Source organism: Thamnophis elegans, chromosome 6 (assembly GCF_009769535.1).
Source record: "Thamnophis elegans isolate rThaEle1 chromosome 6, rThaEle1.pri, whole genome shotgun sequence".
NCBI classification, from domain to species: Eukaryota; Metazoa; Chordata; class Lepidosauria; order Squamata; family Colubridae; genus Thamnophis; species Thamnophis elegans.
Window position 1 is genome coordinate 36,291,146 of NC_045546.1, and position 72,089 is coordinate 36,363,234.

Consider the following 72,089-nt stretch of genomic DNA (forward strand, 5'->3'; position numbering starts at 1 on the left):
CCAAAACTTTGAATGTATTCTATGACCTCTCAAGAACTAACAGAAATGAGGGCATACATAGAAAAGAACTTGAAAAGGGGCTTTATCCAGCTAGATCAAGGGTAGCCGCACCCGTTCTTTTCCAGAGGAAAAGGATGATGGCTTATGCCTCTGTGTTGTCTTCTGGGGGATTATTCCATCTGTGTGGAACCCGCTCCCTTTAATGAAAGACATGCTGGCCAGGTTAGCAGAGGGATGCATATTCATGAAATTAGATCTCAGGGAGGTGTTACTATAGGATACACATTCAGACTGGTGATGAATGGAAGACAGCCTTCAATTGTCCTCTAGGCAGTTACTAGTTCCAGGTTAGGCCCTTCGGACTGCAAGGAGCCCCAGTGGTGTTTATGCAGCTAATTAACAAGGTGCTGCATGAGCATCTGTATCAAGGGGTACTTGTTTATTTAAGATAATATCTTTATATATACCAAGACTAAGGAGGAACATGTAACCTTTGTATGTCAAGTTCTTAAAAAGCTGCTGGAAGCGCATTTATACATCAAATTGTCGAAATGTGAGCTCCACAGGATGCAACTGGATTACTTTGGGTTCCATATTTCATCTAATCGGGTGGAAATGGACCCCACGAACGTAAAGGCAGTTTTGGACTGGCAGGTTCCTAAAACCCACAAGCAGTTGCAGAGTTTTTTAGGGTTTGCCAATTTCTATCAACAGTTCATCCCGTCCTTTGCCCAAGTGGCCCTTCCACTAACCAATTATTTTTTATACTTATTTAATTCAGTTATTGTTAAGAATCTTGGCCTCATATTGTCCGTGAATATGAATTGTGAAATACAGAAATAACTGATAAATTTAAGGTGTTCCACCTGTGAGTTCTTTAATAAAATCTCTAAAGTACACAAAGTTTTTAGACACAGAATAAGTGAAGGAAAGAATCATAGAAAGGTCTTATTGTCATCCTTTATTGCAGATGAGATTACAAATATTTTAAGGGCTTTACACAAAGGAATACTTTAACATTGAGAAGTGGAAGGGAATACAGAGGCAGATAAACTTGAAGTTCTCCTTAATAAATCAGTTATGAAATCACTTGAATTATTTAGCCTCAAATAGATATATCTTCCTCATACTTTTTTTTACTGAAGAAGGAGAGCATCAGTGCTGCTTCTTACTGTGGTGTATTTCATGTGCTGTGCCTGCTTTCACTGAAAAACCTTTAAAAATAAGAATAGAATAAAATGTGCAGTGAAAGTGTAGGATATCTATTGCTCAAAGACAAGAAAGCAATTGCTACAATCAAATCACTTTGAATTTAATTTCTACAGCCCAAGGACAGAAAACTGAGACAAATGTTTGAAAACAATTTAATTTGCAACAATAGAATGTAAAGAAATTGCGTTCCTCAGAACAAAGTGCTGCAGAAAAAGATCCAGGACAGATTCCCTTCATTCACATTTAGTGGAAATATCCTCTCCACCTCCACATTTAACTCCGTTATTGGGAATTTATATATTTAACTTCTAAGATGTAATGCTTTGTTTCATACTACTTGGGGGACTCACCTGTATTAGCAGAAGGTTAAAAACAAGACAAAAGTTTGCTTCTTGAGGACACTATCAGGACTGAAGGTTAAGTATGTGCTTTAGTAAACTTTTTATTATCTTTCAGTTTACATCTAGAAACATGGTTAGTTGCTAGGAACACTTTCTGTAAGATACTGTGGTAACATAATAGTAGTTACTACAGTAGTCTCCAACCTTGGTAACTTTAAGTCTGGCGGACTTCAACTCCCAGAATCAGCAAAGCTGGCTGGGGATTTCTGGGAGTTGAAGTCTTCCAGGCTTAGAGTTGCCAAAGTTGGAGACCCCTGAGCTATTATATACAGTATAATAAGAAAATCAATACAATTATTAAAAACAATATTTTTCACCAGTATAATACATTCTACGTTCTGGAGCTCTGAATTCCACAATTCTCTGTTTTACTGAAACTCATGTCATCATTTTGTAAAACAGTACATTACAATAATTATGTATAATTCTGAAAATGGATTAAATCCAGTTGTATTTAAAGGGTAGGCACACTGAAATGAGTTGAATGTGAGTCATAACATAATTCTACAATAATATCTAATAATAGTGATTTTAAAAAAAACCCAATTTAACATACAACCACTTCAAAGATAATTAAAACTCCAAAATGTCATGGACATCCAGCAAATACAAGTCTTTTAAAAATAAAGGAATAAAAATCATCTAATATACTACAATTACTTAAACCCAAAACCAATTAAATACACTAGTATATACCCTACTAATATTACTAATAAAATAATTGAATGAAATAGTCTGCAAACAGTTATATATCCACGTCACTATATTACCAACAAGCTAAAGAAAATACTTTACATTATTTTAATTACCTAATACAGTATGTCCAATGCAAATGTGCTTTTAAATGCTTGATAAATATGCTAAAATTGGACTTAATCCAAAGAGTACTAGGAGTCTGATTTCACAGCTTAGGGATCAGATGTTAAAAACTTCTCATAAGAAGTCTGAGGAAAGCTCAATCAAAAATGTTTGTGAAGCTGAAGGAAACAGCCAAAGAAAAATTTATCAAGAAATTAGAGAAGGAAACTGAAATGGAGAGCTGTATATAAGGCTGTGAAGTCCAAAGCTAAAATTTTATATTGGACCATGGTTCTTACATAGAACCAGTGGGAAGTTCTATAGTATATGAAAGTATTTTTTAAAAAAAACTGGGAAAGAATCCAGGATAGTGCAAACACCAGTATTCTAGACATGGACTAAGAGAGAAAGTTAAAAAAGGAATGACCTACCAAAAGACTGTTATGATAGTCCAGATATAAAACAAGTTAAGTTCTATGTATTTCACAGATTTATTCTAATTTTAAGTTTTGTCCAGCATTAAGTACAAGACAGCACTCAGAAACTTTTCAGCATTGAGTGACATCACACCATTTCATAGCAGCCAAAACAATAAACATATGAATGAATGAATGAATGAATGAATGAATGAATGGATGGATGGATGGATGGATGGATGAATGAATGAATGAATGAATGAATGAATGAATGAATAAATAAATAAATAGACATTCAACCCAAACTATGTAATCATATCTGAAAAATCTCATCAAATCCTATTCAAGAATAAAGAACTTGAATGACTTGGAAATCTGAGATTCCGGTCACTTTTAATTTTTAAAGAAATCAATTTTAAGCACTCAATGTTTGCTGTTTACTACTGTGGCAATATCCTGTATATTGATATTGAGAGAAGCAGAATATAAATTATTAAATCTATAAAATTAGATAATCTATATTTTATTAATTTATTAAATTAAAACTGCTTAGAGAGGGCTATAAAAGCACTATGAAGTGATATAGGTCCATTACTATTGCTAAAATAAAATATAGATTATCTAATTATATAGATCTAATATCTAATATATAGAACATATCATGTTACAATATAAACATACTAATTATTTTAATTTCAAGAAATCCACAAGATGTTAAACAAAAATGCTATTTGTTCTAGATAGTCAGCTCAGATATCAAATTGTTTCCTGTCAAAAAATGAAATGAAAGTTGTCTTTCGGGCCATTTTTAAGCTTACTGAAATTTGACTAAGATGTTTTAAACAGTTGCAAAATACTACAAGGTACATCTGAGGAAAAGTCTGCCAGAAGACTAGGTAATATTTTGAATCACATGGAAGGGAGATAAACTGTTATTTTTTTTAAGTTGTTTCATTTTAACTGTTACCATGGCATTGTACTCTGAGGGAAAGGTGTGTGTGGAAATCTCTTCAGGTGCTGTGAATTTGGTGGGAACTGTCAGACTGAAAAAAACATCTTGAGCCAACTGTCAAAAGGCAAAGGAAAACTGACACAACAGCACCTTAGGCTAAGAAATCCTTCAAAGGTTTTAAAAAGAGTGTTAGAGATTTGAATTCGGCATGACCCTTATAAAAGAATATGCTCTTGAACAGAAGCAAAGTTCTGAAAGAATCTCAAGTAATTAAGAATATTAACAATCACTGTACTTGAAAAACTATGCTTATTATTAAGAAATTTATGAGAAAAGCCTCACTTCCTTCTATGCTGTATCTTGAAGAAACTCATCGATCTCAAGTCACTTTCTTCTTTCCAAGCACACATGGAGAGCACATGGTTTGCATCATTTAAATATGCTACATTTTGTTTGTCCCCCAAGATCTGCTCAGTAAAAAGGGGAATGAATTACTAATGAATGCAATCCTACATAAATGGGTCAAGGAAAAAATCAAGGGATTATTTCTAAGTAGGATTGCATAAAATGTACTATAAAGTTTACTGGAGAAGAAAACTATGTATAAATAGAAGAATGGTGAGATGATGTCACATGCTGATTCTAAGTATGCTTTTTTCAAAATTGAAAATTACTATTTAGAGACTGTTCTGTTGAAATTGACATTTTCTGCAACTGCTAGTTCATTTATTTCAAGACATAACACTTCATTACAATTTAGCATATCAGAAATGTGTTACTTTGTCTGAATTGAAATAAACATGATTCCTTATTATATTTTTCCCAGATACACTATAATTAAACCAACCACTGCTTGTGGTTATGTCTGAAGAAAATATGAAAAGTGGAGTTAATTGAAAAATAAACTAGGCATAATAAACTAGAAGAGAAAACATATCATGCACATAATCATACCAAATTACATCAGTTTATGTGTGCATTATTTTTTAATGTAAAGGGAAAAAAAAGCAGCCATGATGTTACAATATTGTTTTTTCCACTGTTTCAGGTCCTTCATTTCTTGAGATGGGGGATAGGTCTTGGCAATATCAGTGATCCAGGTGCTATGAATCTAGGAAAAACTTGTACCAGGAGTTATCACAAACTGCGAATTGTGATGAACAACAAAAATTCAGACAGCAAATTTCTCAGTGAAGAATTTTATGCTTTCTGTATAAAAGATTTTCTGTTAAAGGCAGATCTTTTTCAGCAATGAGAGCTTCTCAAGCTCTGATGTGGCTCTTGTTATTTTTTTCCTTTTGTATTAATATCAGAGAATTGTTAGTAGCAGTTTTTAGGTATCAGTGGATCTGCAGGTAGCAGAAATGCATTGCAATTCTGAAAAGGCCCTTTTGCTTTCCAGTATTTTAGAGGATTGTATCCAGAGATGGTATTCAGCAGGTTCTGACCAGTTCTGGAGAACCGGTAGTAGAAATTTTAAGTAGTTTGGAAAACTGATAAATACCACCTCGTAATGGCCCTGCCCCCATCTATTTTCTGCCTTCTGAGTCCCAGCTGGTCGGGAGGGAATGGGGATTTTGCAGTATCCTTCCACCAAACCATACCACGCCCACCAAGCCACACCACAGAACTGGTAGTTAAAAAAAATTGAATCTCACCACTGATTGTATTCCATTCCATAAGTTAAAGAAAGATTCAGAATGAGTGACTTCTGCAGCTGGAATGCAGAGAATCCACCTTTGAAATTGAATCTCCTATTTTGCCATCAGATTTTAAGTTCTTGTTTAGCCCTGATTTCTGTCTTATTCTTTCACATTGTCTCCTACTTCAGCCTTTGACTTATTCAGAGGTCCTGATTATAGGCTTTGTCATAAGCTTTTTATCAGTAATTGTAGCTTACATGTCACCCTCAGCTGTCTCATTTAATTGATGAAGGTCTGTCTTTTTCTTTTTTTTCTGTTTGCCTGCTATTTTTATTTTGCTCACTGTATATTTCTTACATTCAGGAGAATTTGTTCATTTATTTTCTAATGACACCAGACAGGTTAACTTATATCAAGAAGCCAACTTAGAATAGCTTCTTCCAAGAAATCTAGTGTCAGCATACAGTATTATATGTGTAAAATGATGAATTATTTATTCATGTGTGACCCTTACAAATATTGTCATTGTTTTTCATTGGAATCTAGGCAGAGACTTTATTTGACAGGATATCAGTTTTAATGCCAGTTTTTCTTACTCCTTTGACAAAGCTTTCCTTACCTTCATTTACCAAAAGTGAAGTTTCTCCATAAATCACTGGGAAATGCAAAGAGGAAGATATAAAGCATTCTGCTTATAAAATTGACCTGTTTTAGGTCTGCAGTGAAAACATGTACTTTTCCAATAGGGATTAACACAGAATTGATCCTCTGTTGGATAAACCGCATGTGTAAAAGATTCCCACAATCCAAGATTTCTAAGTTGAAGTGAGACATCTATTTTGTTAAACATTATTTTTAATTTGAGAATTTGCAAATTACATATTCAAAGAAAATGATAAATATGGACATACTGCCTCTTCATTAAGTATCTTTAAAGCATAGGTTTTAAATAATAAATGCTATCAAAGGAACATAGCCTACAATAGACTTTTGAAATAGATGTATTTTTTCAATATATCTTTCGCAATATTTATGTCTGTATGTAGATGTTTTCATCAGGCAATGGATACTAACAAATTGTTCAATGTTGTTATCCATGCCATCTTTGGCTGATCTTTCAACTCCAAATTTCAAATCCAGATCTTTTATTTCCTCACAATTAATTTTCAGGATACTGCATAAATGCCAGAGCATTTTGTAAGATTTTCATTGTACAGATTACTGTAGTTGTTGAAAGATATGGTTTAAGCTTTCCACATTTTCAGATGGTCATAGGCATTTGTCCTATCTTAGATTACTCACTATAATACTGAGCTTCAGATTTCATCCCCTCTTAAAGGATTATTATTGAATACCATTAAAATCCTGGCAAGTATTGGGAATATACCAAGTATTAGGAATTACAAATTCTTAAAATAGAGTTGATTAAAAGCTTGATCATATAATGCATGCTTACAGCAATTTTGATCAATGTGAAAATAGGACAACTACCTTGGTAACAGTAGTAAAGATCATTCACATTGTAGACAGTCATACATATTGTATACATATTGACCATCTGTGTTAATAATGGACTTAATAAGAATCTTGCAAGCACTAGCTAATTCTGAATATGTTATTTGAGAAGTATTTATTTATATGTTGCCTTGACTGTGCTAATCTTCAATACCATCCCTATCAAGGAAGAAGTGACTGATTTTAGTTTCTGGAAATGAAACATTAATCCCTGAAGCAGTCTTGGCTGCTTCTCAAGGGACATCACACTCAGGGCATTGACTGTGCTAAAGATGCAATGCCTGCTTAAGCTTCCTAGCAAAAGTCATTTTTAAATTATTTTTAATTCTAGCTCAAATGGTTTTGTAGGTGTTCTAAACATTTGGACTTAAAGTAGTTTGTAGCATTCTTAAATGTTTTCTGAAGTCTGTTTTTTAAAGACCCAGCATGTTTATATCATATAAGATATGATATATAAAATATTATGAAAGTATGTTTAGATTACAAATATAATTTTTGCTTCATTTGTCACAGCTAGGAAATCAGCAAAGTACACATTTTAGGTTCTATTTTGACACTTTATCACTATATTTTGGATAGTTTGTTTTTTGGCCCAACAATCACAATTTTGCCCCACTTATAGAGGGCGTCAACACATCACCACTACAAACTTGGTTCAGTGTTGTCCATATCGCACTAGGTTGTTCAAATCCAGGTGGTTTTTTTCAGGTTGCAAGGCAAACTTCAATATTAGGGTGGGAGGAGTAATTTTCTATCTACATATTATGTATGTCAAAATCATCTTCTATAAGTAGTTTAGCAACATAAATAGCTGGATGTCTGGATTTCAATCTGTTTCACTCCAGGCAGGCAATATCGCTCAATATTGGCAGCTGGAAATTATCAATATTCTTCAGGTATTCTTGGACAAGGGCAGCTTTAGTCTTACTTCTGGGGATGGTATATAGCTCAAAACAGACAGCCAATATGTGAGAATAGATCAGATCATCCCAACTAACAATGTACATTGACTCATGCAATTGTGCATCAATCCTATTTGTGTACAGGCTATTAAGCCATACTGGAGGACAAAACTCTGCTGCTGAATAAGCCAATCTGAGTACAGATATCCATAGTGTGTCCATTGCCAAACCCCAATTAGTACCACATAATTTGTAGAACATGAAGCAAAGCTATGTTTAGAGGAATTTTTTGAATGAAACAGCCTATTGATCTATTTCATGCGAGCAAGTTTGGTGGTTCTGTGCTGGGTCCCTTGCAGGAAAAAAGAAGACAAAGGTGTAATAAGATATAGAAATCATGGAGATGGGCCAGAATAAATGGGAAACAATCTTAACAATTAACTTATGATTTAACTATGATCTTCGTGGCAGCCAAATGACATATTAAAAATTGCAGCAAGCCTTGCAGGCTAAGAGATTGTATATTCCTTCTCTACTATTCTAATCTGCGGCTTTAAATGCCAACTATAACTTTGGCTTCTCTTTTTGGCTACAAAAAAAATCCAGTATCTGTAAAAATAAGAATTGCTTTTAAAAAAAACTGAATTCTTGGAAATTTAATGCTGAAGGGAGACAATAAATACCATGAATAGAATCTGATTTACACTATGAAAACAGGCAGCATGGCAGCCCTACTCAGGAATGAAATACCATTCAAGTGCCATTTCCTTTTAAATAGTTTCATTTGAAACCTTAAAAAGCTCATTGTTGCTAAATAACTATATAGCAGAAACAGCAGTATACAAGTTAATTGTTTTCATTTGTTTGCATCCCAATTGAATCCATTCTTTCTTAAGATAGAAAGAAATAAAGAATGTGCTATTTTTATACAATTCCAATCTATTATTCATGAGTTATGTATCCAATGTTCTCACAAAATCATTTATGTATGTCAGGGACCAAAGAAGCATAGTATTGCTAATCACTCACCCCACAGGAAGTAATATATGAAAGCAGAACAGAAACAGACCAAGATATTCAAATATTAGAACAGGATATATTTTACTCAGACTGAATAATAACCCATTTAAAAATAATTTCTAGTCTTGTCATAAGCCAAAGTAGGAGAGAAAAACATTAAACTTATAATTCTACTATTTGTGCACTGACTGACTGTTGAACTAAATGGGTTTTTCCATCACCTTTAAAAAAATGTTGGCCTGAGGACCCAGATCAGTTTGTGTTCTGATACCAGTAAATTTGGAATTGAATCTGATTAGGTAATCTTTTTATAAAATCTATTGATATTACTGTCCATATAAAAAAGCTCCTTGTAATGGGTTTTATTCATTATAAAAACTACAAGTATACCTTGATCTGAAGTTTCATGAAATAGTAACTGTTTTCGGTGAATGCTGTTTCCTTTTTAAAAAGATATGCATTCAAAGTGGTCAGTCATAGAGGAGATCAACCCTGACTGGTCTTTAGAAGGCCAGATCCTGAAGATGAAACTCAAATACTTTGGCCACCTAATGAGAAGGAAGGACTCACTGGAGAAGAGTCTAATGCTGGGAAAGATTATGGGCAGAAGAAGAATGGGACAACAGAGAACGAGGTGGCTGCATATAGTCACTGAAGCAGGAGGCATGAGCTTAAATGGATTCCAGAGGATGGTAGAGGACAGGAAGGCCTGGAGGAACATTGTCCATGGGGTCGCGATGGGTCAGGCATGACTTTGCAACTAACAACAACAACAACAACAACATGCATTTCCTCCTTTAAATGCATTATATTGTAAAGGAATTCTAAATTCTCAACAATCTTGAATTAGACCAAGTAACAATAGGTATCTAAAGATCTACCTGCTACTACTTTGTTTCCTATAATTCTTAATGGGAAGCTATGCTCGAGTAATATCTGGAACACATTATGTCACTTATGTGTAGCTGATTATACAAAGGTCACAATACTTCTAGGTAGTTAGGTAGATAGTGAAAAAAAATGCCAGGTTTACATATTATTTAAACCAAAATTCATTATATCAGCCATAAATAATTAGCTAATCCCAGTCCCAAACCAAACAATCTATGGTACTTTATGAAAAAAACACACACATACCACCCTCTCTCTTTTTGATATTACAGTACAATCTGAACTCAAACTCTTCAGTCCAAATGAGAAAATATTAAAAGTGTATTTTAGAAATCAGGTAAGGGACAGCAGCAGAGGTGGGTCCTACCAGTTCGGACTGATTTGGCCAAACTGGTAGTAACTTGGCAGTCTGAGTCTCTGAAACCAGCAGTGACCCAGTCCTGCCACTCCCCAAACTGGTTCTCCTATGCCAGTGCCATCTTGTTTTTTGGTTCTGTGCATGCTCAGAACAATTTTAATTGCACAAATTAAAGTGAGTGCACGCGGGCAAAAAATTTGCGCACACCGAACGGGCAGTAATGCCAGCAGCAACTCACCCGGGACAGCAGAATATTTTTTAAAAAATAATCAACATATAACTGAACCCAGCACTTGGTAATAATGTATTTAATACTAGGGTTCACCTGTAAGTGAAACCAGTCAAGGCCAAGAGAGATGGGAAGGGATTCTGAACCACTCGGACCTGCAGGAAGCAACATTTTCCCCCGTACTGCACCCGCACCCCATAGCAGCCCAGGGTTGGAATATTAGTCCCCTGGTAGTCCCTGAGCAACGTGTCCGTGGGAGAAAGCTGCGACTTAGGGACTCGTGGGCACAGACGGGAGAAAGTCGCCCAGGATAGGAGAGACTGGGAGGAGCCCGAGTCAACTTCCATAAGGCAGGGAGAGCCTCAATGGAAACGGTGATGGTGATTTTCCGCGTACCAGCCGAGGCCTGGCTGACCGACACTGCAGGAGTGGCAGGGATGTCTTCAGCCAGGGTGTAGCAGTCATCGCGGCAGGCTTGCTGGCGGTGGGGCAGCTGGTTTCTGGGCGGTGCAGGAGGACCGTAGACAGGGAGAGGCTGGTTGGCTTGCGCTGGAGGTGGCAGGGTGGCCCGGCAGACCTGTGCCAGGTGGCCTTTCTTGCCGCAGTGGCGGCACACAAAGGTATTGAAAGGGCAGGATGCCTGGGCGTGGTTGCCTCTGCAACCGAGCCAGGCGGCGGCCGCCACCACAGTACGGGCTGGAGAAGGCTGAGGACGCTGGGGAATGGCCCTCAGGCGATCGATCTGGTCGTCACAGAATGGGTCAGGCAAGGGAACCAGTTCGTCAATGAGGCAGGTCGAAGGTGAAGGAGGTGGCGGAGGCGGAGGGGTTGGTGCAGGCAGAGCAGGCACTGGCGGCAAGGCAGGCGTGGGAGGCAGGTAGCAGGCCATCTCCATGGTTGACAGCTCCGTGAGCTCTGCAGTCCACGCCTCTTCGACGGCTATCGTCAGCGTGATGTCTATTTTTGCGAGGAGGCGCTGCCTGAGGAAGATGTCCTTCAGGCCGCAGATGAACTGCTTGGTTAGATTGTCTTCCAGGTCGGGAAAGTCGCATTGTAAAGCAGCGACCCGTAGCACCTCGAGGAACTGGTTGATCGAGTCAGCTGTCTTCTGGACACACCGGCGGAAGGTGAACCGGCGCATAATTTTGGAAGGCGTTGGGGCGTAATGAGCCTTGAGCCCCGCCATCAGCTCGTTCCAAGTCAAATTGTAGATGGGCCGCGGGGCCGCAAAGGAGTGAGCCGTCGCAAATATTTCGGGCCCACAGGCGCAGGAAGAACCTGCACTTTCTGGCCTGTGAATACCCCTGCCGCTCCAAGAAAGCGGGCCAGGATTCGCCGGCCGTCCCGAAGGGAGCGAAAGCGGGCATCCCAGCCATGGCGATATGCCGTTGAGGCATAGCGAGGCGCGAAGAAGATTTCCCGGCAAGGCGGGGCGCCTAATAGTTGTTTGCTTGCCCCATAGGTTGAACTCAGAGCCCGTGATCCCAACGGCTCGTCGCCAGCATTAAGTTCTCTGAAAGAACCAGGTGGGAGGCGTCTGAGGTAAATGGTAAGTCAACCAACATTTATTAACAGGCAATGTGAAACAACAGAAGTAGACCGGCACCCCCTCCCTGTCTGACAGCTATTTATACAGAGCTGTCAGACAGGGAGCCAATAGCCGCGCGTTTGACAGCCCGGCAACCGCAGGTCACGCCTGATTGGCTCCGGCGCGCTTGCCTGTTGCCGAGCTGTCAGTTGTAAGTCCGAGGACTTTACAGAACACATTTTATGTTTATTAGTATCACAAAATAAGATGCCAAGTAAAAAATAAATAGCTCAGATCTTTTTCTTTTGCTTCTCATCATTCTGACAAAAGGCTATTTACTTTGAAGAACTCTGTCAATGAAGAAGCAAATTTTGTGATAATCTCCTGAATAGAATGTAATAATCTTTATTTAGAGATACAAGATGAATGGAGTGTGGGTAAATGTTTTGGTTTTCTTTGTACAATTATCTTTCCAGGAATCAGCTGCTCTTTTGGCCTCCTTTTCTTTAATTAATACTCTAGGGAAGAAATCATGGGGGAATAACTCCTGTTGAGCTTTGTTCAGATTAGAAGTATAAGCATCCAGGGAAGTGTCAGAGTGATGGAAAAACTAAATAGTGATTCCAATGATATTGTCTTCCAGCACTTCCGTCAGTAAAGTTAAAAACATCAACAAGAACTTTTCAAGAAAAATTCTCAAGCATCTTGTGAGTAAAATCAACAAGCTGAAAATGGCTGGAGAACTACTCATACTGCATTTTTGAAGAAAGAACCTGATTCTTATTTTTTATTTTAGTTTATTTAGTTTGTCAAAACATGTACAAGATAACAGGTATAAGTATAAACATGGACATGAACAAAGGAAATGAGTACAAATAATAATACAAATGGGGCAGTAGGACAGGGATGGAAGGCACGCTGTTCCGCTTATGCATGCCCCTTTGACAGACCTCTTAAGAATCGGGTCAGGTCCACGGTAGACAGTTTAAGATTGAAGCAGTGGTGGTTTGAGGATGTAATAACAGAGTCAGGTAGAGTATTCTAGGCATTGACAACTCTGTTGCTGAAGTCGTATTTTCTGCAATCGAGTTTGGAATGGTTTACTTTGAGTTTATATCAATTGTTTGCTCTTGTATTATTAAAGTTAAAGCTAAAGTGGTCATTGACAGGTAATGTTGTAACAGACAATTTTGTGTACTGTGCTGAGATCATAGCACAGGCGGTGCAGTTCCAGATTGTCCAAGACCAAAACTTTGAGCCTAGTGGCATAGGATATTCTATTGTGAGTAGAGGACTGGAATATTCTTCCTGTAAAGTATCTCTGGACCCGCTCAATCATATTAATGTCCGATATATAGTGTGGATTCCAGGCAGACCAGCTGTTTTCGAGAATTGGTCTGGCAAAGATTTTGTATGCCCTAGTTAACAGTACTGTGTTACCAGAGAAGAAGCTTCGCAAAATTAGGTTAACAACTCTTAATGCCTTTTTGGCAATGCTGTTACAATGAGCTCTGGGGCTTAGATCATTTGAGATGATCCTAGGTCCTTGACAGAATGAGGGTTGTCTATGAGGTCATATCTGCCCAGCTTGTGTTTGGTGTTTTGATTTTTGTTGCCATTGTGTAGGACAGAGCATTTGTTAGATGAGATTTGGAGTTACCAATTGTTCAACTATTCTGACACATAGTCAAGATCACTTTGTAAGGTAGCAGCATTATCAGTTGTGTTAAACAGTTTTGCCTCATAGAACAATAGTACAGGACAATAGTAGCTACTATTAATTTGCCTTCTTCCTTATGCTTAGAATCAAGAAATATGATCAATAAAATGGTTAATTTCATATTTAAAAATAGAAACGTTTCATGGGAAATCATAGTATGCACTAGGACTGAAATTACAATTTGGGCATAACATCTATGTAAAGTTGGTTTGAAAATCTAATAAAATCAGTCAATGCCAATATGGTGTTCTGGATTAGTTTTGCTACCATCTTTATTTATTTATTCAAATATCTGAGTGAATACTAACTATTGTTTCCTGTGTCACCAATCCAGTAAATTTTCTTTTGTTCTGAGTTAGACTCTCTTGTCTATTTCAGTGTTTCTGCATTTGCAATTAAAGTGAAAATATGTAAAATATTCTTAATATAGTTTTACAAATTTAATATTGCATTTCTCTGGTCCTACAACTGTTTGAAAAGAAAGATCCTGCATGTTTCTCTGCTCAAAATCCAATTTTAAGATTACAATACAGAAGCATATTAAGATTAATTTACCATATCATTGATTTTTCAAGGGTCCGGCACTAGCTTCCACAATTCCTGACAATCAAATAATTATACATTTCTGTTCTGAACCCCCCACCCCCAGCCTGTGAATAAACCAGACACAGGGTTGGCTGTTTGCCACTGTTCAATTACTGAGATAACGAATCCTTTGGCTGAGGGCCCAGGTAACTCACATTCAATAGAGTAGCTCTGCAGCAACCCAGATAGTTCAAACGAAGCAACACAGATAGTCCAAACGAACAGACACTACTAGAATACACAGATAGATTTTCTTAACTACTAATTCGAACGGTTGTTTCCTGCAAATGTCCCCTCCCAACGCTTCACCTATAATCTTGGGAGGGGCTAATCAACAACCACTTGTGCAACCACTCATCTTCTGTGAGTCTGCGTACGGAGTTGCTGCTTCTGTTTCTCAGCCCTTTTCAATCTAGCATAAGGGACAAACTGCCTTTGATCCTCCCCACTGCTCCATGCCTCAGGCGCCTCCTGGTAGCCAACCAGTCTCTCTGGTCCCTGCTCTGAGTCTGAACCCTGCCCAGGTCCTCCACATCATCCAGGGCAGACTCATAAGGTTCCAAGTTATCCGAGTCCATCAGCAGCTCAACCGGATCCTGCTGGGCCACAACACACTTTCATGTTATCTAAACAATATATTAAATGAAGAGCAAATTAAAATCTCAAAATCAATTACTAATCTCTTAGCTGACATTGAACAAGGCTTTACTGCAATGGGAAATAGCAAATATTGATATGAATTCTAAATTGCTGCCATTGGGTCTGAAAATCAGTACAATAGAAATATAACTAATGTTTTCCTTCATAGGAAGAATGTGCATTCTCACAGTCTCCCTGATTTGGCCGATTCAGAAATATTATAATAAATGTTTAAAAGTTTATTGGAAAACATCTTGTGCAACATTAGAGACTGATCAGTGATGATTAACCTTTTCGTCACTGAGTGCCGAAACAGGAACACATTTACATGCCAGAGCACCGGAACCCAGTAGAGAGCAGCTGGCCAGTGCACATGCATATGGTGGCCAGCTGCTCTTCCAGGTTCCAGCGCGCGCATGCCCACAGAGACATAGAACCCGGAATGGCAGCTGGCGATGGCCCACATGCCATGTGTGCCTTAGGTTTGCCATCACATATTTATATCATTGCCCTGTGTGAATTACTCTTCAAATTCCAGAAAATATGTATAAAATTGTGGCTTTAGAAAATTAGCACTAATGAAGGGATCAGGCACCAAGCTTTAGTTTTAGTCACAGGAATGAGAGGGCATCAGAATTTACTCTGATCAGGCTTCAGTGTCTAAGGTTCATAATAAATCTTAGCCCACCTACTTCACATGATTACATTTAGTCCCTAGACCAGTTTCCATCAGAAGTGTCACAGTTTTGCAATATAAAGATCTACATTGTAATGAGAAAAAAGCCAAACAAAATTGTTTATTGTCAACAATACCATCTGTATGAGAATGCAAATGCCTCTTATTATGAGAGTTGGAGTTGACAAAGCAGGAAATAACCCTGGAATCAAACAGGATTATTCTTTAAACACAAACCATAGGTCAAATTTGAGCAGTGTGGAAAAAACAACAACCCAAAGTTGTAATTAATTAATTATAAAGCTTGGGAGAACATGGCAGAAAGAATTTTAGAATTTAAATCTTGGAATAAAACATGTAATGTATAGAACAGACTTGCTGTTTTGTTGAGATGGTTGCTCATCTTTTTTAAGGTTGATATTATTTCCAGTAAAGAAAGAGGACAGTGTCTTGACACTTATACATACAAGGATTTTTTCCATGTCTTTTCTTCCAATCATTTCCAAAAATTAATTAATTCTTTACCCAGACATTGAACTGACTGAATGTTTACATCACTATCAAGTCCAGTTTAACAACTATTGACTTTTGGCTTAATTCTCACAGCTCCTTCTCCTGACCCTTGTGAATCAGACTTTCAAGTCAGTGAAAGTAGATATATTTGTGATTATGAAAACATGTTTAGGGTTCTAAGAAATGGTGCCATAGGAATTGGCTTATTGACAATGTATTGAATTACAATTCACTTGTATTAACTTAAACATTATTTGAAAGGCTTAAAATCTGTTTCTTACTGCTGAAGAAGCCACCCAGTGGTGCAGTGGCTTAATGGTGCTAGAACTGGTGGCCAGAAATGGTCTGTAACTCTGGCAATTCAAGCCTGGCTCTGCAAGATGGAATGAGCTGCTGTTGCTCGCTCCCTGGCTTCTGCCCACCCAGCAGTTTGAAAGCCTGCAATATGATAAGTAGATAAATGGGTATCACTTTGGTGATGAAAACCTAAGTGCACTTGTGTATGCAAGAGAGAGGAAACCAACACTGGATCTGGCTGGACACAAGGCAACATGAGGCGAGGCTAGGCAAGACCAGTGATGAACCCTGGAAGAGCCAGCATTTGAGTGCCACTAATTAGTTGATGTAAACTAGTTCACTCCCTGCAGGGCACCAAGGATAGGTGCACAAGTGCCTATCAGAATGAATAGTAATCTAGGCTGTCAGGACTGCATTGTGTAGATTTCCCTGGTACTGTATGACATACGCTAAATAAATAACTGCTGAATACAACATCTTCAATGACCACAATATTCTTTCCAGATAATAGAGTAGCTTTTTCCATACAGGTTGGACATCAGTTTCAAAATATCCCAGTCATGGAAATTAGGCATGTTTGAATTAAATAATAGGTTGGAGAGAGATCTGGATGTACTCTATATTTAGGGCACCGAAAAGAATAGATTTCCCCCCTACTAAATAGTGAGAAAAAATGTATAGAAATAAACTGATAAAAAAAAACAGAAAATAGATATTATTCCCTGCTTTCTACTGAATCAAGATGTCAATAGAGAAGCAGAATTAACTTGCTTTTAGTCCAAGGAAGAGAAGGCTGACAACTTGTTGTCAATTTGTTCAAAGCTGACTTAAAAGGACAATGGCAATCAGTGAATTAACCTGATCACATAGAGATCAAATAAAGGATTAATTTAAGAAATAAAATGCAGAGTTCAGGTGTAGAAGGAAACTGCATTGACAATTTGGGCAGAAAATCTTTTTTCCCTATCTAATCAACTATCATTACCATTCAGAATCTTATAGCCTTTTCTTTCACAGAGATTGTTAAACCACCATTCTAATCAGCACTACCAGGATTGTCTGAGAAATAGAGTTAAGACACAATTTCACAAACTTTATCAGTTCATGGTACCTTTAGTGTCTTTGTTATTTTTTTCAGGGCACCCCACACTTCCTAAACTGCACTATAGTGCCAGGGACCTGCAAGCAAACTCACAGGATATTTTACTTTTAAAGGGAAACACATTGACCCTTGATATCTGTCAGAAATTTTGGTGATCCTTTAATGCTGTTTTTTATCATTGGTTTGTCTAGCACTATAAAATAAAAATAAGACAGGTTAAGGGTCTGTGTTAAGACTCATAGTTATAGTCGAGGTGACTGACTTCCAAATAGATTGTGTTATTTTATAAATGTGATTTATATATGTTCCTTTTTATCATTAGTTGTAGATTAAAATTAGATGACTGTACGTATAAATTATACTAGGCCTGAACATATCATAATATATAGAGATTAGAATCTAAAGATGAATGTTAAACGAAATTAACTCAGTCATAATTTGCTTTCCAAAGGGTAGAGAAAATTATCAAATGTGCAGGAAATCCTCCAAAGTATCATATACTCTTATAAAGTGGACTACGCGACCCTTCCAGCTGGGATACCTGTAAAGTCAGCTACAATCCAGGGTATTTTTGAGAATCTTTTAGCTGACCGAATTAGTGGTGGGATTAAAAAAAAATCACTACTGGTTCTGTGGGCGTGGCTTGGTGGGTGTGGCTTGGTGTGCCTGGCAGGGGAAGGATACTGCAAAATCTCCATCCCTCCCTACTCCAGGGGGAAGGTTACTGCAAAATTCCCAATTTCCCCCGATCAGCTGGGACTCGGGAGGCAGTGAATAGATGGGGCAGGGTCAGTCAGAGGTGGTATTTACAGGTTCTTCGAACTATTCAAAATTTCCACTACTGGATCTCCAGAACTGGTCAGAACCTGCTGAGTACCACCTCTGGACCTCATGCAGAATAATGAATTTAAAAAACCTGTGGGACCCAGTGGAGAGAGAATTAGAGAAGAGAAGAAATTACCTAGAATTACTCGCGCTCTCTCTCTCCCTCTCTCTCTCTCTTTCTCTCTCTCTGCCTTGTTTCGCATATTCAGTTTCTAGTTAACTGCAGATATATGGTTATGTATTTTGGATGTATGATAGCGATTAAATAAATAGATGTAGGGAAAAAGAAGAATGCTCTATGAGTAGATGTTTAAGATAATAGAAGCTGTGAAATTCAACCTTTTTTTAAAAAAAAACCTATCGTTTCATAGTATTTCCATTTCAAAGTATACTCCTTTCTCCCCCATTTCAGTGAGAAGCTGTGTTTCTGTCAAGCATGTTTAGAGCACATCTGTCTGCAAGGGAATAATTTCTTGCCTCAAGCAGGAACAGCTCTTGCCAAATTCTCAGAAAAAGCTTTCTTTGAAAACAGCTGAAACTGTCCCTGGAGTTCAAGATCTCTTTTATTGTGTTGCTATCTGACCTCCTGGGATCTTCTTAGATTCATCTTAATCAACTGTTCAAATAGAATTATATGACAATCAATGTAAGTATCCTTGTCCACCCAGCTCTAACCCATCCTCCCACTGCCCCTCATCTAGTTCCTAAATCGAAGATAAAATAGAAGAATTGGTAAGCATTTTTTTTCAAAAGCATTCATGGTTATTACTCTGGATGTAAAAGTATGTACAGAATATAAGTAAAGAAGTCCTGTTGTTATTCTCTAAAAGTGGGCAAAGTATATATATACAGCCTGGCTTTTTTAGGATTCTCCCCCACCCCCTCCAGATGTAAAGTGGATGATATTATATCGCCATCTATTGGCAATTCTTCAGTACTGTTTTCTGGGAAGCAGTAGCACATGCTGTGAATTTCAAAAGGTAATAAATACATTGTTGTGATATTGAATATTTGCAGGCTATTTTTGTTGTGGCATTTTAAAATGGCTTTAAATGCAGTGAATGGAGGAAAGCTTTAAAAAGTCCAATTACACACTGTTAACAATATATAGAGAAAAATAATGTTTTATGGTTAGAAACTACAGAATTGATTCTCAAATCCTCACGCTGTGGTTATAGTAGGACCACATGGCTATATGAAATAAAATTATAGCCACAATCTACAAGTAATCCTCAATTTACAACAGTTTGCTTAGTGACCATTTGAATTACAACAGCACCGAAAAAGTGACATGACCATTTTTCACACTTATGATTGTTGCAACATTCCCATGGTCATGTGGTTTACATTCGGATCCTCGACAACTGGTTCATATTTATGAGGGTTGCAATATCTTGGGGGTCATGCTACAACCTTCTGACCAGCAAAGTCAATGGGGAAGTCAGATTCACTTAACAACCGTGTGACTAATTTAACAATTGCAGTGATTCGCTTAACAAATGTGGCAAAAAGTCATAAAATGGGTCAAAACTCACTTAACTAATTTCTCACTTAGCAACATAAATTTTGGGCTCACTTGTGGTCATGAGTCGAGGACTACCTGTACAACTTAGTAAGATTTTTAAACAAAAGGAAATAAAGTTATTTATTTGTTTGTTTGTTTGTTTGTTTGTTTATTGTCCCTTCTGATACTTGTACAGTAGGTATTAGAAAATGTTGTTATTAGAACATGTAGACATGAATGTTAGCAATAAACTCTGTTTACCAAAACACTAAATGCTGAATTAATGACTGAATAGGACCCACTGTAGGAGCCTACTGACTGTCCAGGTAATTTATTGTTAGTGGGGATCATCTAAATTATAATCTGAATAATTACTGGATCCTTCTTTCACAGAACATTTCCATATCAATTCCATTTTCACTCCCTAAATTTGCAGAACTAATGTAGAGGTGAACTCTGATTGTGAAGCCTTTCTAATTAGACAGATTAGAAAAGCGAATTCATGCCAGAAAATGTTAACATTGTTAAGGTTAGTTGCAGAATGCAGGAAATAAGAGCTAGTTAGTCTTTGCCCTTAGCCATCCTTAAATCCGAAGTACATGAATAAAATGTCATGTTGTGGAGGAGGGATAAAATAAATGGAAATGAAAGTAAATCTATTTTGGAGAGGAAACATAAACTAACTAAAATCACCAAAACTTCCATTTTTGACAAGGGAAGAGAGAGAGAGAGAAGGGGGTGGAGGAATGTGATGTTCCTCTGAGTTCTGTACATCAGAAATCCCCAGATGTTTTGGGAAGTAGATCTATTCCTTGTTACATCCTTTATTCCAGTGGCCCCCAACCCTTTGGACACCAGGGATTGGTTCCATGGAGAGAGGTTTTCCCCTGGACCGGGCATATGTGTGGTTTCACGTGCTGCCTGCATCCCATGGATGGGTTTCGCTTGTTTGCATGAACCAATTTCTGGCATACCATGGCCCAGTGCCAATCCACTGACCAGGGGTTAGGGGACCCTACTTTATTCCATTACATGGAAACAATTAAACAAACTCTTGTTTCACTGATAATCAATTCATCATTTATAAGAAAGGGACAATAAAAAAGATCTTTTGGAACTTGAAATTTGCATAGATTTTGCAAGCTCATAAGGAAATGCAATGCCAAGAAAGAGAGGGAATTCACACAAAATCTGCATTCTCTCTTATATGACAGATACCGCTACACTTTCATGATTGTTGCAAAGAAATGTTGGACAAAAAGATAATCACTAGCACTGAGGTTGTCACCTAGTTTGAGTGATGAAACATTTGCAAAAAATAATAATAATCTGCAACCAAGCTCAGAGAGCACCAAGAACCACTCAAAAAGATAATACTGGCAATCCAAAATGTATTTTGCAAAATTCCCCTTTGCTCATTTCTTTTATCTCACATCCTCTGCATCATAGCTTAAGCAAGATAAATTATTCTTCTCTTATCTTCACTGACTTGTAAATTCCCAGTGGTATGACAAGTGTCAGCATATATGGTCCACTCAAAGCCAATGCAGAAGAATAATGGTTTTCAGCATGCCTCTCGGAGGATAGGAACTTGTGACCTCCGAACTACTGAGACTGATAGATCAAACCACTTGTGCTCATGGCATATATCATGTTGTGTGTATGCTGTCATGTCCAATTGTGATGAATAGTTATAGGATCAATAGAACTGTGATGAAGCTATTTTTCTAGTGAGTCATGTAGATAGGGTATATATGCTGACTTCTTGCTCTCTTCTAGATAAGAGAGAAGGGGTGCGGGGAGGAGATCTGAAGAAAGCAATACAGAAAACAGACAATTGTGTCAAAGAATTAATACTAGTGATAATGGTTTAAAATAGGCCAGCAGGTCAAAGATTCCCTATTTCTTTGTAATAAGGCTTTAGATTGTTTAAAGCACTTCACACTTGCTATCTCAACTTTCTTTCAACAACTCATAAAAACAAAAGTTCTTCCAGATTTGATCCCAAACCTATGCAGTTGTTCAGGTATTATATTACCTCTGCTCCACAAAAGTAGATCAATGTAAAGAGTAAAGAATCCCTAATAATCACGTTTGTACACTATTGATAAGACATCCTAAAACTTCTAAGAAAATGGACTTCATTATAGTTTCCTGGTAAAGTTTTGATTTAATTACTGCTATGAATAGTCAGATTCATCTACGCAAAGTTGTCTAGTTTAGATCTCACTGTAGAATCAGGTATCTAATGCTGAATTTCTAGCCCATAAATGAAGAATGAGGGAAGGAGCACCAATAATGATCAAACACCCACTGTTATCATGCATATTATATCACTAATCAGTCTACATATTTTTCAATGAGTTTTAAATTCTACTGTCAATTGTCCGTGGTTGCTATGGAATGTTTTATGGAGAACTGAATTCTTAAACTCGGCATGCCCATAATATTTGGGCAGTAGGACAAGTTAATATAGCATGTTTTATTCTTTTTTTAAAGGCAAAATACATTTACATTTTTAAAACACCCTCTGTGGGTGGTTTCATTTCCTGTATGTATATTTCTTATAAAACCTGCGAAAAAGAAAGTATAAAAAGCATACTCACTGTTGAAGGAATGAAACTGTCCGTTGTTGAATACTGAGACAGACTGTTATTAACAGTATTTATTTTTTTATACAATTGGAAGATGGGATTTCAGATGTCTTATTTACTCATCCTAGCATGTATCCTCAGTGGTAAGTTGTTTCCATAAACAACTGGTTTTATGAATCTGGTTTTTTCTTTTTCAGTTCCTTGTTAGAGCACAAGGCAGTGTACATGGTTATTGCTTTTGTTTAAATACAAAATTATATTGGCTCAAAGTTGCAGGATCTTTGTTCTTATAAGGTGTTTGTTCTTCTAAGAACCAAAGTAGTTTACCGGTAGTTCCATTATGGGTTTTCTAAAAAGTGAAGAATTAAAAGTTTGTTGATACTATGGGATTAAACTATAAATATTCTTAATTAAAGATTGAAATAATTATCAGCTCATTAGTGGACAACCAAATAAGCGAAGGAAACCTAGACTCAAGAGACAATCAGGAAATCCTGTCTGTAGGCTTGTCTAGGAAATCTAAAGGAGTTTGGGAGAAAAAGAAACACACACACACAGGCAAAATTACTTCTGAATTAAAAAGAAGCTACATGGAGAAGTTCAGGAAGTCATCAGAATCAAGCTTGATCTTGGGGAGTATTTACTTCAAGTATTCAAGTATTCAGTAAATACTTGAATTATTTGTTCTTTTTGGTGCCCCTCTCAATGCAGCTTCTGCCCTAAATGTTAGAGAACATGACTTTCAAAAGAATATGAACTGTCCATCTGTGTTAACTGCAATATTGTAGTGAAGCTTACATGATGTCTCCTTCCCGCAATACAGTTTAATTGAGCATGAACAGGATCTGATCTAAATCAATGCAAGAAAAATGTTTGTGATGCTAACAGTCTGACTATCTCCTGCTCATGTATGAGAAGACAAGCAGGTAGTGTAACCAGATGATTTTCTATATAGGATATTAGCAGGGGTAGGCTTCAAAAATTTCAGCAATGGGTTCTCTGCACGGTTGCTGGGTGGGCAAGGACATTATGGCCATGGTGGGCGTGGCCTAGTTGCCTCCTGCACCATGATGTGGGGGGCGGGGCGTTTTCGCCTTCCCCAGGCTCCGGAGGCTTCCTTGAGCATCTGGGAGAGCAAAATCTGCCTTCTCCAGGCTCTGGAGGCCCTCCAGAGGCTGCCTGATTCCAGCTTTCCGGAACTTTCAGGAGGCCCATTTTTCCCCTCTCTAGGCCTCTGCGCGGGCCCTGCACTTGGAGGTTCTCCAAACCGACCATAACATTAGCTACAGGTTCTCCAAACCCTGGCAAACCTGTAGCAGCCCATCTCTGGATATTAGCCTAAATACAAACCAAACAGTCAGACGTCTGCCAGCCAGCATTAACAACTTTGGCCTGATAATAGACCATTCTAACTTGAAAAAGAAAGTGCAAAGAGTGGCAACACATTTTAAAATTTAAAAAGCTATTAATAAAAGTTACCTATTAAAATATTTATTCTTAATGCCCTGTGTGTTGCACTTTGATCATCCCTATGAAGCAAAGATACTTACAAGGAAGAATTGCCTGTGCCAAACTTTGTCAAAAGTAGAGCAGCTTCCTAAAACAAAGATGCTGAACAAAAGACATCATTCTTTGAATTTCTAGGCCTCTTTATCCTGCTCTTTTTATATCTTTTTGTTTAGAAATATACACCTGCTTGTTTAAATTTCAAGTCAAGGTCTGGTCCCATCAAGTTAGAGCTCAGAATAAAGCAGAATGTTATATTAAGACTCCAAAGCCAGTTTGGTTTAATTAAAAGAGACTAGACTAGAAGGCAGGAGATTGTGAGTTCTAGTCCTGATTTAGACTGTAGGCAGGTTGCGTGACTTTCCGAGGTGGCGCAGTGGTTAAACGCAGCACTGCAGGCTACTTCAGCTGACTGCAGTTCTGCAGTTCGGCTGTTCAAATCTCACCGGCTCAGGGTTGACTCAGCCTTCCATCCTTCCGAGGTGGGTAAAATGAGGACCCGGATTGTTGGGGGCAATATGCTGAGTCTGTAAACCGCTTAGAGAGGTCTGAAAGCCCTATGAAGCAGTATATAAGTCTAACTGCTATTGCTATTGCTATTGCTACTTTCAGCCACTGATTCTTTCTCAGTCTAAACTCACCTCCCAGGAAGAAGAAGTGGTAGGTAACTGCATTGATCTATTTATACAAATAACAAAGGTGGCATTAAAAAAAATATGGAGGAAAAATCCTATTATTCCAGGGCTGCATGCAATTCTTTCAAAGATCTTGGTTGTGGCTCCAGAGGGACTGCCATCAAAGTTAAAGTCTAATGTGATAGAACGGGGGGGGGGGGGGGATTTTAATGAATTGTACTGAATTTTTAATTTTCAGTTTTTGTCAGGTTTCCACCCATTGTTGTCAGTGCAATCTTTCATAACATGGGGTATTTTAGGCCCTGGATTAGAAGTAGGGTAATCCATGTTTAAAAGTATGTTTAAGGTACCCATGTTTAAAGGTATGGGACGCGGTGGCTCAGTGGCTAAGACACTGAGCTTCTCGATCAGAAAGGTCAGCAGTTTGGCAGTTTGAATCCCTAGTGCTGCATAATGGAGTGAGCTCCCGTTACTTGTCCTAGCTTCTGTCAACCTAGCACATAAAAATGCAAGTAGAAAAATAGGGACTACTTTGGTGGGAAGGTAACAGTGCTCTGTGCCCCTTCGGCATTTAGTCATGCCGGCCACATGACCATGGAGATATCTTTGGACAGCACTGGCTCTTTGGCTTTGAAACGGAGATGAGCACTGCCCCCTAGAGTCGGGAACAACTAACACATATGTGCAAAGGGAACCTTTACCTTTAATCCATGTTTTGGTCACACTTTTACATCGTAACTGGGTCATTGTAACTTTGGGCCATTGTCATTTATAGTTATTTTTTTCTATACAGAGCCAAAAACTTCAATATACGGTACTTACTTATAAATATTATATGATATTTACTTATAACTGTTTTAAATTATAAATCATAAACAAGGATATGGAGCATTTTTTTCAATGAGAGCATCAAACAGGGGAAGGCTAAGTTAATGCAATGACTATTATACATGACTGCAATAATATTCCCACTGTATTGATTTGTAGGATGTTCTGCGGTTATAATTACAAATGAAGAAACTGTCTCTGCTTTGGCTGGTAGCAATGTGACTCTAAAATGCAGCATCTTGCAAGGAAAAGAAACCCATGTAACACAGATTCAGTGGTCTAAGACTGTTGATGGTCTATCAAGAATAATAGCTGTATATAACCCTCTCTATGGTACAAAATATTCTGAAGCGGCCTATAGCAATTCAGCAAGTTTTGAGAAAGGGTCCCATGATTGCTCAACCAACTTTGGCAGGACTTCCGAACAGGTTAATTCTGTAGGAAACAACCTAGAATGCAACCACTGGATTCTACAACTGAAGAATGTCACTCCTGAACTCTCTGGCTCCTATGAATGTATCTTTACCACATTTCCAATTGGAACAAGTAGCTCAAAAATACGCCTTTTAGTTAAGAAAAAAGGTAAGTACAGTAATAGTTTTTTTTTTAATGAAAGAAAAATATAAACAAAAGCAATGTAGAGTAACCCTAAATTGTGAGGGAAAATCTGCATGTGGCCCTCAAAGTTGCCATTAGATAAGTCAAATTATCAATGTATTCTTAGCATTTTTTATTTTTTTATATATTTCATTGCTGCTGATATTAATTTTCCTTAAAGTTCACTTGACGTCTTGTGACTGGTCTCAGTAAATGCAACACTTGGATACTAAAAAATTTCAAGCTCTACTCTTTTATTATTTTTTATGGTCCTATTGCTTGCATGTGTGTTTGTGTTACAACTGTTTTGTTGTAAATGATATAAGCTGATAAGGATTGGAAATGATTCTTATGCAGAAACTATAGAAAAAATGCTACAAATGTGGTGGGACATTAAGACAAAACTGGGGCCAGGGGTCTAGTATTAAATAGTTAGAATGCAGTACTGCAGCATAATACAGCTGACTGCTGGTGCCTAGCAGTTCGGCAGTTCGATTCCCACTGGGTCAAGATTGACTCAGCCTTCCATCCTTCTGAGGACATAAAATGAAGGCCCAGATTGTTGGGGCAAAATGCTGACTCTGTAAACTGCTTAGAGGGGGCTCTAAAGTACTGTATATAAGTCTAAGTGCTATTGCTATTAAGCAAAAGAGTTCTTACAGTCTGGCAATATCATGTGGTAGTGGGAATGTTGTAAAATTTAAGATCAAAATTTATAGTCATTATAACCAGGCATCCAATTAGATAATTGGGTAAAATGGCTATTACGAATATCCCCAGGAATATCAACTCTAGTTCTCACCTTCATGTCATCAGCAAAAAGATGAACCTTACCTCAAAATCCTTCTGTTATATATCACTTATAAACACACTGATCAGAACAGGGCCTAGGACTGAGCCTTGTGGTACACTACTCTGGTCTCTGTTCAGACAGTACCCCATTAAGTGCCCCACTGGGATTTACTCCTGACCTAACTGCTAGTGCTTATCCATTGGATCACCCAGTAGTTAAGCCCTAGGCTGTACAGCCTTTGTACGAACTCGTTATGTGGAACTGTATCAAAAGTTTTGCTAAAATAAAGACAGTTTAAGGCCACAGCACCACTTTCGTCCAATACATTTGGGACATAGTTAAAAAAGTCAATCAGATTAGTCTGACAATTTTAATTGAGGAACCATATACCATAACCAAGACAGTTCTACACACCAAATGGAAACAACACCTGTCTATCTCAGAACTAAGGGTTTTTTAAAAAAAATCTAAATATAGTAGAGCTGAGGTAATCTGAATACTATGGCAGATGTTTTCCAGAAGTTACTTGCTACAACAGAGAAGACGTGCTCCCTAGTTAAAGTTGCTTATGAAATGAGACACAAATGTAAAAAGTTTCCAGAAGTTGTGAATGCCCCAACACTGGAAGTCTTTAAGAAGAGCCATTTGTCTGAAACGGTATAGGGTTTCCTGTCTAGGCAGGGGGTTGGACTAGAAGACCTCCAAGGTCCCTTTCAACTCTGCTGTTGTATTTGTATAAGCTTTAGATTATTTAGGGTAACCATAGAAGAATACATGGACTAGTCCAGAGTTGTTTTTCACGCAACATTATTCTTTTGTGATAGGTCCTTTATTTGATATTGTTGTTGGTTTTCTAGACTTGGTTGTTCAGTTCTTCCACTGTGTTTGTGAAGTGGTATGTTTCTCTGCCATTTTTCTTTTGCTTTGTTCTGTCAATGTTAATTGTGTGCATAATTTATTAGAAGTATTGAGATAATTTGGTACGTTTTTAATGTTTTTAGGATCTCTCTTTCTTCTACCCTGATGATTCTATGCTCATTTGACCAGGAGTGTAATACATTTTATTGCTTCTCATCAATTGGTCAGTTGTTTTGGGTGATGCTCTAAGTATACAAATAATTCTAGTGGTTGTCATTCTCTGTGTTGTAATTTAGTCCTCACTGGAGAATGTTCTGTTCTGAAGTAGTTAAGGTATGGCTGAAGATATTTACCTCCCAGTCTAGTTCAGTTTCATCTTTTCCTATTCAGGCTGGCTTCAAAAATTGATTTACAGTTTTGTTTTTCTTTATTTCAATTTGTTTTTGTATATCAGTTTTGATGGTGGCTGTTAATGTCTTAATGAGTTTTATAGATGTTCATTTTAATTTGTACTTTAAGTTATTGATAGTGTGCTGTTATTTATGCAATCTAAGATGACCATCTGCTCTCAACGGATGTTCCGGTATTTAGTCTGTTTATTCTATTTCCTTTCATGCTGCTAGTTTATGAGAAGTCTGTTTCTTATGCTAGTAGGCAGGACTATGCTAATAGGCATTCATTTAGAAAAAAAAGATAAATGCAATTTTGTTGTAATATGTATACATTATGCTGTGATTGCCAGAAACAGCTTGATCGATTGGTGTCTATGAAGATTTTCAGTCATCCAGGTCATGGTTGTCCCAAAGATGTTTTTTCAAGAGGCAACTGGACTTTCAGTCAGAGTTGAAGAAACTTCTTGGATGAGAAGCAAAACATTTTCAAAGAAAAACAAAAAAGTCCTCTTGAAAAAGCACCTTTGGGACAAGCTTGATAGATTATAAAAAAGAACATCAAGTTGATGCCAAAAGCTGGGCAAAGATTCTAGTGGGATTGATAAGTGCTCCAAATATACTGTTGTGGCCCACTAGCAGCCAGCAGAGCTGGCAGCAGACTCAGACAGTGATGAGGTTGGTGAGGTACATGGACCAGTCCTGGAGGCTGGGAAGGCTCAGACAAAGGCTCTGTGTCAGAGGCAGAGATGGGGCCGACGCTGTCTGGCAGTGATCAGGTGTTTACAGTGCTAGATGAGGCAGAGGAACAGCTAGAGCCTCTTCCCAGTGTGCACATACACAGAACGGCCAGAAGAAAAGAACAACTCAGAAATCAGGGTAGACCTGGGAGTAAAGTCACAGGTAGAAGGTGATTGGCCCCTCCCATAGGAAATAAAAGAGGAGTTAAAGGGGAGTGGGCTTTTGCAGGAAACAATTCGTTTGTTCAGTCATTAGATTCATTTCAGGAATGTGATGATCTGTCCCTGAATCTCAGAGACTTTGTGCCCAGTCTTTCCTTGCACAGCACCTCATTTGGAAAATATTTACATGGCAGCTTTCCAAGATAGATAAGGTCTGTGGTCATAAATATTCTTTGAAAGAATCTGACTTCCCACTTGACTGCTTGTCAGAAGATCACAAAAGGTGATCACTTGACCCCAGAACACTGCAACTGTCATAAATACATGCCAATTGCCAAGCATCCAAATTTTGATCAAGTGACCACAGGTTTGCTGCAATTGTCATACTTTTGAAAAATGGTCATAACTCATTCTTTTCAGTGCCATTATAACTTCAAACAATCCCTAAAGGAATGGTTGTAAATCAAGGACTACTGCCCATCTGGATTAATATCCATCACCAGATTTTTATGGACTGATAACTAGCCAAATGTAAAGGGAGAAAGCATTACTATAAAGTCAACAACAAATAAAGACAACCACAAGATTTATATGACATTATGAAAATGCAAGGCTTTTTAAATATTGAGTCATTTAAGCAAGCACTTCCTAACTTTAATGTAAGCCAGTGGTCTTCATTATTTTCCATTTGTCTGCCTGGAATGTTTACTAACTAGATGAGGTTTCTTTATAGGTTTCTAAACTTATTTTGCTTCCAAACCAGTTTAGCACAAAAGCTGGATCAAGCTTAAGTAGCTTTTCGATAATATTGTTAGGCATAGAAATTCTCTGATTATTATTTTTTAAATCATCTGTTTCTTATACAGTTTAATGAAAGAGAATTATCTTTGAAATTCCTTTGAAAGAGGACATGAATTTCAGAGGATACTACCTTTTCACTATTTTATTACTGTATGTAATAAGAATGTTTTCCCTTTTAGATGTATACACTCCCCTGGACTTTCCATTCAGTCCCAGGGGAAGACATTATAAGCAACATTACTGTCACCACAAAAGGGGAAATCCTACTTTTGATATCTTATTGAAGAAACTTTCTTTCCACTTAATTTCTTTAACTGCCAATTTGGTTGGGGGGGGATGAAATATTGTGTGTACTAACAACAAGAAGCATAAAATTGGAAGCAAATATTTCTTATAATTTTACAAATATGCTAGAGGAAGGGAAGGGATTTTTGACATTGCCCAAGTTCATTCCTATAATACTAACTAGACTCAAGGCCAGGGGCTGGATCCGGCTTGCAGGATACTTAGATCTGGCCAATGGGGCCAGGCTGGAAATAGCAAAGGACCAGCGTGCAGTGCTTCTGGCAGCAAAAACAGGCTCCTGGCCTCCTGCAACCTTCTTCCAGTGAAAATAGAGCTCTGGAGGGCAGAGAGTTGCAGGAGGCCATGGCAGCAGAAAACGGAGCTTGGGAACCCCTTTTCACTGGCAGAGCGCTCAGGCCACCATGGGTGCCCCCAACAGTAGTGATGTCAAGCTGGCCATGTCGCCCTGGCCCACTCCCCCCCCCAAGAACATACACAACCCTGATGCAGCTCTCAATGAAATCAAGTTTGACACCCATGAACTAGACAAAACTAGAGTTACTCCAAGTATAATATCTGAATAGTGTTTTGGGTTCTAATGCTGTTTAATAAACTCTGCCTTCTATGAACTGCTTTCCATCTCTCAAAAAAGATCTATTCTTATTTCAGAGAACTATTCTTTTATATTCCTAATGCAGATGAATGTATTAAATAATAGGACTTGCAGAATTTTACATGCACTGTACATTGGAATTGTGTACATATTCTTCTTATTTTTTTTCCTGCTTGATAAAGATTACAAGAATTCTGTGTTACAAGCTTTACATAACCAGACCTTAGAAATTCCATGTGTGAACAGTATGCCTCGTTATATAAACCTGACACATTCTTCTGTAACATGGTTATTGGTAAGTAACGATTTCTCAATTAAATAATAAGGGTAGACCTAAGACCAAAGTGGCTTCCCCAACCCTGTCAGAATATATGTTATTTATTATTTTGCTTTTTAAAATGGCTGGGAAATTATTATTAAAACTTAGTTTGCTCTGAAGGCTGTGACTTTGGAAATCTGTAATCTTGAGGATCTCATGTTCCTCACAGATTACCCATGTTCTGGTAACAGTAATTTTAAACTGCAGTTATGTGTTATGGCAGGAATAAATATGCTTACTGAAAATATTTTATATAAATTATCTAGCATGCATATTAAGTGCTATATGGACATGGCTGTTCCTAACAGATTTTTATTTTGGAATATCCAAATTTATATAAACTTCTTCATTGAATCTGCTTGGAATTTAAGGTTTTTTTTTAACCCTCCCAATTATTTAAATGGTCCAAAAAGTCCAGCTCCATTATTAGCATATAATCATACCACTGCCATGATCTAGTCGTCCAAAGGGGGAAGAGGATGCCAACAGCTTCAAAAAAAAACCAAAAACCCCAGGGCAATAAAGTCCCATCCTTTGTTTTAATGTGCATCAAACATGCATCATACTTACATAAAAATGGATGGAACTTCAGTTACTTTGGTCATACCTGCTAATCTGACACATAATATTTGCCCCTGCCCCAGATGCCCCTGTGCATGAGCTGGCAATTGTATAATTTCTGCCTTTCCCGGGTAAGTATTTTTGGGTGTAAACACTGGAATATTTTATTCTTGCATTGCAGTTCCGCAAATTTCCACTTTATCCCAATACAGTTTTAATATTTACATGAAATTGCTGAATCAAATCATTCTGTCATTAGGTTTGATTTGTCCTTTGAACTTTTAGAACTTTAGTAGTGCAAAATATGTCTGGGAACTTTCAAACTGGGGCCAAGTATTAATATTAGTCATCACTTCGGCCTCTACAGCTTCTGAAGCTTGAGATTTTGGAAACTGTTAGATCAGCACTGACTATTTTGTGTTTGTGTGGTCTCTGGGTTTGTGGGCACGCTCACAGAGATACTCACACTGAGACTCAGGTTCTCAAGGAAAAAATCTTTCTGCATTGCTTTAATCAGAGATGGCACTATTGTTAGAGAAGCTTGCTATTTTATTTCTATTTCTAAGTAAACATTCTTTATAATTGCTGCTGAGGAGGAGATATTAAAAAGAAAAAAATGTTTTCTTTTTTCATTCTGCAGTCCCAGATCTATTTTCTATCAGAATTAGGCAACAAAAGGGATATGAAATGAAATTTATAACAGAAAGGGACTGTTCTTGACACAGATTGTGAAATATACAGTAGATGATGGGAAAGAGAGATGGGCTACCTAATAGCCAGTAGCTCTTATAAGGAAGGAAGGAAGGAAGAATCAGTGATTCACCTATCCCAGTTGTACAATTGCTATTACATCAGCATCTTCTATTACATTAAAAAGAAAGAAACGGTGATAATTCATGCTTTTTCTTGGCAATGCATCATATCTCCCATTTCTAGCAGAAAGAAAATGGAAATGAAGAGATCCTAATCACAAAACCATCCTATTACCTTCAAGGCTATACAGCCCCTCTCACTGTGTACAAGGACAGAATCCAAATGAGTTCCAAAAATGCGTTATTGATTTCTCCGGTGACAGTTATTGATGATGGCAAGAAGTTTGTCTGTTCGATTGCCGCTCTCTCCGGAAGAATTCAGGAAAGTGCCACTCAAGTGAAAATATTTGGTGAGGAGGGGCTACTGTAATGGACTAAAAACATAATCTAAAACCTTTTTTTTCAAGTGTTACTTGATAAAATCAACTTGATTCCTTTAAATGCTTATTTGCTTGAGTAACTATTTAACATTTTTTCTATTTTGTGCAAAGGAACTTCTGTGTCACAAATTGGTAGCAGACCACAACATGTTTCTTATTCATGATGTCATGTAATCACCTAAGACCACCGCCCTATATATCCATCTGTTAGGCTTCTTCTGAGGCCTAAAGACATCTTTTCTGAAAGGCTTTACAATTGGGATTGTAGTCTACACATGCATGTGTTCTCATAGAATACGATATAGATGCACAGGTTGTGACAAATGTACCACCTATGATCTTTCCCCAGAATTTCTAAGACTTCTAGAATTTCCACCAAGCATCCAACATTTTCTATTCATGGGGGTTGGGGTGGGATTTATTAGCATTTAAAAGGTAAAACGAATGCCTCAAGAAAGGCCTTAAAGTACTCATTTGACTCCATAATGTCTTCTCTAAGTCGGCTAATCTTCTCCTTTTACTATCAAGTTCTATTTTTAGGTGGCACCTGATTATATGAAATGTGTAGATCTGTGGCATAGTGTTTATACAGGTGTTTATAATCCACACAATAATTTTGTAAACAAGACAAGGGAGTAACTGTTTAGTGAACGGCCAGAAAGCATAAATCCACTTCAGCTTTTATGTATATATAAAAGAGTTTGAGTTTGAGTTTCATTTTATTTATATGCCGCCCTATTCCTGGAGGGACTCAGGGTGGCGCACAAACCCAAGGAGGGGAAAGGAAAAACACACAAACTACAAAAGTACAGGGCATTTAAAACAACCAACAGCCACACGATTTGAGAGGGGAAGGGAACTCATCGACCCCAGGCCTGCCGACACAGCCAGGTTTTAACAGCTTTTGGGAAGGCCTGGAGAGAGGTGAGGGTCCGAATCTCTGCGGGGAGTTCGTTCCAAAGGGCCAGAGCCGCCACAGAGAAGGCCCTCCCCCAGGTAGTAGCCAGATGACATTGGCTGGTAGACGGAACCCGGAGGAGGCCTACTCTGTGAGATCTAATGGGTCTTTGGGAGGTAATTGGCAGCAGGCGGTCTCTCAAGTACCCAGGTCCAATACCATGAAGGGCTTTATAAGTGATGACTTGCACCTTGAAGCGTATCCGGAGACCAATCGGTAACCAGTACAGCTCGCGGAGGATAGGTGTAACGTGGGTGTACCGAGGTGCACCCACAATCGCTCGCACGGCTGCATTCTGGACGAGCTGAAATCTCCGAATGCTCTTCAAGGGCTGCCCCATGTAGAGCGCATTGCAGTAGAAAGCGTTTGAGCTATGTTGTCTGCTTCTAGAGATTTTCAGTTCTCGTGAATGACTTCATTCTCAGTGACAAAATAAACAATTCCTATTCATAAAAGCAAAACAAAAAATATATTAGGTATAAAATTAAAGGTTTAATTTATCAATTTAATTTGTTTTTCAGGGCTCCATCCTAAGCCCAATGATGTCCAATGTCTTTAAAAATCAGCTGGTAGATGGGATGAAAAAGATGTTTATAAAATCTGTAGATGACACCAAGCTAGGGATACTGGCTAATAACTTAAGAATAAAATCACAATTCAAATGATTCTCAAAAGCTTGAATAGTGTATCAAATGCAACAGGATTATGTTAGATTTGGCCCAATAATAGATTTAGGTTTTTGAATCACAAGTATAAAAAATGTACATAGTTCAAGTACATGAAAATCCATTGGTGGCAGTGCATATAATGAATATCTCATATGGACCACTAGCTTAATATGAGCTAGCTAAATAGGCCAAGTTAATCTGGGGATGTATTTATGGAAGCAGTGCATCCAGATTTTGTACAGTTCAGTTCTACTCTGCCTGCCCCCAAGTTAAGCAAGATGCCAGCTTTTAAGTGGAAAGAAAAAGTCAATCCTGGCACATTGCCCTGTTTTCCTAGGATACTAATTGCTGATAACTAATCTAGGACTTCAATAGGTTAGATCAGTGGTTCCCAAACTTGGCAACTTTAAGACTTGTGGACTTCAACTCCCAGAATTCTCCAGAGCTGGCTGGAGAATTCTGGGAGTTGAAGTCCACAAGTCTTAAAGTTGCCAAGTTTGGGAACCACTGGGTTAGATTACAATTGGATTACTGTGTCCAACTCTGGGCAAAAGCTGAAACAAGTTCCGAGGAAATCTACCAATATATTAAGAGATTGGAAACCAAGCCTTATGAGAAACAGTTGAAAAAGGATTAGGGCATTTTTAACTTGTAATAAAACAAAATGAATAAGGAACATTACAGTGCTTTAGATAACTTTATCTAAAAAGCTGCCATGAGCAAGAGGATGCATATTATTTGTGTGCTATAAATGTCTTTTAATATTATTATCTATTTCTGATTTCATTCTCACAGTGATTAAGAACTTTATGTTGATTTTTATTGGTCCTATTACTTGTTTTTGTTTTCTGTTAGCCATCATTTGAATATTACAATGTTGCTCCATCTGATACACATCTTGAAGAATTTGATCATGACAACAGTGTATCTTGATTAATTTACCCAGTAAATACAGATGCAACAGTTGGGTTTTTTTGAAGAGGGAAGTAATTTATTCATAGACAGAGAAGGATAAGCAGTACAGTGTTTTGATTATATCTTAACAATTCTTTCAATCAACTTCCAGAATGAATTCAATTAGCTCATACAAATTGAAACCAGAGGTTAATCATATAGATCACTACTAACAAATGGAGCTAAGCCTGTAGCCAAATTGAGCTTAGCTGTGTTTTTATGAACAATGATTGCACAGGTTAACCCCCCAAAAAATCTATTAGGCAAATGGAGTGTTATGGTGTACCCAGGAACTTAGAGAAAGAAGGAAGAAATAGAAACAAACTGAAATTGGAAGGAAAAAAGCAAAAATGCTGTCAACACTTACCCCTTGTTGGTATTCTTCATTTTGAATTGAAAAATCATAGCTATATAAAAGAGGAAGGACAACTATGCAAATATCTGAGCCTTCCATAAAGGCTTTAGCAATATTAGGAATTTCATTTTTGGATAGTTCTTTCTTGGGACTGTTGACAGTGCAATCATTCAGATATAAAATTTGTAACATGTTTACTAACCTAAAGCATGTACCAAATATATTGAGTGGTTCTCCTTCCAAGGGGAGCAATAAATGGGCTTCCAGTTTACAAAAAATTGGGAAGCAACACACCAAGAAATATCCATTAGTGGGCAGCCACTAATTCAGCAATAACTTTCTAGTCCAATGCAGATGTCAACATATACTGTAGTTAACTCTAATAGATACTACAAATTCATTATAACTTTCATAACAACTTTTAGTGGAGGCTGAGATACAAGCTCTGGGAAATCTTGCAAAAGTATAGAAACCAATGGTCTTGATGAGCCATCAGGGTGGATTAATGTGGTTGGAAGTTAATAATATATAAACCATCTGCAGCTAAGAAGAATATGAGGCAATCATATTTATTGTGTGAAGTCATTTCGTTTCAGTTTGAACAGAGGCACTGTGGTTTATAAATCATGGTTTATGGCCTAGAGATAGTATCTAAAGTTCTATAAGAGACATTTTTCCTCATAACTCCACAAAAACCTGTAATGCAAACTTTAAACAGCTAGATCTTTTTTCCTCTCCTTGCAAGGTGGAGAGATTGGAGAGGAAGGGACTATAAGAAAGCAAGCATGCACATAATGGAAAAAACACTAGCTGGTTGTCTAGTGTGTTCACAGCTGCCTGTGCTAGCGAATTCCTTTCACTATGTATTCTCCATTGTATGCTGCTTACTCTCTTCTTTCCTGCCCAATGAATGTAAATTAAACATTTTTTTTTTAATTTTATTTATAGGCCGCCCAATCCAGGAGGACTCCAGGCGGCTTACAGAGAGGGGGAAAAAGGAAAATAAAATAAAATAAAAAATAAAATAGACAAGTTAAAAAACAACACAGATACATTCATTTCAGTCGGGGTTGGACCTTAACAATGAAGTCAACAGCCCCAGGCCTGCCGGAATAGCCAGGTCTTGACAGCATTTCTGAAGGCCATGAGAGTGGGTGAGGTCCGGATTTCTGGGGGTAGTTCGTTCCAGAGGGTCGGGGCAGCCACAGAGAAGGCTCTCCTCTGGGGATCCGCCAGCCGACATTGTCTGGCTGATGGCATCTGAAGGAGGCCCACCCTGTGGGATCTTACCGGCCATTGGGAGGAGTGTGGCAGTAGGCGGTCTTGCAGGTATGCTTGCCCTAAGCCATGCAAGGCTTTAAAGGTAATAACCAACACCTTGAATTGTGTCCAGAGACCAATAGGTAGCCAGTGTAGCTCGCTGAGGATAGGTGTAACATGGGTGTATCTAGGTACACCCAATATCGCTTGTGCGGCTGCATTCTGGACTAGTTGCAGTCTCCGAATGCTTTTCAAGGGTAGCCCCATGTAGAGCGCGTTGCAGTAATCCAGACTTGAGGTGACTATGGCATGAGTGACGGTCTGGAGTGCCTCCCGATCCAAGTAGGGCCGCAATTGATGCACCAGGTGAACCTGGGCAAAGGCTCCCTTGGTCACAGCCAACAGATGGTGTTCCACTGTCAGCTGTGAATCCAGGAGGACCCCTAAATTGCGTGCCCTCTCTGAGCGGTGTAGGTTTTTGCCCCCAGGATCAAGGATGAACTAACTGGGCTGTCCTTCGTGGGGAACATCCATAGCCACTCGGTTTTGTCAGGATTGAGCATGAGTTTGTTTACCCCCATCCAGATCCTAACAGCCTACTTCCATTCTTGCTAATTATCTCAGAACTTGGGTGAGCATTCCAAAGGTAAAAAAGAAAAAACTTAAATAAAATCATAAATACAATCACTGTCATGTGATTTCCACTTAGTAACTGCATCAATTATCAAATGCATTGAGGATTATCCGTATTGCTATGCCTATATCACTCTTTTCACTTTTATGTTTTGTTCTTTTCTTTCTACCCCAATCTGTACAACCCAAAGTGGCCTACAGGATACTGCTAGCAAGAGTAGAAACATAAAACATATCATCCAAGAGAGAGTCTTGAAAAAGCCAACAATCAATTAAACTACCAAAACATCCTACAAGAGGTCTACAACCCATTCTAAGCCAGGCCTTAGAATGGAGCCAGATTTTACGGTCTCTTTTAAAAAGGACCAGAGTGATGATAATTTTTACATCATCATAGATAGCTGCAAATACCTATCTTGATTTAATATTCTCAGTACCAATTAATGCAAGCATTGTAGTTTTGTGATCTCTCTCTCTTCTTTTTTTCTTTTTCTTTCTTTCCTTCTTCAAACTGGAAACATACTTAATTTTTTAAAAAAACCAAGATTAGGTTCTGAATGCCAGTTTTAATGTCACCGAATTTCCTTTAAGTTTGTGATATAAATAGGGGATAAATTAGTGACTAAAAAATGGCTGTATGAAAAGCAGACCCAATGGAATGAAGAGCTAAGAAGTAGACCAACAATTCATTAATTTCACTTTGGATAAAGAGAGTAATTGAGATCACCCAGAAGAGCCTCAGACAGCTGCTCCTTGTGAGCAGATTACAAGACTGTGATTAGTGTCTTTGAAAGGATGCTAAGTGTGCATATATTTTTCTAAGCGCTTTTAGAAATTGCTTGTTAACTGCTTTTCAACTATTAGGAACTTTAGAATCAACAAGTTTGACAGCACCAGATGACTTTCCTTTAATCTTTAATGAATGACGTTTGTATTGTAATGTTTAGTTTTTAATATTGTAATTATAATGGTTAACAAAATCATTATAAAATTCTGATATAAATAGACGAATGAACCCTCATACATGAGACACACAGAGACAGGAATCAGGACCCTGGTCTCAGGCTGGTGTCGCTAAATGCCAGGTCTGTTGTTCACAAGGCTCCCCTCGTCCGGGACTTAATTTTAGATGAGAGGGCAGACCTGGCATGTATTACTGAGACATGGCTGGGCACGGAGGGAGGAGTCCCCCTCATTGAGATGTGCCCAGACAGGTTTCAGGTGCTGCATCAGCCGAGAGCCCAGGGAAGGGGTGGCGGTGTGGCTATTGTTATCCGGGAGTCTTTAGCACCTCGTAGGATCCCTGCTCCGGAGCTTGTCGGGTGTGAGTCCCTGCTGGTGAAGCTGGACCTCAAGGGTCAAGTGGGTCTGCTGCTAACGTACCTGCCTCCCAACAGCGTTGCAGCAGCCCTCCCCTCGCTCCTCGAGTCAGTAGCCGAGCTGGCAATTGAGTTCCCCAGGCTCATGGTTCTGGGGGACTTCAATTTGCCATCGCTCGGTGAACACTCTGATGGAGCGCAGGAGTTCATGGCTTCCATGACAGCCATGGGCTTGACCCAGGTAATTCGGGGCCCAACCCACTCAGCGGGTCACACGCTCGACCTCGTATTCCTCTCGGAGCAGTGGACGTGATCTTGGTCGGAGGGGTAGTGAGATCATACCCCTGTCGTGGTCAGACCACTGCCTACTGAGGCTAGACTTCCGGAGGCCAAACCCCCACTGTAGGGAGGAGAAACCGACCAGGTGGTTCCGCCCCAGGCGTCTCCTGGACCCCTTAAGGTTCCAGACAGAGCTTGGGGTTATTCCTGATACTCTCACCCACAGTTCGGCGGAGACTCTGGTTGCTGCCTGGCACTCGGTGGCATCAGAGTCCCTTGACCGAATTGCGCCACTACGGCCCCTCCGGGTCAGCGGATCCCGGAGACCTCCTTGGTTCACCGAGGAGCTCCGGGAGAAGAAGCACCGGAGGAGACGCCTAGAGCACCTATGGAGGTCCGATAAGTCCGAATCGAACCGAGCACTCCTGACAACATGCACCAAGGAATATATCAGGGCATTAAGGACAGCTAAAGGATCACATATTGCCACCTTGGTTGCGTCCGCCGAGTCACGCCCAGCCGCCCTGTTTAGGATAACCCGCTCCCTCCTAAATAGGAGGGACGCGGGCGAACCCCTACAGGGTAAGGCTGAGGAATATGTCCAATTCTTGGCGGACAAAATTGCTCGGTTTCGGTCGGACTTGGACTCCATCTCTGCAGATCCAGCCGAGACACAGGGGGAGAGCTTGGCAGACCATCTCTGGGTTGAGTTTCAGGTTGTTGCCTCTGGGGATGTGGACAAGGCCATACGAGCTGTGAGTACCTCCACCTGTATACTGGACCCGTGTCCCTCCTGGCTGGTTGCCAACAGCAGTGAGGTGACACGAGCCTGGATCCAGGTGGTTGTAACCGCCTCCCTTTGGGAGGGGCACTTCCCCGCCGCACTTAAAGCGGCGGTGGTGAGACCCCTCCTGAAGAAACCATCCTTGGATCCAGCCGTTCTTAACAACTACCGTCCAGTCTCCAACCTCCCCTTTCTTGGGAAGGTTGTTGAGAAGGTGGTGGCCTTCCAGCTCCAACGGATCTTGGAGGAAGCAGGTTATCTTGACCCCTTCCAGTCCGGCTTCAGACCTGGTTACAGCACAGAAACCACTTTGGTCGCATTGACCGATGATCTCTGGAGAGCCAGGGATGGAGGCCATGCGTCCATCCTGGTTCTCCTTGACCTCTCGGCAGCTTTCGATACCATCGACCATGGTATCCTTCTGCGACGACTGCGGGAGGTGGGAGTGGGAGGCACTGTTCTGCGGTGGTTCTCCTCCTACCTCTCAGACAGGTCGCAGTCGGTGTTGGTTGGGGGGCAGAGATCGTCCCTGAGGCCCCTAACTTGTGGGGTGCCGCAGGGTTCGGTCTTATCCCCCCTACTATTTAACATATACATGAAACCGCTGGGCGAGATCATTCGGAGGCACGGGATAAAATACCATCAATACGCGGACGATACGCAGTTGTATCTGTCCGCCCCGTGCCAACTCAATGAAGCGGTGGACGTGATGAACCAGGGTCTTGAGGCCGTTAAGAACTGGATGAGAGCTAACAAACTGGTACTCAACCCGGACAAGACCGAATGGCTGTTGTGTTTCCCTCCCAATAATTTGGCCAGTGTTCCATCGCTCAGGCTGGGGGGTCAAATTCTACACCCCTCAGATAGGGTTCGCAACTTGGGAGTCCTCCTGGACCCACAGCTGACTTTTGACCACCATCTGTCGGCTGTGACCAGGGGGGCATTTGCCCAGGTTCGCCTGGTACGCCAGTTGCGACCCTACCTGAACCGGGAGGCCCTCACAACAGTCACTCGAGCCCTTGTGATCTCTAGGCTGGAATACTGCAATGTGCTCTACATGGGGCTGCCCTTGAAGAGCATCCGGCGACTTCAGCTAGTCCAGAATGCGGCCGCGCGAGTGATAGTGGGTGCACCTCGGTACGCCCACATAACACCCATCCTCCGCGAGCTGCGCTGGCTACCTGTTGATCTCCGGGTGCGCTTCAAGGTGCTACTTACCACCCATAAAGCCCTTCATGGTAGTGGATCTGAGTACTTGAGAGACCGCCTTCTGCCGATTACCTCCCTTCGTCCCATCAGATCGCACAGAGTGGGCCTCCTCCGAGTTCCATCCGCCAGTCAGTGCCGACTGGCGACTACGCGGAGGAGAGCCTTCTCAGTAGCAGCTCCGACCCTTTGGAACGATCTCCCCGTAGAGATTCGCACCCTCACCACAGTCCAGAGCTTCCGCACAGCCCTTAAGATCTGGCTATCCCGCCAGGCCTGGGGATAAGATCTTCATACACCCCACCCGAATGTTGAATGAATGTTGTGTTTTATTGCTATTTTTATTTGTACTCACATATTATTTTACGTTTTGTCTTGCACCCCCTTCCCATGAGTTGTAAGCCGCCCTGAGTCCCCTCAGGGAAAAGGGCGGCCTATAAGTGACAATAAAATACTAAAAAAATACTAAAAAATACATAGTATATATGTATGTATGTGTATATATATATGTGTGTGTGTGTGTGTGTGTGTGTGTGTGTGTGTGTGTGTATATATATATATATATATATATATATATATATATATATATATATATATATATACACACACACATATATATATATATATATATATATATATATATATATATATATATATATATATATATATATACACACACACACACACACACACACACACACATACATATATGTATATATTCATTTAAAAGTAGATGCTAGGCATCCAAAGCAATAATACAATAAGACATGGAAACCACATGATAGACTGATTAGAGATATTTTTGAAATTTACTAAAATAATGTATATTAATCAAACAGAATATGAAAGAAATCCGGATATCGCATACTCTTTAGTTATAGATTTCATCTATGGTCTATTATTTGGAACACAAATTGATATTTTCAACTATAAAATAAACTACTGCTTTTTGTACAGAAAGACTTTGTGCTGAATTAAATCCTGTATAATTTGTCTTTTTCCCCCCCTTGGTGCTGCAGCAAAACCAGAAATCTCTATTGAGTTCCATACAGATTCCAAAGGAAAGGTGGGTTAATTTATGTAAATGTTTGTGTTATTTTATATTATGCCTTGCAAAAATTAGTTTTAAAAGTTTTAAATGAATTTACAAGTAAATTGAGAATTTGTATATTTTGCATAATAATTTTTATGCTTTTCTGAAACTTGCCCTCTAATTTCTTAATAGTTTCTTCCATTGGGGGAAAAAAGTTACTGTTTTTCTTTCTCAATCTTAGGATGTTTTTGAAATTTGATGTTTTGAAATTTGATGTGCAAGAAAAGTCAAGAATTTGTACTTGGCTGAGAAAAGAAAATAGGAAGAAATAGAAGTCCTTCATCTAGTAGTGCCCTAAAAAGAAAAGAGAAAAGTGAAAGAGAGGACTCTTATAAGATGGTTGCAAAGCTTCCTTGAATATGTTTTCTTCCTATCTGAAAACAGCCTCTTTAAATGGCCACCAATGTATTTAAGAAATATTTTCTGAGTTTGAATAATAGCCAGAAAATAGTGGAAAATTAATTTTTTGTTTGCTTATTTGCTTCCTAAAACAGACTTATAATGCTATAGGTAATCGGAAGAATGGTATAATATTCTTGGGAGATGTGTCCTATTTCTGATAGAATTGGGCTGATAAGAACTCTTTCTAATTTACCCCTAAATTCTTCTTAGTAAAATTCTGAGCTAAGCATCTATAAAATAATTCTCCAGAGGTAGCTGTGACTGATATTTTAAATTCTGCTTTAGTATCCAATGAAAGTTTGTTATTCTTTTCTCACACTCCTCTTAATCATTGGATTGTCTTCATGAAGAACTTCAGTATCTATGAAGATAAATGTAATTGTTTATATAGTCCAGGGATTGAAATGTGGTTTTAAATTATGTAAAACTAATGGAAGTGTTTTTGTGCTCCAATAACTATATTTTGTACCTCAGATATCTCAACAAAATATTGCACAGATTTAGTAAGCATGTCTGTTACAGTTTTCTTGATATTTCATCTTTACCTAAGCAGTAACATCTTACTTGATAAAGAACGAGGCTCTTGTGATTTTCAGCTGTCAGCCGGAGCCAAACCACATGGTAGACAGAACCACAGTAATGTTTTTAATTTCCTTCCTGTTATAACTATTTAAATATGGTATTTATGTGGCTTGGTTATACATCCAATTCTGCATGCTATAGTCAAGAGGATTGTGGAACAGGTGTTCAGATTTAATATCTGCAAATTTTTGTGTCATTCTAACTAGTACTCTTCATTATTATATATTTATGTATGTCTGAAAACATTATACATTGTCATCAATCATTACAGCAGAATTGATTGTGGTGAATAAACTTCAGAAGGGAAATAGAAGTGGAGGTAACCAGATGGAGACGGATGAACAAGATAATAATATTCTAGCCTTCCAAACTTGTTGGGATTACAAACTACTTTTCATTAATTTTTTTTTTAAAAAGCAAGTCCATGTCTTGGATACAAACAATTTAAGCATTACAATAAAAGCTATTATGCAATGGTTAAAAAAATACCCTTTAAAAATCCTTAAAATAATAAAACAGTTCAAATTCCAATATCAAACAATTCCCAAAAAATCAACTAGTAGTTATAAGTACTCCAAATTAACCAAAGTGGTGTGACCATGAAGTCAGATCAAATGAGATCTTCTTTATCAGGGGGATTAACCCAAATAATCAAATTTAAGACAAGGTGAAAACAGTTATACTATTTGTTTGAACTGCTGATTCGATTTCTATTTATTTTCACTCAGGCACGCTTCACATGTGTGATAAAGAAGGCATATCCAAAGCCAAAACTTATGTGGTACATGGGTGGAAAGATTCTGAATGAAAAATCTGAAGGTAATGCAAAATAAATGTTCTAACTGCAACTAGTATAAAACAAATGCCCAACATTAAATGTAGATGTCAAATTCTTCAGGAATAGTATGGGAAATTATAATCCTTCTATTGGTTATCTCTTCCAGACAGTGTGGTTATTGGAAGGGGCAAGGAATACTGTAATATAAAACCTTTTGAAAAGCTGCAATTTCCATACTTCTTTTTTAGAACATATCAATTTTTTATTTGGGGGGATTATAAATTTCTAAATATTTGTAATCTTTGGATGCATTTGCTATATACTTCCTGCTTGTTAAGGCATTTTACAAATAAAAATAATATATTATCTTGATTATGTAATTAAGCATTTTACAGCTTGTTTTCAGGAACTTATTTACTTAATTATTGCTAGAAGAAGGAACATAAGGGAAAACCTGTCCTTTTTATCATTTTTTTTTCTTTCAAAGGTTTATTAATTGAAAATAAAAATATAAACCAGGTAGGAAGTTTTTATGAAAAGACATCATTTTTGTCACTATGGAATATAACTCATTCAACTTTTAATCAGCCCTTCAAATGCATGTCTGCATACTACTTCACTAGAAATGACAGATGGAAATTTTCCTCTAAAGAAATACTTATTCCTTATGGTAAGTCACTTTGGGAAATTAGGGGCCATTTATAATCCAAGTGGTGTCTCGTGCATATATGTTCAGTCAAACACTTTTGGCAGTGTGAACTCTGCAGAAACAAATAAAAATGCATGCTTCATAGAAAGTATAGTGCATGTGTTTCATCCCATTAAGGGAATTGTTGCATATTCAGCAGCTCTACATTGTTCATTCTGTAACTGAACTGGCAACTATGTAAAGCTGAATTTGAAGAAAGTTTTAATTCTAGAGACCAACAGTTTACTGCAATTTATTTTGCAGTCACTAGCAATCTCAGTCATGCACTTTAAGCCATTGCTCATAGTTATTATTTCATCTCAGCACTTTGTGCAATATCTAAATGTTGAATAGTCTCAATATGTGCTATGTTTGAAAATGCAAATGCAGTTGAGGAATTCACTTGAACATAAGAAAATTTCAAACTTTTCCCCATGTTCCCTAACCTCCGTATTTATAGCTGGAAATCTAAAGGAGGAATGATTAAGTAATTGGCTTGACTTTACATTCATTTCTTTATGTAGAAGTTTTATAGAATAACAGACTTGGAAGGGACCTTCAAGGTCTTCTAGTCCAACCCCCTGCTTAGGCAGGAAACCATACACCACTTCGGACAAATGGATGTTCTTAAGAACATCCAGTGTTGGAGCATTCACAACTTCTGAAGGCAAGTTGTTCCATTGATGTAATCCAGGGCTTATAAATCAGGTTCTCTTAATTGCACGAGTAGCTGTAGCTACTGTATATTACAGCTTCTCTTTGGGTCTCTATCTGAATGCAAACAGATTGAATGCAAACAGATTGGGAAGAAAGAGCAGCTGTGCTATTGTGCACTTTCTTTTTTTTCAAGCCCTTTTGAACTTTCCATGAGTTCAAGATCTGAATAGGTAATTTTTATGAATCTCGTGCATTATAAACTTCCTTGCTCATCTGGTGAGTTTCAAAGAAGGCAAAGTGAATTAGCAGTTGTCCCATTAGTTAATTTTTAAAGACTGCCCAGATGGCTTTTACTTATAATTCAGCCTGACTTCAAATTAGGTTCCAATATACAATTTATTTAATTGCCATTCTCTTGTTTGAATACAGCTAAAGATAAATTTAACCAAATGCAGTTGTTTTATCTGTAACTCAGGTGTTAGGCACTGGTCAAATGGTACTTGGTATCAATTTAAAAATATATGTAATGTTTTTAATATTTTGTCCTAGTAAGGTACACTACTCTGTGTAATAATAGTGTTTCCCGAAAAGCCATCAAGATTTTCTTATTGCCATAATTTAAAAATTCATAATATTTCTGGGTTTCTTTAAAGAGTAAAGTAATTCTCCATTCCTTCAATTCTATTTTCATTTCATTATCTTATCTATCAGTAGGAACATTATATTTGGAATGAAAGCCTATGATTTGTGATACTTTATTGGTTTCTATTATTTTATTTTATTTACTTAAAACATTTATATAAACACCCATCTTATTACCAACAATATCATGATGCTGTTGTTAAGGATTATCCACTCTCTCAACTGGTTATTTTAAACAGGAGTTCAGAATACATCACTGGCATATTCAGAATTCATTAGTCACATTACTGCCATTTCAGATTCAACCACAGAAAGTAAGTAGCTGTTTATAGATTTCTATGAAATATTATCTGTTCTTTAAACATTTGACAAAATAATGGTATAAATGTCAACACCAAAATAAAATGCGGTTATGAAAAGCATTTAAACAGTTGCAAGTATTATGTTGCATTATTTTATTTAAAAAAATCAAAAGAAAAAGTTGTGATATCTTTATTAGAAAAATGTGTAGAATATATCTATATATTTGCCTCATGTCTATATGGCAAATATACATATGTCTACAAATATGCAAAACATAGGCACATATGTTACTACTTGCATAATTAAAATGTTGGTATAAAGTCATGTTTATGTCATTGTTTTGTCAGTTTAAAGAATTTCCAAAGTTCATTTTTTAAAGCTGTTTTTTAAAGCTCTTTTATTTCATCCACTGTATTTCAAGCCATGGTTATTTTAATCAGGGTTACAGCCTACGATTTCTGAAGCCTCAGGAATAACGCTAGTACCAGATTCCGCTTCAGAAAGTAAGTTCAATATAAATATTATGTGGGTTTTTTTCTCCAACATACATCCACAATAAAAATTCAGTCATACGTGAATCTTGTTGTCTCAACACTTCTACTGTTCATTTATTCATTTTTTGTTAGCTTTATTGCTTCAGGGGAAAGTATCTAACACTTTACTATTTATGGTGAAAATTCCCAAAAGCGCATAAAGAATGGGGCAATCTTTATATTGCTGGAATCTGTGAGACAAATCCTTATCTCACATAGGTCCTGTTTTCCAGGACTTGCATATAAGAGAAGGCAGGTACAACAAACATTTGTCCTCACTATGCCTCTTCTTTCATTTTTATATTACCACGTAGCACAGCATTTCTAGGCAAAAAAAAATAGGAACTATATCTGTTGTTTTTATAATCCTTCCAAATACACTTATAGTACTTCTAAAGTAATTTTGTGCCATACAGCTTTTGGTAAATGAGCAATAATGATGCAATAACTAATAGTCGCATCAAGTTTTATTATACCTTTCAAAGTTCCAAAAGAAAGTATAACTTGTTTTGTTTTTGTAATCTTTTTTTTTCCTTCCAGAGAAGTCACAGAATCCACTTCTTTCTCAAATTTTCTAATATTTCTAATTGCTGTGTGGAGTGGAGTGAAATGAGGTGTGGTGGAGTAAGGTGGGGAGAAGAGAATAGGGGAGGGGAGGAGAGGAGAGGAGAGGAAAGGAAAAGAAAGGGGAATAGAATTTCTTGCAAGAACTGTCATGGTCCAGTTAGAGTATAAGTATAGTTATATAGTATGTTTGCTGACCATTTGCTTACGCTGGCTCAAACTTTCTTGTAGGGTAATCACTACTTATCATAATTTAATTAGTGGACAATGGAGACAAAGCTATTGAACAACCTCCTCCTCCTTCTAGCTGTATTTTTAAAGGTTATAAATTAACCTTTATTAGAAACATAATGGGCATCAGTAAGATTCAAAACATACTTTTAACTGTGGATATTAAAATAAAATGTATAGAATATTATTATTTTTATTTAGTTTATATTCATCCTGCATGTGTAAAATGTTACGTATATGGATTAGATTTGATAAGAAGCATATACTGTAGATTTCAAATCCAATCAAGCATAGTGGATTAGCTGTATCAAGAAGTAGAAAAAATAGTTTTATATAATTTCATACCGTGTTCTCCTGTTAGAATCAAGCCAACAAAACATTGAATAAGAAATTTAAAGACAATTTGTCTTCTACAGAACACTTGCATTCTACTAAAACCTTGCGAAGTGATACTACTACAAAGTTATTCAGTGACTTCACAGTACCCCAAAGTAAGTGATGAACGGTTCTTAAATTATTTGTATTTGGCATGGAAAGTAGAAACATAATAGATTTCAAAAATTGTGGCTGACTTATCAAAGATTTTATTTTTTTAAAAAAATCAACTTTATATACTTTTATATGTCCTTTAACCACATCAAGAGCTGCCATGATGCAGTGGTTAGAATGCAGTATTGCAAGCTAATTCTGCTAACTACCAGCAGTTTGATTCTCACTGGCTCAAGGTTGACTCAGCCTTCCATTCTTCCAAGGTCGGTAAAATTAGGATCCAGATTGTTGGGGAAAATATGCTGACTCTGTAAACTGCATAGAGAAGACCATAAAGCACTCTGAAGGGTTATATAAGTCAAAGTGGTATTACTATTGCTATATATGAGAGTTATTAGGAGACCCTTTCTGAATAATGTGAAGTTGGCTCTTGTGTTTCTTTATAGTACTGAATATGAAGTCTGCATTTTAGTTTTACTTCTCCTAGTGGCCTCCTGGTCAATAAAACATTGAATATTCGTATTGAACAGGGAATTTAAGGGCAATTTGTCTTCTACAGAAATCTTGCATTCTACCAAAACCCTGCAAAGTAGTACTACTACTATGTTGCTCCGTGACTCCACAGTACCACAAAGTAAGTTATAAGACTTTCTAAATTATTTGTATTTAGTGTGGGAAAGGTAGTATCATATTTATTCAAAACAAAGGAATAATTATGGCTTAGAACATGCAGAAGTAGAAATATCATTTTATATAACTTCATATTATTCAATAGTTATTATGAGCCAGGGTGATAAAGTTGTTAGAGTGCAGTACTGCAGGCTACTTCTGCTGACTGCCAGCTGACTGCAATTTGGCAATTCAAATCTCAGCCTCCCATCCTTCAGAGGTGGGTAAAATGGGGAGCCAGATTGTTGGGGCAATATGCTGACTCTGTGAACCACTTAAAGAGGGCTGCAAAGCAATGCGAAGCTGTATATAAGTCTAAGTGCTACTGCTATTACTATCAGGGATAGCTTTCAAGAAAATAAGTTAGATTTCTTCCTTTAGTATTCCATTTATAATGTGAAATTTGCATTATCCAAATGAAGTCTACATTTTAGTTTTACTTCTTCTGGTAGCATCTAGCTAACAAAGCACTGAATCATCACATTTTACAAGGAATTTAAAGACAATATGTCTTCTACAGAATCCTTGCAACCCCGGCAAAATGATACTGTTATTACGTTGTTCGGTGAGACCATGGTACCTCAAAGTAAGTTTTAAACATTTTTAAAAAATTATTTGTATTCAATGTGGGAAAAACAAAACCATATTTATTTCGAATCCTAGACATAATCGTAGTTTAGCTCCATAAAAAGTAGAAATATCCACTTTATATAGGAAAGTTATTCTCATTAGGAAAACTTTTCCAAATAATATGGAGTGCTAGATTTATTTCTTCACAGGTATTTCCTGCAAATGAAGGGTCCACTTTTTTTTGTGATCATTCAAGTATTGATCTATTGATTGCAACAGGAACTGGTCAACTATTACCCAAGCCTAACATTATGGGCTAAGAGAGTGTGACTGGCCCAAAATTATGCAGCTGGTTTTCATGACAAAAGCAGGACTAGAACTCATGGTCTCCTGGTTTCTAGCTGGCTATGATATTGAACTTAGAGTTCCCACTCAATGGATTCTTTAGCATCCATAATAAAATATATGTAGAAATTTGGCTAAATATCAGGATATTGAATTAATAAAAACAAGAATGTTCTTCAAGAGGATTTACTTGGAATGCAATTTACTTGTATCAGAAAAGCAATATTAGCAATAAATAATCAATATCACTGTTAAACCCATGGACTGCCTATACCTGATCTCACTTTATCAAAGCAATTCGTTTGTTTCTTAACTTAATATAGTTTTTGAACCTGGATTACATATTGGGCTGCCTGAATGCTACTTAGTATAGAGGAATATAATGCTAATGCTAAATTATATATTGGAGTCTAGAGATTCCATAAATACATTTGACTGGGTAGCAACAAAAGTATCCATTCTATAATCAAGGAACAAACTCAGATTAGAGAAAGTTGTTTCTCGATATGCATCATCATCAACAAGAATAATAATAATGATAGTTATAATGCCTTGGTTTGTCATGGTATCAGGGAAGCCTAGAGACAAAACTGCCTTTTCTTTCCAGTGCTAAATCTTCACCGACCATGGCATACAGCTATATTTCCTTAGATAATCTGATTTTTATTGCTGCTAAGAAAAGTTCTTATTGAGAAGCGTATAAGCAGTGACCTGAGGTTTCATGCCTTCTGCCCACAATTACCACCCTCTTAATGTGATCATTTCCCATGTCTAACATTTTTAAAGGGTTGCTGCTTGTTTAGACTGGAGAGGCTTACTTGATTTATAAGCTGTGAAAAGGTAGCCCCTGTGGCAAGTCATTCTGTTTTCACATGCATAGCACACACAGAGAAATAGAATCAAGCAAAGCAATATTGATTAATCATTTTCAAATTACTTTTGACATATATTTCTGAATCTTAAAGTTGTAGGAGGTAGCTCAAGGTTCTTGTGGGAATTTCTGGTAGGAATCCTACTCTTACCACAGTGCTGTCCATCAATCTGAAGCTGTGTGGGAAATCACCACCTGAAATAGAATTGCTATTCCACACACTCTGTTTGTGTATGTATATCTATGTGAGTCAGAATATTGCAATTGAATTTGAACTGGACAAATGTGCCACCCTATCAAAATAGGGAGGAGGGGGGGAAATAACGAAAATTGAAGGAATCAAGATTCTTATGGACATAACATCAAGAGTCTGAATGAAGATGGTTGCTACAAATATGAGAGCATCTTTCAAGGTGACAATATCAAGCACATTGAAGTCAAAAGGAAGGATCAGAAGTAAATATGCCATGAGAATTAAAAAGATCTTAAGCCCAAATTCATGGAGGAAATACCTGAATAAGAAGACTAGAAAGTAATGACAATGAATTGAATTATGCTGGTCATGTAGCACCTGCTACATGATAAACCTCAGACTAAACAATTATCAATAAGAAAGACAAAATTGTTTGGATAGTGGAATTGACAGTACCTGGAGGTAGCAAAATTGAAGAGAACAAATTGGCAAAAAAAATCACAAAATACAAAGATCTGCACACTGAAGTACAACTGTTGTAGCATAAGAAAACAAAACACAATCAGCATTGACAAAATCATCATCAATCAATTGCAAAAGGCAGCTTTACTTGGAACAGCTTACATCCTGCAACAGTATATGCAACAACAAACAACACAGCTGCCTATCCTAGGTCTTTAGGAAGGACTCAATAAATGAATAAAAACATCAAATTCAATCTAAACCTCTGATTGATTATGCGACCAATTGTAATAGCCCATCTTTTATTAATGGTTGATTGCACAGTCAGCCAGATGTATAGTAATCATTACTACTATAATAATACTGGTAAACTGGCTAAAATAATAAAGAATGCATGCTTGTCTGTTTTTAAGAAAACCTGTCCATCAGAAAAGTGACTGAACTAACCACAATGAATAGCCCTGCTCATTCATACACTGTAAAAGATGGCCTTAATACCGGTAAGTTATTGCTCCAATTGTAAAGGAGTCTTTATGAAAGGAGAAGCAGGGCAAAAAGGTTGCTGCAGATGGTTTTGGCAAGATTGATCTACAGGGAGGGAAGGTAGGTACTGTATATTAATCAATTTCCATGTCATAATCAAGATTGAAAAGATTTATTTTGTAAGAGCTCTGACATGTATCACCCTACCTGTACCTGCCACTAAATAATGAAAAGCTAAAGATGTGGTTGTCCATATTCTGAACAGAATGATTGAGAGAATTTATGGTTGCCGTGGAAGCCGATGTGTTAATCCTTGTTAGGATCATTGCGAGATGTCCGGCATTGCTTATATAGCAGTTTAGAGTTTAGACACTTTCATGCTTGGAAATCATTTTCATATCTAAGCCAATGACTCAAGTCTTTAAGAAGGGAGGAGGATAGATGGGCTGTACTTCCAGAAATTATTTCAAAAGCTGCATGAATATCATGAAAATAGTCCTCATTTAGTGATTGCCTCATTTAGTGACCATTCAGTTGTGATGGTTATGAAAAGGTAACTTTGTGACTAATCCTCACATTAATGTGATTTGCAGGTATATAAAGCCAAGGAAAGCTGAAGCAAGATCATAAGCACAGTCATGGTTTCACTTGTGACTGCTTCGCTTATTGACAAAGTTGTCTAATTGTGGTTGCTAAATAAGGACTACCTTTATAAATGTATGCTCTGTTTAGGAGCATAAATAAATGAGGGCAAATTCTAAGTGCCTTTTTGTTTCTAATTCATCTTGTGTCAGTATCTTAGTCCTATTGTTGCTTAAATTGCAAATGCCAATGTGTTACAGTATAATTCTTGCTCCTATAAATGTCATCCAATGCCACATAGCATTGCAAAACTACAAATAAAAGGTTTTTTAAAGTATCATGTCTCCTACCGCTGAAATAGCATAAGGCATAATATATTATTGTAAGAGATATGAAGTGCAATAGGATAACAAGTTGGAAACTAGATCATGTGTTATGCTAGTAAACTGGACATTAACAGTACCAGTAGGCATGAAATCCTCTTGTTTTCGCTACCAATTCGATAGTGGGAGTGCCCACACCTGCACTCTTGCTTTTCTTGCACACAGCATGTCTGGGCATGTGCAGAAAATTCTGTGCATGCGCAAAAGGTATGTGATGACATCAGGGTGGGTGAATGGGCAGAACCTTGCACCGCCGTCTCTATCGGTTCGCGCAAACTGGTGCGAACCAGCAGAATACCACCTCTGAGTACAAGGTACCATAACTGTAGGTATCCTTTTAAAGCTGCTGTTAACAAGACTGATGGTGAAATATCCTTTTACTGCTGACAATGTGTGTGGTCCCCTTGGTTGTTAAAGACTGCAACCAGCACAGAGAGCACAAGGCGGGTTGCATGGCATCCTGCCATCTCTCACAACATCCAGGGCCTGCCTCATAGTATCTGCCACTAGTATGGCTCCTGTCTAATGTTGACTCCACTTTAGTCAACTGCTTTGAATAATTTCTTTCCATATGATAGTCCAAAAAAAAACAACAACCCACAACCCTCTATACTCATAATTTAGAAATGTAGACATAATAATTGTTCAAAGCTTGCTTATGGTTTTCATCATAATGATTTTGGTACTGTACCCTTTCCAGGTTCTGCAATAATTCCAAAACACAGTACATTTCCCTGGCCAGTTGTTGTGTCATTTCTGCTTTTTTTCTGCACGTGTTTAATCATTTGTGGAATCAGAAAATGGTGTCAGCACCAAAGAGAAATGTAAGTACACTGTATGCCCCTCAAAATCATGACTTCATTTTGGGTATCATTGTGAAATTACTCCCGTACAAAACAGCGAGATTAATTGCAAAAAGATTTCTTTATATTTAGAATGAAAGAAATCAACAGGCTTTTTTGTATTTTTAGAAAACTTATTAATAACATATAACCAAGAGTTACTATGACAACAAAATATGGCAGTGATTGCCCATTAAAAATCCTAGGGACTGTAACTTATAGTCATTTAAATGAATAAAAAACCCAGAATAAGGTCCATATAATATTAATTATCAGCATGAGAGTAAACATTATTGAAATCTGGTTCATATTAAACTATATTCTCATGTTTAAAAGAATGGCATATCTACATAAGAATGGCAACTGAACATACCATTACTGCAATACTTTATTCTTGGTTTACCTCATGACTTCATTATCAGAAATCAACCTGGTGGCTTTGTTTATGCCAGTGTTTCTCAACCTTGGCGACTTTAAGTCCTGTGGACTTCAACTCCCAGAATTCCCCAGCCAGCACACACAATTCTGGGAGTTGAAGTCCACAGGACTTAAAGTCACCAAGGTTGAGAAACACTGGTTTATGCATCGATTTGGTATTACTCAAAAGAACAAAAAGAAATGCAAGTACCTTAGCAATACTACTAACTTTAATAGTTCACCTTTCATCAAAGATATATTAGGTCCCTGCTTCAATGTAAATTAGTGGCAAGGTGGACCTATTTTTATGCCTAATTATGTTTTCATAGTGTTCATTTGCTTCTTAATTGTATCTAACTATTTTGATGCTTATTGTGGATGTTCATTTGCTGCACATTTTAAACAGGATTATTTTCATTCTAGTATGAATAAACCTCCATCGTTCAAGCCACCTCCTCCACCAGTTAAGTATTCCTCCATCCAAGTCTATAATGAAATTTACTCATCCAGTGATGAATTGGAAAATCTGAAATCCGCCTGAAAATCTATAAAGATCCAGCATCAAACGGCAGGCTTCTATTGTATGGCTTTTATAATAAATGGCAAGCATTCACTGGTAGTGACGCACATTCCCATTTGGACTGCTTAATGTTGTGTTTGTGCTAAAGTGTATGACATTTAGCACATTCACAAACCCAGATTGCCTTTTGTAATTGGCACATAATGAAATCAAATATATGGCAAATCAGAGCTAGTGAGCCTTTGCAGTGGAACTTTAAGTCTGTGTTCAATATACAAATGTCGTTCATTTGTTTGTTTAAAAGACAATGAATGCATGAGCTATATGCATGATATTGATAATCTCAACTATGTTTCTTTACATCTTATAGCTACATGTAGTGCTAGAGTGGAGATGCTCACAAGAGTTACCTGTTTTTTCAGACAGTGGCCTAAAATGAGAAAGCCACGTTACTGTATATGAATAGAAAGCATCAATAATAAATTAGGCACAAATGCATATATTCCATTAAGGAATTCACTTCCACTGGCTGTATGGTCAAATAAATGGATTTACATAAAACTGAGAATGAAAGACACAAACTCCAATAGAAGAGAATATGTGTATCTCAGAGTTGAACTGTGGAGCCCTTGGTGCTATTTGAGCCTGATTATTTGCCTGGGGATGTTTCATTACCCTATTCCAGTGATGGTGAACCTTTTCGGCACCAAGTGCCAAAAAGGGAGAACTTTGTGCCTTCTCGTCTGGGCCGCAACCAGGACAAGGAGCTGGAAACAGGGCATGCGTGCACTGGAAAATGAACTTCCGGACAAAAAGTCTTCTGGATTCTGGAGCGCATGCGCATGTGATGATCAGCTGACTGGCATGCATGCTCACACCGGAAAATAGAAGACCAGCTCTTCCAGTTTCCGGCACTGCCACACACACCAAAGCCAGCTGATCATCACATGTGCATACTCGCCAGAATCCAGAAGAGGAACGGATGACACTGCACATGCCAGGTGAAATGGCTCTATGGCCCATTCTGGGCATGCATGCCATAGGTTTGGCATCATGGCCCTATTCGGTAACTTCAAGTAATCGTCAACTTATAACAATTCATTTAGTGACCATTCCAAGTTACAATAGCATTGAAAAAAATAACATAACCATTTTTCACTTGAACGTTGCAGCAACCCCCCACCCTGCATGCACCCTCCATCCCCACACATGCACATATGACCCCCCATGTGCCCCACCACCCTGCACATGTACACACATCTCCTGCATGTACCCCTGCCCCTGCGCATGCACGGCAGAGATTTTGAAAACTGGCCTGTGGGAGGCACCCGGGCATGTGAGGTGGAACTGAGCTGGGGCGACAGCTCACATGCCCACAGAGAGGGCTCTGTGTACCACCTGTGGCACACATGCCATAGGTTTGCCATCACAGCACTAGGTAGTTCACTATTTATTCAGATATGTTACAAAGGTGACATTTGTCTTCTGTCTTTCTGTCTTCTCAATTCTCACTTTGGATGCATTTCTTCTTAAAGTTTGGCCTTGTGCATTATCTTTTTCATAGCTGGGGTGGCTGTGCTATAGAAGGTTCAGTGGTAAGCCACTTAGGTTGGGCATCTACTTAGTTGAAAGATGTTATTATAGGCAGTGTGTTTCCTTTTTCTGGTGTTCTAGGTTGCTGCAATATTTGTATTCATCCGAATAATGTTCTTACATAGCTCTCTTATGGGAGGTTGAGTTATTACTTGGGTAATGGAGCATTTGGCTACTGTGGTTTGTTTTTCAACAGGCTTGCATTTCTAATTTGCCATTGTATGTAAGCAGGAAGCAAACCACACACTAAGGTTGCTACTTAGTTGAGTAGTGAAACATCTGCAAACAAACCACCAAACTCAAAGAGCACTAAGACCTCCACAATTAAAGGTGTACATAATTTCTCAAGTCAAAGCTTTATCTTGACTAAAGATTGTTCAGGAGAGCAGATTTCAGTTTTGGAGAAAAAAAATTGCAAGCACTGATTACCCTGCGAACTAGATATTTATTTTTTTAATGCTTAACTCTGTTAAACAGATTCATTTTTTCTAAACTAAAGCCTAATGTATATTCAAAATGTTGCTATTGTATTGCTTTGTTTATGGCTGCTGTCATGCTGTAGTATATCCTTCTCCAACCGATTACTGAGACAATCTTACATTCACATAACACTTTCGAAAAAGATACTAATGCTGGAAAGGTAGAAGAGAAGAAGACAACCAGCAAAGCAGATCAACCCATTCACTGTGGCAATGTGGGAAGACCTCAAAGTGATAGATATATCATTATGGGGAAAATCTATCTAAATGGTTGCTAGGAGTCCAAAAGCCCAGTTTGTAAATGGTATTTTCTGTCTTATTCCATTACCATCCAAAGGCAAACTCAAGATGTATAAAATCTATTTGGCCTTGTGATCTATTATCTTGGGATGAAATCAAGGCACTAGAAATGACTAGGGACAGTTGCAGTGAAGGCAGAAGAGAGAGCAGCAATAGTAGTAACAAATTTTAGACCAATATAATGTTGTCAACTCAAAAATGAGTGGATAAAACAGCTTTGCAACCATCCGAAGTTTGAAAGGGAAAGAGGATTGTGAGTGCACAAGATATATAGGTCGCATTTGTTTTAAATCTAAGACATCTTTCTGTGAGGAAATGTGTCTTCTGCTGCATTTTACTTCCATAGCCTTAGCATACAATACTGACCCCTCAGTAGGGAAAGCCTTAAAATTAGGTTTAAGTATTTGATCATGAATTAAGCTTTTTAAAAGATTCTTAGGCCAAGCATGTTAAGATCATAAATTTCCCTGCTTTTAGTGGGCCTGGCCTAAGTATGACTCACAGTGAAACCAATTCTTATTCCCTTCTTTGATGACTAAAAGGGAAAACTAGCAGATTTTCCCACATGTCAAGGAGCCCACTTTTAGGGGAGAGGTCCGCCATGTATAAGCTCAGAAATTGCCCAGTTCTGTCCTGAATGGGATAAAGGTTACCATCCAATAATGACACAACATATTGTGGAATCACAATTATCATGCTACAAAAAAGAAGATGGAAATCAAGGTTAAGAATATCATCCCATTCTATTCGACTTTATTCTAAATTCAGTTCTCTGGTGCACATGGATATTCTCTCCAAAATGGAGAAATACAGTGATAAATAACTAAATGTTATAATAGCAGGACATGAAGAATATTACTATTTCATTGTTACCAAATCCTTGATTCATATTCTAGTTATGATTTTTATGAGCATCGGGCATTTTGTTTTCTTTCAGTGTTCACATATGCTTCAAATTAGTATTGCATATACTAAAAGGCATTTAGGAATTAATTTGACAGTTTATTATTTTGGTGTAATGTATAACTGTTATGTCATAGTCACTTAATTTATATATATGTATATATATACACATATAAACATAAACTGAAGTATATATATATTTGGAACATGGATGGAAAAACTGTAATAAATTATGTTATTGATGTGTGTGTAATAGTGCCTAATCGCCACAAGGTGGCTCTATAGTTCAACATTTTGTCTTGTTTCATGCATAACAAAAATAACATGTCTTTCAAAGATTTCTGGTGATAATCATTTACAATCTATATAGTTTTCTTGCAACAATTTGGAAGTGATTTGCTATTGTGGTCTGCAATTTTTCCCCAGCTTCATGCACAACATGAACCTCTAGTCTACAGTCTAGTCCAGGGGTAGTCAACCTTTTTATACCTACCGCCCACTTTTGTATCTCTGTTAGTAGTAAAATTTTCTAGCTGCCCACCGATTCCACAGTAATGGTGATTTATAAAGTAGGGAAGTCAATTAAATTAAAAAAAGGAAAGTGCTTCAGTATCGGACAAAACCACCTACCGCCCACCGTGAAAGCTGGAACACCCACTAGTGGGAGGTAGGGACCAGGTTGACTACCACTGGTCTAGTCTATTGTAATATATCTTGAAGATATTAAATCTAAATATTAATCAGGCCTACCTCAGAAATAGTCAACCACATGTTTTATGATAAGAACTCAGACTAATAGTAGCCACTAAGGTTGCTAATGCAGTAAAGGGAAAATGAATAGGTGAGGCTAAAAAGAGATAACCATATAGACAAAGTAAACTGAAAAATAGTATTTATCACAGGTTTTTTCAAGAGATTTGTGGGTGTTTTCAGATAGATGGTTTGAACAAAAAGTGGGGAATAATTATTCCGTCTTTCTTAGCAGAGTTCAGTAGAAGGCACAAAGATGGGAAAAGCTGTAGGAAACGCTTAAACTTTGTGAATTAACAAGACAGAGCAATGTCATGATAAAAACTTCCTTGGAAAGCATTCTGTGTGATATAGAGCAGGGGTGTCAAACTCAAGGCCCAGGGGCCGGATCTAGTGTGTGAGGTGCTTAGATCTGGCCTGTGGGGCCGCTCTGGAAACAGCAAAGGACCAGCCCGAGGTGCCTCTCCCACAGAGGTGGGTTCCTACCTGTTTGGCTGAGTAGGTAGCAACTCAGCCAGCCACACCCCTGAAACAGTTTTATCAGCGACGCCATAGGTGGCGCCATCTTGTTTTTTGCTTCTGCACATACACAGAAGCATTTTTACTGAGCATAGCGCATATCAGGCACGCATAATTCACATCAATTGCCCCCGTGCCTGAAGCACATTCCTGAGCAAATCAGCAGTAGAAGCAGCCAGAACCCACCCCTGCTCTGCCAGTGAAAACTGAGCTTGGGAGGACCATGTGGGCCCTCCCAGACTCCATTTTTGACCCTGACAGCCTCCTGCGATCTTCTGCCAGTGAAAATGGAGCTCGAGGGCACCCCATGCGGCCCCTTAAGATCCGTTTTCACTGGCAGAGGACTGCAGGAGGCTGACTGGCAGAGGACTGTTGCGGCTGAAAATGGAACTTGGGAGCCTGTTTTTGCTGGCAGAGCACTCAGGCCACCACAGACACCCCCCTGACACAAGTGATGTTAAGCTGGCCATGCCCAACCCAGCCCCCCAAGGTCAAATACATCCCTGATGCAGCCCTTACTGAAATCGAGCTTGATACCCCTGATATAGAGCAACTTTTCCCAATGTGGTGTCTCCTTGTAATTTTGATAGCTGGGATTTGGGGAGTTGGGCCGAGATCAGGAAGACCCAAGCTTGAGGAAAAGTAATTCGACTAAAGAATCTGCCTGATTCTGTATATTCTTCTCAAGAACCTTCACACTCCTGAAAAGTTCATATTTCATCCATTCAGCTCTCTCAGCCTAAGTTGAACCCACAAGATGCCTTAGGAGTCATGGGTATGGCATTTCAACAAATAAAATGATCTCCCAATCTTTACAAAATTAAATTGGAGAAAGTATTTGGATGCTTGTGCAGGAGGACATCAAAGAATTGTTGCTGTCATCCTAACTTTCATTTTTCCAGAAGCAAATAATTGGTTCCTATGAGAAACACGATACTGATAAACTGTTGACTTGATCCAACTGGCAACATCCTGTTTATATATTTGAGCCATGAAGTTGTATCCGGTATGATTAACCAGGCATAATTTCATGGCACAAATATATAATCTGGACATTGCTGGTTGGTTCAGATCAAAAGCGTTTTTATCAGTATGTTGTGTCATTTGAATTTAATAATTCAAAAGTAAAATATAAATGCCAAACAATTGAAATAGACAAATCCATAAAATTATTGGTGAAATGAAGCCAAACAGCAGCTATTGGAACACCTCTACTTTCGGTTGAATGTCCCACATAAAGGCCCATTTTTCTGTTATTTTACATGTCATTGCCTAGATTTTTCTGTGCTTTAGTTTTTATTATGGATTTTCAAAGAAAAAATGCCCCAACAAATGAAATGGAAAAACACTCAGCTGAACTGCCTTAGAAGCCTCCTTACAAAATAGATTTTCAGTAAGTTAGCTTCTTAGATTTCAGAACGTGTCTGAATTATGTGTGGTACAAGTTTGCATTTTTATATAAAGATGAAATAATAGTTTAGCCACCACTGCCAGTTGATTTTTATGTGCATGTTATTTCTGTATATATATTAAATGCTACAAATCACACTTGTATTTGAATATCTGGCTCATGATGACAGTTTACTATAGTAGTAAACTTTAATGTCAATATTTTATTTATTTACTTACTTCAACCGGAATGGAAATCATTTGATGCTGAGTATTTACAATCTATACATAATAGAAACTCCCAAGAGTGGAACACTGAATTAAAATGCCATCTTGGTTTTCAACAGCAGTATTATTTCTTCAATGAATAAGAACTGATTACTATTCCCATGTAAAGGTCCCAAGTGGTTTATTGGCCATGAGATGAGAGGCTTGCTAATAAGCAATACAGGCAAAAGTGTATCATGTAAACTGGCATTGAATAATACATCTTGATGGGTTGCACAGGTACCTGTTTCAGCAATGTGGTGAATCTAGTATGTTCTGAAGTAAAACTTGCTTCTATACTCATTGTTTTGTTTATTTAGAAGTGTGTAATTGCAGTCCAAATCAGTCATCTTAATTATGTGGCTAAGCTAAAATTAGGTGTTCAAGAACAATCCTGATCATAAAAGTCTTACATCACTGAGGAGATAAATTTCTCATGGAAAGAAGAGGAAAGACAATTTGATGTCAAATGTGTATGAAGCTTGCTCATAGAAAATGTACGCTTTGAATTATGTTTGCAAACCACTACTTGTCTTGCCTTTACTCTTGAAGATTCACTCTTAAGCTTCAGCTAAATGAAGATCTGAATATTTAATCATGCTACTTAGAACCAAGGCGCTTGGCACAAAAATGGAAGCCATATTACTATTAAAAATTAAAATTAATCAGTGATTTAGATAAGTTCTGGGAAGTTTAGACTTATCATAAAAGAAAAGGATGTCGTTCAATGTGAAATTTCACATTCAAGTCCTGTCACCTCCAAAAAAGATTAGAAAGGAGAGAATCCCTGTATAAAATGGAGAGTTGTGGAATAAAGTCCAACATAGCTAAAGGTTATCAGGTTGGAGGAAGGTGGTAAAAATACTAAATGAACCAATGGTCTGATACAGTATAATATAGCTTCCTGTTCTGGCCCACCTCTGGATGTTTGGATGTTTGGATGTTTGGATGTTTATTAACATTTGTAGGCCGCCCTTTTCCCTGAGGGGACTCAGGGCGGCTCACATAAAATCAGGAAGGGGGAATACAAACAATGACATAGACACATATAATAAAAGTAATAAGCAACATACATTCATCATTCGGGAGGGGCGGCTATCCTTGTCCCCAGGACTGATGGGCTAGCCAGTTCTTAAGGGCTGTGCGGAAGGCCTGGACGGTGGTGAGGGTACGAATCTCCACGGGGAGCTCGTTCCAAAGGGTCGGGGCTACTACTGAGAAGGCCCTCCTCCTTGTAGTTGCCAGCCGGCACTGGCTGGCCGATGGAATACGGAGGAGGCCCAATCTATGAGATCTAATTGGTCGCAGGGAGGTAATTGGCAGAAGGCGGTCTCTCAAGTATCCAGATCCACTACCATGCAGGGCTTTATGGGTGACTAATAGCACCTTGAAGCGCATCCGGAGATCGACAGGTAGCCAGCGCAGCTCGCGGAGGATAGGTGTTATGTGGGTGAACCGAGGTGCACCCACAATCACTCGCGCGGCCGCGTTCTGCACTAGCTGAAGTCGCCGGATGCTCTTCAAGGGCAGCCCCATGTAGAGCACATTGCAGTATTCCAGCCTAGAGGTCACAAGGGCCCGAGTGACTGTTGTGAGAGCCTCCCGATTCAGGTAGGGTCGCAACTGGCGCACCAGGCGAACCTGGGCGAATGCCCCCCTGGTCACAGCCGTCAGGTGGTGGACAAACGATAGCTGTGGATCCAGGTGGACTCCCAAGTTGCGAACCCTCTCTGAGGGGTGTAAAATTTGACCCCCCAGCCTGAGTGATGGAATATTGGTCGAATCTTTGGGAGGAAAGCACAACAGCCACTCGGTCTTTTCTGGGTTGAGCACAAGCTTGTTAACCCTCATCCAGTCCATAACGGCCTCAAGGCCTCGGTTCATCACGTCTGCCGCTTCATTGAGTTGGCACGGGGCGGACAGATACAACTGGGTATCGTCCGCATATTGATGGTATCTGATCCCGTGCCTGCGGATGATCTCTCCCAGCGGTTTCATGTAGATGTTGAATAGTAGGGGGGATAAGACCGAGCCCTGAGGCACCCCATATGTTAGGGGCCTAGGGGACGATCTCTGCCCCCCCACTAACACCGACTACGACCTGTCCGAGAGGTAGGAGGAGAACCACCGCAACACGGTGCCTCCCACTCCCACCTCCCGCAGTCGTCGCAGAAGGATACCATGGTCGATGGTATCGAAAGCCGCTGAGAGGTCAAGAAGGACCAGGATGGAGGAATGTCCTCCATCTCTGGCTCTCCAGAGATCATCGGTCAATGCGACCAAAGCGGTTTCTGTGCTGTAACCGGGTCTGAAGCCTGACTGGAAGGGGTCGAGATAGTTTGCTTCCTCCAAGGACCGTTGGAGCTGGAAGGCCACCACCTTCTCAACAACCTTCCCAATGAACGCAAACATAGGCTTAGCTGTTTGCCACTCTTTATTCACAGCAATTATACTCCTATTGGCTGAAAGCCCAAACACAACTTACTGGCAAGACGTTGGCAGCAACCCAGACTCCAACAGACATGGGAACACATGGCAGACCAGACAAGGAGTTCTCCAGATTACTATGAATGGTTGTGTCCTGCAAAAGGACTCCTCCCAAAGTCTCTTCTTATATACTCTGTTGGGAGGGGCAAAGCCACAACCACCTGGACTTGATTATCTCTTATGAGTCTGTCTCACTGCTGCCTCCGTTTCTCCGCCCTTCGTTGCCTGCCCAGGGTCCTCCACATCTTCCATAGCAGACTCATAGGAGTCCTCGCTATCAGAGTCCATCGGAAGCTCCAACGGCTCCTGCTGGGCCACAACAGCTTCCTATGTACAGGTAGTCCTCGACTTACAGCCACAATTGACCCCCAATATTTCTGTTGCTGAGTGAAAGATTTGTTAAGTGAGTTTTGTCTCATTTTACTTTTTTTTTGTTTTTTTGCCACAGTTGTTTAGTGAATCACTAAAGTTGTTCAGTTAGTAACATGGTCGTTAAGTGAATCTGGCTTCTCCATTGATTTTGCTTGTCAGAAGATCACAGAAGGTGATCACATGACCCCAGGACACTGCAACCATCATAAATATGAACCAATTGCCAAGCATTTGAATTTTGATCATGCGACCATGGGGATGTTACAATAGTCAGAAGTTTGAAAATGGTCATAAGTCATTTTTTTCAATCGGAGTACAAGACGCACCTTCCCCTCCCGCCTCCAAAAGAGCGTGGAAATGTTGGTGCATCTTTTTAAAAATATATATATATTATTTCCATTTTCATAACATACACTCACATATATACTATACATAGCCAGTAACATATAGTATTAAATAATAATTACATCAGTTCCTCTTGTCAACAATGCTCAGAAAAATAAAAACCCATTATAGCTCTTCTGCTCTCCATACACCTCTTTCTTCTACCTCTCTCCAACTTTCTATCTTCCCTCCATCATCCTTTCCTACTCTACTTTCCCTTCCTTTCTCCTTCTCGTCTCTCTACATTCCACTCCTCCTTATCCTCATCCTCCTCATCTTCCCCCCTTACCCTCTCTCCTATCCCTCTCTTCCCATCTTTCTTCTCCCTTCTGTTTCCCACTCCTCCTCTCATTGGTGTATTTCCGCTTCATGTCAATATGCTTAACATATCCTAGTTTTAAAGAAATAATAATAATAATAATAATAATAATAATAATAATATGGTCAAGATCTTGTGGGATTTCCGTATACAAACCGACAAAATACTGGCGCATAATACACCAGACATCACACTGGTTGAGAAAAATAAGGTCACAATCATAGACATCGCAATACCAGGTGATAGCAGGGTCGCCGAGAAGGAACATGAAAAAATCGCAAGATACCAGGACTTAAAAATCGAAATTCAATGACTATGGCACAAACCAGCAGTGGTAATTCCAGTGGTAATTGGCACACTGGGTGCTATTCCAAAAGCACTGGAATTACATTTAAAACAGTTAAAAATTGACAAAATCACCATCAGTCAAATGCAAAAAGCCGCACTGCTTGGATCTGCACGCATATTACGAAAATATGTTACGACGTCCTAGGCCCCTGGGTGGGGCCCGACTAGTAACCAATGCCAAATCCGGCGAAACAACTGGCCGCTGTGATACAATTGTACAATAATAATAATAATAATAATAATAATAATAATAATAATAATAATAATGGTAATGAAAATATAAGAGAAAACAGTATACATGTGGAGTCAAATTACATTAAAATCTAACACGTCTCATCAAACCTGATATATATCCCTTTTAGAATATATTTAGGATATCCTAAAAGGGATATATATCTTTAGGATCTTTATATATATTTAAGATCCAAATGCCATCTATAAAACATCTTATAAAAATTTTCTCTCAGGTTTTGGGCTTGTGTAAATTTTACATTTCTTACCCAAATTCTTTCCCATGTATCCAACATTATTGGTTCTTCAATATTTTGAGCCCACTTTATCATACAGTCTTTAACTAGCTCTGTTTCGGATTCCATCTGTACTAATACATTGTATATCCTCTTTATATGCATTAAACTTTGATCTCTTATTTGTTTAAATAAATTATCCTCGACTTGCATGAAACCAATTTTTTGATCTGTTTTCCACGTGGCCTGTAGCTGTCCATACTGGAACCATGTTTGAATTACCTTTTCGTCTTTTAATACATCTAAGGGTTTTAGTTGTAATACACCCCTTTCTAGGGTAAGAAGCTGTCTGTAAGTAATTATATCCTGTTTTTATGCTATGTTCATATTTTCTATTGCATGTCTAGGAATTGCCCACATGGGTATCTTATCATTTAACTTATATTGATATTTTTTCCAAACCCGCAGTAAAGCATTCCTTAAAATATGACTTTTAAAATTTTTGTCCACTTTTTTGTTGTGTAACAGGGTAAGCATGCCAGCCATATACCAGATCATACCCCTTGATATTAAGTATCCTATCATTAGTTAAATCAATCCAATCACTAATTACAGATAATGCTACTGCATCATAATATAATTTTAGGTTGGGTAATTTCAAACCTCCCCTCTCACGCACATCTTGCATTATTTTTAGCTTTACTCTCGGCTTCCTTCCTGCCCATACAAATTTATTAATACCCTTCTGCCATTCTAGCAGGTTCACATCTTTTTTAAGTATAGGTAGCATTTGGAAAAGAAATAAAAATTTAGGTAAAATATTCATTTTCACTGCTGCTATTCTTCCCAGCAAAGATAACTGTAACTTGTCCCATTTTTTCATCTCTGTCTGTATACTATGCCAAAGTGGTTCATAATTATATAATTTCCCATTTGAGGTTGAAATATTAACTCCTAAGTATTTGACCTTCTTAACTGTTTCACATCCTATCATTCCTCCTAGTTCTTCCTTTTGTTTAGTATTCATATTTATAGCTAATATTTTTGTTTTCCCTAGATTTATTTTAAAGCCTGATACTTGAGCGTATTGGTTAATTGTATTCATTAAGATCATACTAGATTCCTGCGGTTGGTCTAATATTATAACCAAGTCATCCACAAAAGCACGCACTCTATATTCTTGCTGCCTAATCTTAATTCCCTTTAGACCCTCCAAGCCCCGTATTTTGTTCAGCAGCATTTCCAAAGTTATAATAAACAGTAATGGAGACAAGGAACAACCCTGTCTTGTACTTTTTCAATTTGAAAATAGTCTGTTAAACTTCCATTAACTATAATTTGAGCCGTTTGCTGTTGATATATTGCTTTGATTGATTGTAAGAAACTTTCTCCTATTTGCATTTTTTGCAGTGTTTTCAACAGGAATTGCCAATTAACTTGATCAAAGGCTTTCTCAGCATAGAGAAATATGAACGCGGCAGGAATTTGATTGTTCTTTCCCAAGTATTCTAGTGCATTAACAATTAATCTTACGTTACTTCTCATTTGTCTCCCTTGAATAAAGCCTGTTTGATCACTGTGAATCAATTGTTGAATAACCAACATTAACCTATTTGCTAGTATTTTAGTAAAGATTTTATAATCTACATTAAGTAATGAGATAGGTCTATAGTTTTTTGGCTGAGTAATATCTTGGTCTTCTTTAGGTATCAGGGATATAAAAGCTGTCTTCCAAGATGGGGGTACCTTACCTTCCGTTTGAATCTTATTAAATAATTCCTTAAGAGGTTCTACCATTTCTAATTGTAGATTTTTATAGTAAGCCGCTGTCAAGCCATCTGTACCAGGTGCTTCCCTGCCTTTAACTTAATTACCTGCAAACTTTCCCCCGAAGTTATTGGTTGATTCAGTCTTTGCCTCTGCTATTCTTTAACTATGGGTATTTTTTCTTTGTCCAAGTATCTCTCTATATCTAGACCATTAATTTTGTCACCCTTGTATAGCTCTGTAAAAAATTCCCGGAAGACCTTTTGAATCTCACCCTGTTGGAACACTTCCTTCCCTCTATAGAGCAATTTAGCTATGTTACAAGAATTTTGTTTTTTCCTAATCTGATATGCTAACCATCTGCCAGATTTATTTGCATTACAAAAAGTATTATGTTTTGCATATAACAGACTAGTGGCTACCTGGTCTGAGATCAACATATTAAATTGGTCTTTTAATATGGTAATTGCTTCTTTAATCTTTATATCTCCTGGTTTTAAAGTTAACTCTTGCTCTTTCTTCCTAATTTCATCTTCCAGTTCTGTTTGTTTTACCCCTTGTTTATGTCTATGTAATCTATTTAGATTTATCAAAGCTCCTCTCATATACGCTTTACTTGCATCCCATACAATTTCCATAGATGTGCCCTTATTCATATTAAAAACAAAGTATTCTGTTAACAATTTTTTACATTCATTAATGTATTTTTCATATCTGAATAAATTTTCATTCAATCTCCAAGACCTTCTTGCTTGTGTCACCCCTCCCAACTCCATCCAAACTGGATTATGATCTGATAAAACTCTGGCAGAAATCTTTGTCTTCTTCACCCTGGAAAGCAAGTCATTAGTAATTAATATAAAATCGATCCTAGAAAAGGATTGATGTCTATCAGAGAAAAAGGTAAAGTCATGTTCTTCTGCATTTCTTTCTTGCCAAATATCTCTCAGTTCGAAGTCATCCATCATATCGAAAAAGGACTTGGGTAGTTTTGCTCGCATTTGAGTATTTGGACGAGAAACCTTCTTATCTTTCTTAGTGTCCATAACACAGTTCCAGTCACCCAGTAGTATGCAAGACCTATAATCCCACTGTACTAATTTGGCATGAAGTTTTCTATAAAATCCATCTTGTTGTTGATTGGGAGCATATATTCCCAGTATCAATGTCCTTTTCCCTTCTAATACCAGGTCTATTGCAATATATCTTCCGTGGGGATCTGCTTCGATTAATTCAGCTTTCATGTCTTTTCTTAAGTATATAACTATACCATTTTTCTTCTCCGTAGCAGAAGCTATAAAGTGGTGTCCAAATCTTGTATTAATCAAATATTTTTGATCAGTTGATCTAATATGAGTTTCTTGCAAGCAAATTAAATCATTCTTGAACTGTTTAAGATAGTGAAATATTTTCTTTCTTTTCTGTGGAGAATTCAATCCGTTGATGTTCCATGTTAGAAGCTTAGTTGTCATCTTTGGTTTCCAAAGCTTTTTTAGAGCCATCTGGATATCCTGGAGTTTAACCTTTGGCCTGGTTCCTCCCACTGCTTCTAAGCTGGTAACTGTAGCATCTTGGCCGATGACAGGTGTTTGTTGGGATTGTTGTTTTTTTAATTGTTGATCCATTCGTCTGGTAATCACACGGTTTGGTCTTTGTTCCATGGCTCCTTGTACTTCTGAGAGAGAAAGATGATCCATCCTTGTTGATAATTGTGTAGTTTGCTGTCTATCTTGTCCTTCTTGTTCTCTTTCTCTAGATCCAGATGGTGCAGGATGTCCAGCCGTCAAAATATTATGGTAAAAATCTCGAGCTTTCCATACTGAATTAAGACGATATCTTTGCCCCTCGAAAATGAGTGCTAGGCCAAATGGTGCATCCCATCTGAACTGTAGCTGACGATTTCTAAGCTCTTCAACTAAAAAGGCATAGTCTTTCCTGGATCTTAGCATTTGAGGTGGTATCTCTTTCAGAACAGTCAGTTCCTGACCCCCAATTTGAAGCTTGGTTTTATAGGACTCTTGCAATATCATATTCCTCATGTCTCTTGTAGTAAAGTATATCACAATGTCCCGTGGGAGCTGCTTCTGCTTTGCCAGCCAAGAATTAGCGCTGTAAACCTTATCAATTTGCCAATCAAATTTACCCCCTGGCCTTCCCATCAGGCTATCGAAAGCTTCTGAAAGAATCTGTTTCAAGTTTTCCTGATTGTTTTCATGCAAACCCCTTACTCTTAGTGCAAGTTCCATTTGTCTATACTGTATCATAATAATTTCTTTTTCAGCATTTTCGACTTTTTGTTGCACCACATCTGCTTTTGATACCAAATTAATATTGGCATCATTAAGATCATCTAGTCTGTCTTCAATTCTGGAAACATGTTCTGTCAATAAACTAACAACCCCCAGCATATCATCTCTGCTCTTCTGAACCCGGGTCTCAAGTTTATCAGACAGATCCTTACGCACAACGGATATTTATTCTTTGAATTTTGTTTCCGTCGTAACTGCCTGATTTTTAAAAGCATTAGCCAATTCCTTCAGAAAAAATTCTTTTGTTAATGGCTCACCCATAGCGGGAGGAGGAAGCAGTGACTGCAGTTTTGTGCCAGGGGCAGGCGAGTTGCCAGAGCCTTTGGGAGCCGGGGGGAAATCTTTTGAGTGGGGTTTTGCTTAGAAGCCATTCCAAGTTTCTTCTTCAACCAATTAATAAAACTCTGCTGGCCAATTATACAGCTGTTAATTTAGTATTAAATCACTCCTTTCCTTTGAAGTTTTAAACTCCGTAGAAATTCAAAACATGAACAGTGTTACAAAGCAGCTCGGCGCCATTTTAACTGTCTCTTTAGTAGGTAAGTTATCAGAAGGAGTTCTTGTAAAAATGAAGCTAAGATTTAATACAAACAATTAAAGGTTCACGTATACAGGTTCCGCTCGCCTTGGACTCAGTAAATCAAATTTTGTTCTGAGGAAGAGAGAGTTTGCTTTGCACTGCAAATCGCAGCTGGAATTCCCAGCACGGAGATAATTCTGCCCTCAGCTGGCCTTCCCCCCCTCCCAGAAACAAACTGCGAGGGTTGGTTGGCACGTTGCTCAGCAGAATGGCTCACCTTATCTTCTTGCCCAAAGAAAAAGGTAAACAAACTGTCAGACGTCTGATGGATTGGTCATCCGACAGATAACGCAACCAGGGATTCGGGAGCTGTAATGATCAGCTCCCATCAGCAAGCCCCTCCCAGCGGAAGTCCCATGTTGGTGCATCTTATAGAGCAAATACAACCATTTTTGGCCTCCTGAAGCCCCACCCTGTGTCACATTTTTGTGAAAAACAAGCTGTTTTTGCAAAAACGGGGGCATTTTTGCCTTCCCCCACCCACCCCAGAATCACTCTGCAGGCTTCAGCAGGACTGGCGGAAAAATGGGGGTGTTTTTGCCTTTCCTCAGCCCTGCTGAAGACTTCAGAGTGCTCCTGGAGGCCAGGGAGGCCAAAAACTTTTTTTATTACTTACCTCTTCGAAATCTTGGTGCGTCCTATACACCGGTGCATCTTATAGTCTGAAAAATACAATATATATAAATTAAAAAGTATAGTTGCATTTGATAATTTTTAAGGCCTGTTTTACAATTAGTCTAACACATTTCAAATCCTGTGGAGTTAATAATATTGAAGAATACTTTTAATATTCATACAGTTAGGAATTAATGGATTCTGGCAATTAGTAAGAGCATTTAGGTTGTTCTCTGATTTATTTCAAATACCACAGAGAGGCAATTTAACCTGCAAATTAACACTAAGTTGATTTTACAGATTCTTGTGATGGAAGTAATAGGTGAGTTGTTAAATGTGTGCATTAATGTTCTTAAAAGTATAAAAAACAAGAGCTTTTATAGAACTATTTTCAGACATGCAAATATAACCCTGAGAAAACTTGTAGTTATGTCACATTGAGGACCAATGTGTTATTCTATTTATTTAGAATCACTGATATGTAGAAATAAATGCACACCTACAACTTTTACTGTTTGCTTCCTGATTCAAAAGTTCTACTCATATACCTCACATCATGAATATTAATCCCTCCTAATGACCAGCCTATCCTGCTAAGTTTGAGTTCCAGAAGAACAGGCCAAAGGTCAATACAGAACACTTTTCTCTATGGCCCAAGGATTAAAGTTCCCATACATGTTTATAACTTCCAGAAGATTTGACCAGTCCAGGGGTGGGTTCCTGCCAGTTCTAACCTCTTCTAGAAGAGGTTCCACAAATCTACCATGTTTAGAACCAGTTCCAGCTCCCTCCCCCCACCCATCCGCACATCATCAAGATGAAGAGCGAGAGGAGGAATTCTGGGAGTTGAAGTCCACAAGTCTTAAAGCTGTCAAGTTTGAACACTTGACAGTGTTTTGTTGGGGTTTGGGGGTTTTTTCCCTAAAGGGTTAGGGATGCAAGGGTCTTGTAACTTGACAGCTTTAAGACTTGCGTGCTTCAAATGCCAGAGTTTCTGAGCCAACATTTTGGTTGCTAAGCAAGAGTGTTGTTAAGTGAGTTTCACCACATTTTACAAGTTGGCCACACTCACCCAGTCACATGGCTGGCAAGCCACTCCCACCTGGTCACATGGCTAGCAAACCACTCCCACAAAGCAGGCCACACCTACAGAAGAGGTTCTAAAAAAATTTGAAACCCACCACTGGACCAGTCCGTTAAAGTTTGGCCAACCCCACCCTGCGAATTGCTATTTCACACTGGCAAATCATATGCTGAATATCTGTTTGTGAAATAAATGGAGGTAGCACAATATCTTATTTGTTCACTCAACTTCTTTATAAGTTATAGGACCAACATGAAGCTTATCAGATAACATTTAGAGACAAAGATAATGCACACATTCAGAAAATCTGAAAGGGTGTGTGTGAACATTTGTTTGCAAAACTATTCACCTGTTTGACAGCTGAGACCATTTGGAGTTGTAGAATTCAATATTGTTATATGCTGATACATTTGCACAACATATTCATGATTATTGAAATAAAGTTTATTCCACCAAATTTTCAAGGATTGCCATTACACTATAGATGGGATCACACAGTCTGGATACATGCAATAATGGCTCAAATATAGATGACATGGTTTATTTTGTATGAGCACATAGCCCTGATTCTTTCAATAGAAAAAGGGAAAGTGATGGGATATGTAATGGCTGCCTGCCCAAAGTAATGCTATACATGGGAATGTATTCGACTGAATCACTTTTCAAATAAGGCAAAGGCACATTTGTGGGCTCTTATGTTAGAGAAATGTTATTCAGCTAATTCTGAATTCTCTGGATGGCTTAGTCTCTGTTCTGTCTCGTGGACAATATCAATCGGACTTTGTCCTCATGAACTTAAATTCTTTGCATGGTTATAATTATTATTCTATTGGTCTCCTTTCA

The 72,089-nt window shown here is 38.3% G+C and overlaps 1 protein-coding gene across 1 annotated transcript; it reads left to right on the forward strand.

The window, feature by feature from the left end:
• Positions 1-24,813: 24,813 nt before the first annotated feature.
• CD96 (CD96 molecule) lies at positions 24,814-55,530 on the forward strand. Its single transcript, XM_032219783.1, has 14 exons — positions 24,814-24,823; positions 25,449-25,871; positions 30,710-30,822; positions 32,344-32,569; positions 42,035-42,081; positions 43,821-43,911; positions 44,358-44,540; positions 46,097-46,171; positions 47,905-47,979; positions 48,537-48,611; positions 49,167-49,232; positions 51,501-51,587; positions 53,236-53,359; positions 54,218-55,530. Exons 1-14 carry the CDS (start codon positions 24,814-24,816, stop codon positions 54,333-54,335), a joined length of 1,713 nt encoding a protein of 570 aa, XP_032075674.1. The 3' UTR covers positions 54,336-55,530.
• Positions 55,531-72,089: the final 16,559 nt, after the last annotated feature.

What these genes read in the sequence shown, in the direction of transcription:
- CD96 (XM_032219783.1), top strand. An exon ending in TCTGAATGAAAAATCTGAAG is followed by an intron (nt 43,912 to 44,357) that starts GTAATGCAAAAT and finishes TTTCTTTCAAAG; the next exon opens with GTTTATTAATTGAAAATAAA. An exon ending in TTCAGATTCAACCACAGAAA is followed by an intron (nt 46,172 to 47,904) that starts GTAAGTAGCTGT and finishes TGTCTTCTACAG; the next exon opens with AACACTTGCATTCTACTAAA.